This window comes from Micromys minutus (genome assembly GCF_963924665.1).
Source record: "Micromys minutus genome assembly, chromosome: X".
Classification (NCBI taxonomy): Eukaryota; Metazoa; Chordata; class Mammalia; order Rodentia; family Muridae; genus Micromys; species Micromys minutus.
The window spans coordinates 27,324,526-27,388,809 of NC_137970.1; the positions used below are offsets into that span (position 1 = coordinate 27,324,526).

Consider the following 64,284-nt stretch of genomic DNA (forward strand, 5'->3'; position numbering starts at 1 on the left):
CTCTCTCTCTCTCTCACACACACACACACACACACACACACACACACACACAATTACAATTACAAAAAATAGCAAAGGGGTTTGGGGTTCTAACTCACTTAGCAGAGTACCTGCCCAGCATACACAAGGTCTTGGGTTTGAGTCCCAAGGACCACATGAAGCTCTTGTGGTAGCCCAGGCCTGTATTCCCAGCATTTTCGAGAGAGAAACAAGAGGATAAGGAATTTCAAGTCATCCTCGGCTGTACAGTGAGCTTGGGACAAGGCTGGGTTGCATGAGAACCCATGGCAACAGCAAATAAATAAATTAATAAGGGGCTGAAGAGATGAGTCAGCCACTAAGAGCACTGGCTGTTCTTCCAGAGCCCAGGTTCAGTTCCCAGCACCCACATGGCAGCTTAGAACAATCTGTAACTCCAGTTCCAAGGGATATTATACCTTCTTTTGGCCCTTGCAGGCACCAGGCATGAATGTTGTGCATAGATACAGATGTAGGCAAAATAGCCACACACATAAAATAAAATAAAATTTGCCACTCTGTTCACAATATGGAAACAACCTAAATAGCCTTCATTACAGAAGGGAAATAAATACAAAAGGATGGAAGGAGCTAAAATAGCAGGAAAGATGCCTTCCAAAATTCATAAAGCATCATATTATTATCTACTGAAAATTACATATAATACATTAGTCTGTGTATACATATACAGTTCAAATAAAATGTTTCTATCTGGGCTGACAAAGCTCCCTCCAAGAGCTATAGACTATATAACAAAACCACAACCCCAGGTATGAAAAGACCCCTTTTGAGTTGTTGGTCAGGGTTGTCCAAGAGATTCCCAAAATATTATAGGCTACTGATGTTGCCCTTGGTTGCCTATCAGAAGTGGAAGAAAAGAATCCCCTTTGCTGAAGATACAATAGACTTCAGAAACAGGGCCCAAAGATTCTCTGAACTGGAACTAACCTAAAAGTTTCCTTTCTCAGGGCTAGCTTTCACAGTACCAGAAGCACCAACTCGACCATAAAACCTACAAACCACACCAAGGGCCAGCATAGCATGATAAGCTAAGGGTACAATAATGGCACACATACCTCTGTGGTAATCAACAGCTCTCTAATTGGTCTTAAAACCCATTTAACAAGAGGGAAATCTTGCCTGGTAGTAGAAACCTAGCCAACCACCTGGGGCTAATAAAGTCATGGACCTTGGAGGAGAAATTATAATCACCACTTTACAAAATCAAAAAACAAACAAACAACAACAACAACAAATAAAACAAAACGTAGTCCCTAACTACATTCTAAACAGAAGTAAAAGTCAATGATTGCTCTGAGCCAGACAGAAAGTTCAAGGCAAGTTTAAGTGAGCTATATAATGTAGGGATAAACTGTCCAAAAAGCTAAGGATTTGGTATAAGGCTCAGTGGAACAAGCCTTGCCTAGCTATATTCAAAGATTTGGGTTTTATTGTCAGCCCCTCAAAAAAGAAAGAAAGAAAGAAAGAAAGAAAGAAAGAAAGAAAGAAAGAAAGAAAGAAAGAAAAAGAAAGAAAGAAAAAGCAAAGTAGACTGGAGAGATGGCTCAGCAGTTGAGGGCACTGGCTGCTCTTCCGGAGATCCTGAGCTCAATTCCCAGCAACCATATGGTGACTCACAACCATCTGTAATGGGGTCTGATGTGTCTGAGGACAGTGTGCTCATATACATAAAATAAATAAATCTTTGAAAGAACAAAAAAGCAAAGTGTGTCCATTAATAATCACTACTGACATAATACTGAGCTTGACTCTCAAGATGTTTATGAGAAAAGCCCATCATTATGTTGATTGTAATCATTTCATAATTATATATCTAATGAAAGGTTATACTCTTTTTCAAAGATTTATTTATTTATTATATATAAGTACACTGTAGCTGCCTTTAGACACACCAGAAGAGGGCATCTCACCACCCTATTCATCCACTTGTGTTTTTTGAAACAGAATCTAGTATTGTAGCCCAGGCTGGAATCAAACTTGCTGCCCTGCTGCCTGTGACTCTTGAGTGCTGTGATTACAGACATGCACCACTACATCTGACATCATCTTTGACTTTAAAGGATTTTACCACAGCTAGTGAGATGGTTAAGAGCACTTCCTACCTTCCCCCAAGGACTTGAGTTCAGTTCCCAGCACCCACATCACAAACTCTCAACTCTCTATAACTCCAGCTCCAAGGAATCCAATGTCCTCTTCTGGCATCCTTGGGCAGAAGCATGCAAGTGAGGACACAAACACACACAGTCACACACACACACACACACACACACACACACACACACACACACAAATAAGTAAGATTTTTTTCAATTAATTTTTAAAGTTTACTGTCTGACCCACACTACCACCACAAAAAAGACCCAAAAATGTCAAAGTGATTCCCCCACTAAGTGGGGGAATTAGAACCCCTATTGTGGGCTTCTGAATCCAATTCCACCTCTTTCCAATTGTGCTTAAAACAAATTCCATTCTCTAAAAACTGTCAGTAATTTCAGGTTGTCACTGACTTAAAGTCAAGAAGCTGGGCCTGGTAGCACCTGCCTTTAATCCCACTCTCAGCACCCAGGAGACAGAAACAGCTGTATCTCTGAGTTTGAGGCCATCCTAGTCTAAAGAGAAGTTCTAGGATAGCCAGGACTACACAGAGAAACCCAAACTCTAGAGGGACTAAAAAAGCCTACACAAGACATTGCCTGACTTTTGAAGCCGAATCAATACTCTAAGTTAAAAAACAGATTATTTCGCCAAAACTGAAACACACACACACACACACACACTCCAGTTACATTAATGACAAAACTGACAGCCCAAAGTTATATTCCCAGGACTCATGTGGTGAAATGAGAGAAGTGATTCTCAAAAGTTCTTCTCCAGCCTCAGAAAGTGGGCCATAGTTGGCTACCCCTCTTCCCTAAATAAATGTAATTTTTTAAAAAGTTAAAATGTCATAAATGCCACTGAATTGTACCCCTAAAATTATTAAAATGACAAATCTTGTTACATCTCCCAACAATTTTAAAGTAACTAATATATTAAATACTTATACTATTGTCTTTTTCCCTCCTGGGTCATCTGGTGAAGAGAGAGATGCAGGAAGCTCAAATGAAGCCCCTCGCCAAAATCCTGTCAGGGTTCTCATTAGTTCATAAGATGGCACAACAAAGGGTTTTTGTCGGAACGGGAAATACCTTTAGACCGCATGCCGGAAGTGCGAAGGACCTGACCTTCCTAACATCGATTATCCCAGAACTTCTGCCCACTGAAAGAGATCGTGACAGTTCTTTGTACATAAAATAAAAAAAAATTATTTTTAAAAGTGTTCTTTATTAGTGTGCATGTGAATAATATATGGAGAGCAGCGCGTCTACCTTGGAGGTCAGGGAACAGCTTTGTGGAGGAAGTACTTTCCTGCCTTTCTGTGGGTTCTGGAGCTCGAACTCAGGTAACCAGGCAACCGGGCATGCGCCACAAGTACCTTTACTCGCTGAACCAACTTCCCACTCTGCGTGTGTGTGTGTGTGTGTGTGTGTGTGTGTGTGTGTCCATATGTGTGTAAATGTGTGTGTGTGTGTCCATATGTGTGTAAATGTGTGTGTGTGTGTATGTCCATATGTGTGTAAATGTGTGTGTGTGTGTGTGTGTGTGTGTGTGTGTCATATATAGTGCAGGAACCCTAGCCAGCTCACGCATGGCACACATGGCTCTAGCAGGCCTTGCCCTTCTCCCCCATTCCCTCTACCTTATTAAAAACCATTAGATTACATTCCTAAAGGTAGCATCCAAGGTTTATCTCCTTATTTGGCCATTTCCTCCTCCTAAGGCTAACTACCAAGGTCCTGCTATCAAAGTATTGAAATCCAGAAATCAAAAGCCCCCTTCGGGTCCAGAGAGATGGCTCAGTGGTTAAGAGCACTGGCTGCTCTTCCAGAGGTCCTGAGTTGAAATCCCAGCAACCATATGGTGGCTCACAACCATCTGTAGTAAGATCCTATGCCCACTTTTTGGTGTGTCTGAAGACAGCTACAGTGTACTTATATATAATAAATAAATACATACATACATACATATATACATACACACATACATAAATTTTATTTTTAAAAGCCCCATTTGGCTCACCTAATTAACATGCCCAATCACAATTAAACAGCTCATCCTAAAGCATGATCGAGAGTGTGGGGATGTTACCTTTTACCTTTATAAACTGACATTTGCCTGTGGTCCACATCTGTCTCCTCTCTATCCAGAGGCAGTCCTTTGTCCTCTTGGACAAATACCCTTACCCCTCTGTCTCTTGTTCCCTTCCCCTTCTTCCTTGTCCTCTATCTCCTGTGTTTGCTTCTTATTCCCTACCCTCTGTCCCTTTGGGACAAATAAAATTCCCTTTGTGCTGAGAACTTGGTTTTGGGGGTTCTAACACATGCACACACACACACATTCTTTAACTGGGCCTGGAGAGATGGCTCAGAAGTTAAGAGTGCTTGCTGCTCTAACAGAAGCCTGGAATTCTGTTCCTAAGCCAGTTCCAGGGCAGGCAAAGGCACACGATGAAACTTTGTCTCAAAAATAAGGTGATTTAAAATTAAATCTGTATGTCCAGTGAGATGGCTGCAGGTAAGGGTGTTTGTGGCTAAGTCTGACTATCTGAATTGGATCTCTAAGACCCACATGGTAGAAGAAGACAAGTTGTCCTTTGCCCTCCACACATGTGCCATGGTATGTGAGTATGCATAAGCACACACACACAAGAAATAAATAACTATAATAAACCTTTACAGCAAGTGAGGTGCCTCAGAGAATACAGATATTTGCCTCCAAGCACCTCTCTCCTTTCTCCCCCCCCCCCGCTCATGTACACACACACACACACACACACACACACACACACACACACAATAATTCTTTTTTCATTTAAAAGCCAGAGGACTGGTGAGGTGGCTCAGCAATGCTCTTTCCTAGGACCATAGTTTAATTCCCAACACTTTCATGAGGTGACTCACAACTGCCTATAATTTCAGATCTAAGAGATCCAATGTGCTCTGACCTCTAAGGGCATCTCCTGCACGCACATGATTCATACAAACTCGTGCAGGTACACATATACACATAAAAATAAATAAGCAAATCTCTTTATAAAGCCAGGAATACACATACATATAAATGTATAAATGTTATGTTGTATATATTAAGCAGATGAATTGTGAGGTATTTTTATCATACCTCAATAAACTTATTAGGAGTTGTGGATAGTTTGAGCTTGTCAAGCTGAAGTCCAGGATCTAAATAAAATGGAAATGCAGGTCAGTCTGGGGAACTGGACCACAAGGAAATCAGAATTATAATCAGTCCCTAAATGTATTTCCAAAGATCACTGGAACTGCCAAAGGGTAAGGGGAGGAAGATTCGTTGCTATCATTCCACACCAAACGTTAGAGTCTGGACTTGGGAAATATTGTCATCAACTCCTTGCCAGTTTTGCTTGTTTGACATATAGTTACAGGAAAAAAAAAACCGAATAGAAAAAAAGTAAACATAAGCCAGGTGTAGTGGTGCAGAGCTTGAATGCCATTAGTAGGGAAGCAGACGCAGGCTGACCTCTGTGAGTTTGAGGCCAGCCTGGTCTACATAGTGAGTTCTAGAACAACTATGGCTACATTGTGAGACTCTGTGTACAAACAAACAAAAAATAGACCTAAAATTAAAATTAGTCAGCATCAACAATTACCAAACCAAGAACACGCTTGTTCATTTATATCCTCCAAAATTGCCCCAGTTCTGTAACTTTTTTTTCAAGAATTATTTGTTTTCTCTTTGTATGTGTGTTTTGCCTGCCTTTCTGTATGTCACATACCTGCCTGGTACCTGTGAAGGCAGGAAAAGGATGTAAGATCCCCTGAGACTGAAATTACACATAGTCATGAGCTATGTGTGTGCTAGGAATTGAACTTGGGTCCTCTGTGAGTTAAGAGAGCCAGTGCTCTTAACTACTAAGCCATCTCTCCAGCCCCTCCGGTATTAATTTTAAGCAATTTTTTTTACCATGTTTCCATTTTGTCCTCCAGTATTGTAATATAACCCTTTAAAAGAACTTCTATACCCACAGTCACATAATAATACCATTACCACAATTTAAAAATGAAACCAGGCAGTGGTGATACACACCTTTAATCCCAGCACTTGAGAGACAGAGGCAAGATGATCTGTGTGAGTTCGGGGCCAGCCTTGTCTACAGAATAAGTTCCAGAACAGCCAGGGCTACACAGAGAAAACTTTTCTCAAAAAACTGAACCAAACCAAGACAGAACAGAAGAGTTTTTGATTGGGGTGTTACTCAGTAGTAGAGCTATTCCCTCAATGATCAAAGGCCCAGGCTCAATCCTCAGTCCAGAATTTTTCTTTGGTTGGTTTTGTTTATTGGGACATGGTCTCTCTATGACATGGGGCTGGCTATCTTGGAACTTTCTATGTAGACCAGGATAGCTTCAACCTCATAGAGATCCACCTGCCTTAGCCTCCTGAGTGCTGGGATGAAAGGCCTGCACCACTCTGGTAAGCTAAGAAGTGTTTTTCAAAAAGAATGCTGTATTCATCCACAGATGAACGGATAAACAAGATGGGGTCCTACACATACACACAATGGAATGCTATCAGGCCTTTAAAAGGAAAAAAATACAATATGCATAACATGGATGACCTTTGGAGATATTCTACTCAATAAAGAAGCCAATCATGAGTTGGCCAATGATGACACATACCTTTAATCCCATCATTCAGGAGACAGAGGCAGGTGTCTGTGAGTTAATAGAGGTTAGCCTGCTCTACAAGGTGAGTTCTAGAACAGCCAGGGCTATACAGAGAAACCATGTCTTGAAAAAAGAAGGAGGAGGCAAAGGAGAAAGAAGCAGTCACAAAAGACAAATACTGTATAACTGCACCAATTTCCCCTCCTCCACGGACTGGGGTTTGGCCCTAGGGCTTCATTTCCGCTAGGCAAAAGATCTACTACTCTAGTATTGGCAGCATCCCATGCCTGAACATAAGTAGGCAGGCCCATACAGATGAAGTAAAATGATGTTTGCTAGAAGCTTAGATGCAGAAAATGAAAGTAGTGTCCAAATTTCAGTTTGCAAGATGAAAAATTCTGGTTACTGATTGCAAAGTCATAGGAATGTGCTTAATTCTTCTAAATTACAGACTTTAAAAATGAGTGATTGGGGCTGGAGAGATGGCTCAGTGGTTAAGAACACTGACTGCCAGAATGGCTAAGATAAAAAAAGGCAGATGACAGCAGATGCTGGTGAGGATGCGGGGAAAGAGGAACACTCCTCCGCTGTTGGTGGGGTTGTAAGCTGGTACAACCACTCTGGAAATCAGTCTGGCGGTTCCTCAGAAAATTGGACATAGTACTACCTAAAGACCCAGTTATTCCACTTCTGGGCATATACCCCAGAGAAGCTCCAATATACAACAAAGATACATGCACCACAATGTTCATAGCAGCCCTATTTATAATAGCCAGAAGCTGGAAATAACCAGATGTCCTTCAGTAGATGAATGGATACAAAAATTGTGGTACATTTACACAATGGAGTACTACTCAGCTATCAGAAACAATGACTTAACGAAATTCTTAAGAAAATGGTTGCATCTAGAGAATATCATCCTGAGTGAGATAACCCAGTCACAAAAGAACAGACATAATATGCAGTCACTGATAGTGGGATACTAACCCCAGAAAGCTCTGAACACCCCAGAAACAACTCACAGACCATATGAAGCTAAAAGAAAAAGAAGAAGAAGAAGAAGAAGAAGAAGAAGAAGAAGAAGAAGAAGAAGAAGAAGAAGAAGAAGAAGAAGAAGAAGAAGAAGAAGAAGAAGAAGAAGAAGAAGAAGAAAGGCCAAAAAGTGGAAGCCTCAGTCCTTCTTAGAAAAAATAATAAGTGTATAGCACCCTCTCAGAGTGAGGTACACTAGACCTTAACTCATTAATAACTCAAGCGCTAAGAAGATAGCCTTGTGGCAATTTTTGGTAGTTAAAAATCATTATGTTTAATCTTTACATACCAAAAACTTTGACTATTTTCATGTTACGTTTTGTTTTACATGTACTTTATGATCTCTGTAAATAGTAAGATTTCAATGCATATTATCAAACCTTTAAAAAAATCAAGTACTGACAAAAATATATATATATTTACGCTAAAATGCTTTTAATAATTTGTAAATGTATCTCTGATTTTTAAAAAAAATAAAGTTGTAAAAAAAAAAGAAAGAAGAAAGAAAGGATCAGTAAGTGTGGCAGAGAATCCAAGACAAGGCCAGCCTGGGTTACTTGAGACCATATATTTAAAAGAAAAAAAAATCCTCACTGTGTAACCCTAGCAGTACTATGTAGATGAGGCTGGCCTTGAACTCACAGAGCTCTCCCTGCCTCTGCCTCTCAAGTGCTGGAATTAAAAGTGTATGCCACCAGGCCAGGCTTTGAGAATGTGTCTTAAAAGAAGAAAGCACAAGGGTTCAAGGGTTTTATTCCGTACTCTTTATTACGTTGTGTTTGGTGTATGGGATTAGGGGAGAACACAATACACACTGATACAGACAGAGCACGAGTTACAGCAGTCGGTTAGTTTCTTCTACCACGTGGGTCCCAGGGCTACACAAGGTGGCAGGTACCTTTATCTATGAGCCATGGAACCTACCAGGGTTTTATATTCTAAGTGCCACTCATTTGGTGTTTGGGGAAAGGGTCTTATGTAGTTCTGGCTAGTGTTGAACTCAAGAACCTCCTGCCTCAGCTTCCTTGAGAGCACAAGTGTGTACCATCACATTCAGCTAAGTCTATTTTTTATGTGGATGATTTTCTGTGTTGGGCTTATGTGTTACCAGTCTACCATTGAGCTCCAGTCCCAGTTCTCTAAGCTACTGTGTGAAATAGCTTAAATTATATATATTGGATAGGTAGTCACAGAGCCTGTGTGGAGATCAGAGGACAATCTGTAAGAGTCAGTTCTCTCTATTATGTAGGTGCCAGGAATCAAACTCGGGTTGTCAAGCTTGGTCGCAAATACCTTTATCTGCCAACCCATCTCACCTACCCACTGTCAGCCATTTTTCATCTACAAGTACCCCACCCCAAATTTTTCCTTGCAGTTTGTTTCCTTTTCTTTTTTCCTTTAGGTTCTTTTTATTTTAAGGTTGTGCTTTTGACACAAGCGCTTACATAGCCCAGGTTGGCCTAAATCACTATGCACTACTCCCAGCTTTGGGTTACTTAAATTCAGGAGACTTGAGTCCTCTATTTCCAAAGGTGGGGGTGTGACCCGGTCCAGCTGGACCTGAAAAAATGGAGGCTGTCATTTCGTGGCAATCACAAAATGAGACCAGGTACAATAAGCCCCCAAAAATGCCAACCACACACCTATAAAGCTAGGGAAATAGTAAAGGGGGGTAGAGACGAGGCAGAGCTTTGGCCCTTTAGCCTCTTTTTCCACAAGCACCGGCGGGGGGTGGGGGGCGGGCGGAGCGGGGGAGAGTTGACGCGAAGGGGCGGAGCCTGAGCCGGACGTGACGCATGCGCGGCCAGCTGAAGCGCAGTCTTAGAGGGTGGGCCGACGCCTGGCATCGGAGGTCTCGCTCCGGTTCCGGCCAGTCCCTCTAGAAGAACAGCGGAGTCGGTTATTCTGTGCTGGGTTCTTGGGTGAGGGGACCGCGGCGGCAGCGGTGACCCCCGCGGGCGGGATGTTCCGAGGGTTGAGCAGTTGGTTGGGCTTGAAGCAGCCCGAGGGGGCGGCGGCGGGAGGAGAGCCGCCCAGCGAAGACGAGCTGTCGTCGGGAGCCGCGTCTCTGGAGAAGAGCTCCGAGCAGCCGGTGGAGCCCACCGAGGAGGAGCAGCAGCCGACGGAGGACCCACAGTTCTTCCACCAGGCCAAAGGCCTTGGCAGTGAGTTCTCTCCGGAACTTAAGGGTGGGCTGGGAGGGGACGCGGGGATGTCGATGTATGAGGAGGGGGACGTTCCTCTCTGGCATGGGATGGTTGGCTGAGGAGCTGGGCAACTCCGAAGTTCACCAAGCAGTCACGTCCTTTCCTTGATGTGCCTAAGAACTTGTCGCTTTTCTGCAAAGTTTGTATACTTGGAAAGCCCAGGCGCCTTAAAGCGAGCGCTGTGCTGCTGTCTACGGGATTTTGACAAGGAATTCGGTTTGTTCAACTTGAGAACTTCCATCTGCATCTCCACCTGTCTCCCACCTAGAATTGGTTAAGAAATGCCTTATGTCCCAAGAAAGGACTGAAAGGTATTGTCTGAAATAACTTGGTTAAGTTACTCAAGCCAAAGGCATGCATGTCTTTTGATCTTTTGAAACGGTCTCATTCCAGATGCTTTTGAACTTACCTTACAGTCAAGAATGACCTTTATCCTCCTGCCTCTGCTTCCCAGTTGTTTCATGAACAGTGTTTTTCCCCCTTTCAGCAGGCCCTTTTTTTCTTGAGGGTGGGAACGGAGATGCCAACTGTCTGCTATATTTCAGTCTCAGTGCTAGATCTTTGAATAATAAATGCCTCATTTCATCTATTCACCATCCCCAAGGGGTTGGGAGAACAAACCCAGCATTTTACTGATAGTGAGCAGTACAAGTAGATTTTGAGCCAAAAATCTACCTGATTACAAAGCCCTCTTTTCCAAGTTTATTGTCTAGTTGAACAAACAATAATTCTTGAGACAATAAATACCTGTTGTAGTAACTGATTCTCAAGAGACTTTGACCGGCTTAAATGTGATTGGGGGGAGGTGGGCTCTAAGCAGAAGTAAACATAAGGAGAATTACAACCAAAATGATTACTAAAATTTTTCAGTTTTTAAGGTGTCTTTGAGACAGACTTATATTGACAAAGCTGGCTTCAAACTCATGTGGTCAAGGATGGCCTTGAACCTAACCCTTCCTTCCTCTCTCTACCTCCTGTTGGAATCACTGGGGCTCACCACCACACAGCCACTAAATCATGAAAGTTTTAAGGGCTTATGAAGTAGATTCAGGGTGCCAAAGAGCAGAGATGTACAGAGTTCAGTAAGAAAGGTCCTAATGTTCAAAAAGTTTGACTGTAAGGTAGAGGCAAAGGGAAAATAGCCACAGCATCAAATTTTTAACAATACATCATCTCAGCCCAAGACCCCCCAAAGACTGGACAAGGGAAATAGAACTTAGCGTAATACCGAGAAATCACTAGAAAAGAGAATGACTATTTCCAGCTTAGATAATTGGGAAGGAGTGAATTTGGAATATTTAAGGAATGTGAGAAGTCTTTACTGGAGCAGAGGTTGTAGTATAGTTGGGATAGATTAACGTGGGATAAAAGTTAAGTGTGGTGATACAGGCCTGTAACCCCAGTATTTTGGGGTCTTGGGAAGAGCAGTTCAAGACCACCTGAGACATTGTCTCAAAAAAAAAAAAAAAAAAAAAAAAAGCCCGTCAGGTTGTGGTGGCTCTTGCCTTTAATTTCAGCACTTGGGAAGCAGAGGCTGGATCTCTGGGTTTGACAACAACCTTGTCTACAGAGTTGTTTCCAGGACAGTCAGAACTATACAAAAATAAATAAATAAATAAACATCTCTCCCTCCTTCCTCTCTCTCGTTCTCTCTTTCAAAACACACATACACGGCCACAGCAAGGTCTAGGCCAGCAGTCCTGGCTATTTAAGAAGCTGAGGCAGGAGGCTCACTGGATCTAGACCTGACTGGGCTACAGTGTGATTTGACAACCAAGACCTTACCTGTAAAAAGAAAAAAACTTTTGATCCTCCTGTTTTGCCTCCGAAGTGCTAAGATCATGGGTGGATACCACTATGCCCAGCTAAAATTTTCTTGACTTTTTATTTTCAAGACTAAAAAACTTAGGGCCACATATATGCCAGGCCTCTGAACAGTATGTCCTGCCATCTTTCCTCACAAGTTTCTCCAGGTTTTCTCTATTGGTAGTGGTTTTTGTCTGTTCTTTACCAGATTCTCTTGATGTTTGAAAAAGCTGAGTTTAGATGGAACCCCCTCCCTCAAAAAATCTGTTAGTTTAAAGTTTCAGGATAAATGAAAGTTCTTGCTTCTATAATATATGTGATGTTAAGGAAATGTAAACGTTGTTGAGAGAGGCTAGAAAAATTACTAGAGATGTTTTACATTTCTTCATATTGGCCCTAAAAAATATGCTTTCCTCTAAGATCTATTTGTGGACTTTTCTTAGTTTGGTTGTATGGTTTTGTTGTTGGGCTAAGGTAAAGAGATTTATATTGCGTTGACAAAGGAAGTCTCAAAAAACTCACCAGAGACTTTATTCTCTGGTTTAGTCTCATGAAGAGACTTGAAAGTCTGATGACCTGCTTTTGATTCCCATAACCCACAGAAAGGTGGAAGGAGAGAACTGATACCACAAAAGTTGTCATCTGGCTTCCACATGCTCATGGTACATGTACCTACCCCATACACATCAAGCGATAGGTTTTTTTGTTTGTTTGTTTGTTTTAGAGATAGGGTCTTACAATGTAGCTGTGGCTGTCCTAGAACTCACTATGTAGACCAAGCTGGCCTCAAAATCACAGAGATCTATCTACCTGCCTCTGTCCCCCAAGTGCTGGGATTAAAGATGTGTACCTCCACCACCCAGCTCCAGTTTGCCAGTTTTCAAATGTTTTCCTTAGATTAAAGTACGACAGTGTGTGGACTAAAGAGATGGGTCAGTGGTCAAGAAGACCTGAGATTGGATCCCAGTAAAGATGATTTAACATTCACACAACTATATGGGTAAATATTCATAGGTTCCATGTTGTACCATTATTACAAAAGGGACCTGAGCATGTACAGATTTTGGTATCCAAAAGGGTCTTGAGCAAATCTCCCTGCAGATACCTATGTGAAGATGTTATAATCATTGTACTTGGATGAAGCACAGACTTCTTTTTTTTTTCTTTACAGATTATTTGTATAGCTTTGCAAGTGCTGCGACAAAGAAGATAACTGAGTCTGTTACAGAAACAGCTCAGACAATCAAGAAATCTGTGGAAGAAGGAAAAATAGATGACATCCTTGATAAGGTACATTTAGATAACTTGTAAAAGGAGAAATATATAAACGTTGTAAGTAGCTACTGTGATCATTTCTTTAACTTAAGTAAAATATAATATGCTGACAGAATTTTTTAGAATATCTTTTGATTCTTGGACAGGTTCACACATGCACACAATGTATAGTGACTGTCATTCTTACCTAATAGTAAACTTTCAAAGTAATTTGACTTTTTATGTGTCTTTTTAACAGACTATTATAGGAGATTTTCAAAAAGAACAGAAAAAATTTGTTGAGGAACAGCATACAAAAAAGTCAGGTATGTTAATAGGTTTGTCCTACTTCTCAGCAAAGATTTGTGTGTGTGTGTGTGTGTGTGTGTGTGTGTGTGTGTGTGTGTCTGTCTGTCTGTCTGTCTGTCTGTCTGTCTGTCTGTAGTACTGGGTATCAATCCTAGGTCCTTGCATATGCTAGGCGCACTAGGCAAGCTTCCCTACCAAGTTGTATTAAGCATCTACTTTGTGCTAGACTAAGACTGCACTGAGACTATACTAAGAATATATAAATGTATAATATTTGGGTGGAGCCCAGTGGTGGACCATGTGCATAGTGTATTCAAGGCCCTGGGTTAGATCCTTGGCACCAAAAGTTTTATACATATAGCCAGGTATAATTGTTCACACCTGTTTTCCCAGCATCTGGGACGCTTAAAAAGAAAGATTACTGTGAGTTTGAAGCTAGACTTCCAGCCTGAGCTACATAGTAAATCCAGACCAGCTTAGGGTACAAAATAAAAAAAAAACTTTTAAATTAAAAAATAGACAGATGTTGCAATGCATGACTTTGATCCCAGCACCTGGGAAGTGGAGGAAGGTAGATCTCTGAGAGTTCAAGACCAGCCTGGTCTACATAGTGGGTTCCAGAACAGGCAAGTTTATGTAAAGAGGCCCAGTCTCAAAAAAAAAAAAGAAAGAAAGAAAGAAAGAAAGAAAGAAAGAAAGAAAATCAAACACACACACACACAGAGAAGGACAGGGGAAGAATTCAGTCTTTTAGTGAATATGTTAGAAAAGAGGATCAATCAAAAACCAAAGCCAAGCTAGGCCTAGTGGTGCACACCTGTGTCAAGAGGCTAAGGGCAAAAAGATTGCCAGTAGTTTTGTGACCAGCCCTGGTTAGATTAGCAAGACGTCACCTAAAAACAAAACAAAAAATTAAAAATAAATGAACCAGGATAACATTTCGAATGAATGAACGAACGAACAAACCTAGCGGGGTCATATAACTCCAGCATTTGAGATAAGGCAAAGATAGAAAGATGCATGCACGGGAACTCTGACTCTTTAGAATGGATTGCTCTGGGTTTGCCACATGTTGGGAGTTAGTGGTGTTATAGTCTACTATAAGGAGCAGATGGGTGCTTGACAGGAGTCCTAGCTTCCCTTCTAAATTAATTAGCTAGGTGTATATCATCTTACTATCTTCAGTATTCGGCTTCTAGCTGTTCATTGACAATTTGTTTCCAGTTCATTCATTGCTTGTAATTTGTCTTTTGCTTTGGTTTCACTTCTCAATAGAGTCTATATTCTTTTTTTAACCCCCCCCCCTTATTTTTATTACCTTTATTTACTTTTGGCCTGTGTGTGGCAGAGGACAACTTCCAGGAATGGGAGCTATCCTATACCATATGGGTCCCAAGGATTTAATTCATGGCATCAGGTTGGCAGCAAGTGCTTTAACAACTAACCTATCTCAATAGCCCTTTCTATTTATTTTATTGTTAATTATGTATATGTATAGGGTTTGTCCCTTGGAGCTGGAATTATAGGTGGGTGTGAGCCACCTTACAACGAATACTAGCTAGGAACTGAACTTGGGTCCTCTACAAGAGTAGTATGGCACCTGAGGATGTCAAAAGGTATCAGATTCCCCTGGAACTGGAGTTACAGAAGTTCTGAGCCACTACATATGTGTTGAGAAGCAAACCTGGGTCCTCCCAGAAGAGTAGCAAGTGCTTTCAACAACTGCACCATCATCTTTTACACCTTGTCATGAACTCTAAACCACGAGAACCATCTCTCCAGCTTTCTTTTCTGTTGAGTCATGGTTGTACAATGTAGTTTTTGGATGGCCTGAAACTCATTGTGTAGTCCAGGTTGGCCTTGAACTGACAGATATCTACACAGAGAACTGCCTGCCTCTGCTTCCCAAGTGCTAAGATTAAAGTGGATCGTCGTCATGCCTGGCTTTTTTTTAACAGCATTTCCCTCTGTAACCCAGTCTGTCTAGAACTTAAAGCAAACATTTGCCTCAGCTTCCCAAGGGTCAAAGATTACAGCTATGCACCACTATGCTCAGAGACATATACTACATTAACCTAACACTTAATAATTTTGCTAGTTGGTCCAGTAATGTCCTTTATAATATTTTTACCCAGAATCTAGTTAAGTTCAAAACTAGTTGAGGATATGATACTATATTCTGTCATTTCTCTTAGCCTTCTTTAATCTGGAATGTTCTAATCTTTCTGTGGTGTTTTGAATATGCTTGGCCAGGGAATGGCACTATTAGGAGGTGTGGTCTTGTTGAAGGAAGTATGTTACTATGGAGGTGGGCTTTGAGACCCTCCTTGTCTTAGGGTTTTACTTCTGTGAACACATAACAAGACCAAGGCCACTCGTATAAAAACTTTTAGTTTGGGCAGGCTTACAGGTTGAGAGTTTCAGTCCATTATCAAGGTGGGAACATGACAAAATCCAGGCAGACATAGTGTAGGTTGAGCTTAGTCTACATTTTCATCTGAAGGCTGCTAGCAAAATACTGGCTTCCAGCAGCTAGAGTGAGGGTCTTAAGCTCGTGCCCACAATGACACACCTATTCCAACAAGGCCATACTTCCTAATAGTGCCACTTCCTAGGCCAAGCATATACAAACCATCACACTTCTCATACCTGTCAGGAAACAGTCTGCTTCTGGCTTCCTTTGAATAAAGATATAGGGCTCTCAGCTCCTTCAGTGCTATGCCTGCCTGGTTCCTGCCATGCATCCTGACATGATGATACAGAACTGGACTTCAGAACCTGTAAGCCAGCCCCAATTAAATGTTGTCCTTTATCATGGTTGTCTTGGTCACTGTGTCTCGTCACAGCAATGGAAGCCCTAACTAAGATACTTTTTTTAGACAGGGCCTTGGCAGTTCAGGCTGACCTCATAGTTGCTATGTAGCTGAGGTTGTCCTTGAATTTCTGATCTTCCTGACTCCACCTCCAAGTACCAAAGGTGGACTGCTCTCCCCTTAATATACTTTTGAATAGTTGAGCTTGGTCTATTTCCTCATGATTAGAATCAGATTGTATATTCTTGATATTTTCTCCTTCTCAAAATAACATGTTCAGGAATCCTCAGTGTGTTTTTCCCCTACTGTTTGTGTATGTGTTTACATACACACATGATTGCCACTTTGTACATGTGGACGACAAAGGATTCTTCCACCATGTAAGTCCAGGTATCAAATTCAGGTCTTTGGTCTTGGTAAATACTTTTATTTTCTGAGCCCAGTGATACCAATTTTAATTATTCTGATTGATCAAATTGCTGTCAGATTTTTGTATTGTGCCATTCAAGTAGATTATGGGTCAAATGCGTACATGCATACATAAAGTTTACAAAATGAGTCTGGGTATTACACTAAATAACCATATTTGGGGGCTGGAGAGATGTCTCACTGGTTAAGAGCACTAACTTCTCTTCCAGAGGTCCTGAGTTCAAGTCCCAGTGACCACATGGTGACTCACAACCATCTGTAATGGAATCCAATGTCCTCTTCTGCTGTCTGAAGACAGCTACAGTGTACTCATATAATAAATCTTATTGGTAAATTACAATGTTAAGTGCTCTCATAATAGCCTTATTTTCTGAAATGCAGAATATGGTAAAACTATTATAACCATATAGTGCATGCAGAAGCCAGAAGAGTGTATTGGATCCCCTGGACTGAAATTAATACGAGCTGCCATGTGGGTGCTGGGCACTAGACCTAGGTTCTCTGCAAGAGCAGCAAGTTCTCGTAACCACTGAGCTATTTTTCTAGTCCCTATAACCTTTATTTTTCTCCTGTATAGAAGCGGCTGTGCCTCCATGGGTTGAGAGTCATGATGAAGAGACAATTCAACAGCAGATTTTGGCTTTATCAGCTGTAAGTACCCTTTAAATACCCTGTGTAAGTAACACTTTTTTTCTATCATGGTATATCTCTGTTCATAGGACTTTATCATTAGTTGAATTTTTCTTATATACACTTTTTATATGTTCTTGTTTGGATCTGAGTATCTTGTTTTGGTTTTTGGAGGACTAGGTTTCATTATGTAGTCTAGGCTGGCCTTAAACTTCCACTACATAGCCTAGGCTGGCTACAATTGTTTGAGCTTTCCTAGTACTAAGGTTACAAATATGTACCCCTATGCACAGCTTTTACAGTTTGGTTGGTTGGTTTGGTTTGATACAGGGTCTCAGTACATAGCTCTGGCTATCCTAGAAGTTACTATGTAGACCAGGCTATCCTAGAACTCCCAGATATCTGCCTATCTGGATTTAAAGTGCTGGGTGGAATTAAAGACATGCACCATTATATCTCACTTTTTTTTTACACTTTTTTAAACATTTTTGAAAATTTAGGAACACGTATGTTAATTAACTTTTACTATATTTTTTAGTATTTTCCTGGATTGTTTTGTTTTGGTTTTGCAGTACTAAGAGTCAGGCATGCTAGATAAGTCCTTGAGCACCAAGCTACAGCCCTAGCCTTTGTTATTGTTGACTCAGTGAGTTTCATTAAGATTGCGAACAGGATCATGGATGAGATGTTATTTACAGGACCTTGGCCAACTTAGCAATATCTATACCACTGAAGAAAATGTGTTTAGATCTTCAGGAAAGTGTGGGGTCATTTGGCAACTGCTCATTGATAACTTTCAGTTAGCACATCCTTTTATTTTTTCATTATGTTGAAGTATAGCCTATTATGCCAAATCATAGTTTTAGCCTTAAGAGAGGCTCATATGTGTATTCCTAGTACTCCGGAGACTGATGAAGGAAGATTGGCACTAACTTGAGGTTAGGCTGGGCTGTATGGTGACACTGTTTCAAAAAAGGAAGAGATTCTTATATATGATTTGATAATCTCTGAGATATAGTAGCATCTGAAGTTTTAAGGCAATATTGTAGTAGCTTTTGTGGAATTATTATATTTCATATTTTCTGTTTGCCTACATTTATTGGTAATTGACATTGCTAAAGACAGAACTCAATTTACTGGCCCACAAAACTATCTCAGGACTTGAAGAAATGTAACCAAAGCAGCAAGTAATAATGTTGCAGATGATAAAAGCTAATGCTTTTATTCCTCTTGGACACTGAGGGGACTGAGACTCTGATGATATTCTTACTTCTCTATGTCTTTTTAAGAGAGCAAAAGCCAACTTGATCAAAGCTCAGTGCATGGCACATAACTTCATGAATCCATATTTGCTCTCTGATCAGTAATTTTCACTTTTATTTATTTTTAATCTATTTGGGTATTATATGCCTGCATATATGTCTGTGTACCATATTGTGCCTGGTGTACTTGGAGGCCAAAAGAAGGTGTAGAATCCCCTGGGATAGAAAATGGAAGTTGCAGATGAGCCTCTATGTGGGTGCTGAGAATCAAACCCAGGTCCTTTGGAAGAGCAGCCAGAATTCTTAACTGCTGAGGCAAATATCCAGCACCCCCCCCCCCTGTTTGAGACAAGGTCTTACAACATAGATCTAACTGGCTCAGAACTTAGATAGCCACCGGTGTTAAAGGCATGTTTTGGCCTCTCAAGTGTTAAAGGCATTTTTTTGTTTTAACCTAGTTTTACTTTTTTATTATTACATTTATTTTACCCACACAATACAGCAATATGAAGATCACAGTATAACATGCAAGGACTTAGTTCTCTCCTAACATGGGTCCAAGGAATTTCTGAGCTATCTCATTGGACATTCCTCTTTAACCTATCCTCATCCCTTTTGGACACAAGGTTATTAACCTAGGGCCTGTGGACTGTATAGCTTATGCAGTGCTCCCTTATCACTGAGATTCTTTTCCTAGTAAAAATTTGTGAGTCTTCCTTGGCTTCTACCTCCTCCACAGGAAAGCCTTGGCAATGGTCATTGAAATAATTGTACTCATGGAGCAGAAACTCCACTTCTAGGAATTTCTTCTAAAGATATCATTTTATGGGCCAGCAAGATGGTTCAGTAGGTAAAGAAAATTCTTGACTCACAAGCCTTGGACCCTCAGAAAAGGTGGGAGTGAGAACCAAATCCACAAAGTTGTCCTCTCACTTCTACATACAAACTGTGGTACAGGGGTATGTGCCTCTAGCTCCCCCAACACACACAATAATGATAATAAATAACTTTTAAACTTTAAAGTTTACTTTACAAAGGAATACAAACTCTCCTTTTGTAAAGATAAGGTCTTATTCTGGAATTCACCGAATAGCCCAGGCTGGTCTCAAACTCTAGGCAATCCTCCAGTGTTAGCCTCCCAAGTATCAGTATGACAGATGTATGCCACTATACCCTGATTTCAGAATTCTTTCAACAAGTTAGAAACTATTTAAATGACTCTGAAAACCAGTCTGGTTAATAAGTTATGCTAAGTTGGTGCTCATTTCATTTAGCCATTAGAGCTTGAAAGTTGTTCATGAGCTTAATGAAAAAGGAAATCAGCTTTCATGCTTGTCATCCCAGCAGTCAGGAGAGCAAGAGGCAATAGAGGCAGGAGGAGCAAAAGTTTAAGGTTGTCCTCCAATAGAGAGTTTAAGGCTAGTCTTTGCTATAGGAGACTGTTTTTAAAGCAAAATCTTGGGACTGGAGAGTTGGTCAGTGGCTCAGAACACTGGATTCTCTTTCAGAGGATCTAGATTTTATTCCAACACCCATATGGCTGCTCACAACAATCCATAATTTCCAGTCTCAGGATCTGACACCCTGTTCTGACCTGTTTGTACAGACATAGATGTTGGCAAAATACCCACCCATACATATAAAAACTTACAAAAAGAAAGAAAATATTTTTAAAAGTGAATTGCCTATGTATCAAACAAGATATTTTTAGTGAGTGGTAGCTATCACAATGTATGGACTATCTGCCTTCCTATGTATGGCAGATCTTACCTGCTGGATTCTCTAAAGGCATAGAACTGAGAGTAAATATGCATATTAAAAGTAGATATATTAGACTGGCTTTCAGGATGTAATTCAGATAGTCCAACAACTGTCTCACAACATAAAGCTGAAAATCTGATAGTTGTCTACTCTGCAAGGCTGGATGTCTCTGCAGTCCCTTTCTGGTGCTCTAGTCCCAGAAGATTCCTGGATAGCTGCTGGTCTCAGTCTGCATTGGAATCCTAAAGAAATTGTATTTAATACCAGATACAGCAACAGAATAGATAAATTTGCCATAGAGAGTAAGGACAGTCAGTCCAAAAGCAAGGTTTCCCTTGTGTCCTTATATGTAGTCTGCCAGTTTTAGGATGGGTCTTTCTGTTTCATATAATCTGATTTTATTAAGTATTGCTCACAGGAGTGTCTATCAGCTTGGGTTTTAGTTGATTCCAGATGGAGTCATGTTGACAACCAAGATTAGTCATCACTAGCAGAGACACTAGATATATTGAGATGGGACCCAGAAGACTGTTGCATAGAACCATAAGTTGTCTATAACTAGTAGGGTGCTGTGTTGTGTTGTTTTACTCTGTTGAGGCCTTAGACTCATTCTATTGCAGAGGCTGCTGGCCATAAATTTCTAATCTTCCTGCTTCTACCTTCCAAGTGCAGGGATTACAGACATCAGTACTATACCCAGCTCTTGATCCTGGGATTCTCGATTCAAAAAACTTTCTTGAATGTTTTTTTGGGGGGTTCATGGTGGTGGTGATGGTTTTCTTTTTTGTTGCTTGGTTTTTGGTTTTTAATTTTTATTTTATGTGTACGGGTGTTTTGCCTGCATGTATGTCCATGCACCACTTGGATGCAGTGCCTGAGGAAACTGGAAGAAGGCGTTGGATCGCCTAGAACTGGAGTTAGACATTGTGAATTGCTATGTGGGTGATTTAATGGAACCTGGGACCTCTAGAAGAGCAGTGAGTGCTCTTTAACCACAGAACCATCACTTCAGTCTCCCTTTCACTCCAAAGACCCTAGGGATTAAACTCAGGTCATCAAGCATGGTGACAAACACCTTTACCCACTGAGTGATCTCACCAGCCCAGTTTCTTGTCTTTTTGAGACTCTCTCATGTAGCCCAGGCTGACTTCCAAACCTCTGTACAGATGATACTGACTTTAAAGTCCTAATCCCCTGGCCTCTACCTCCCAAGTAATGGATTTACAGGCCTGTTCTATTGTGCTTTGGCCTTGAGTTAGAATGTTTCTAAACCTAAAAGTGTCTGATAAAAGTAAATACATGTTTATATGATTTTCAACTGAGTAAACTGTTTGGCTTCCTGGGAGCCTCTGTCCAGGTGAGTGTTAGAAAAAAACATGAAAGGATGGATTGTTCTCCTGTCTCATTTAAGTGGGCCAGTCAGTGACAGCTCAGTGGACTTTGTGACTGAAGGCTCTGTTAAAATTCAGTGTATCGATCCATGATACATTGTGACTCATTGATTGCATTTTGTGACACCCCTACCTTTGCTGGGTTTTGCCTCCGTTTCTCATCGCAGGACAAGAGGAACTTCCTTCGTGACCCACCAGTGGGTGTGCAGTTTAACTTTGACTTTGATCAGATGTACCCTGTTGCCCTGGTCATGCTCCAAGAGGATGAGCTACTAAGCAAGATGAGATTCGCCCTCGTTCCTAAACTGTAAGCACCATGTTCTCCAGTCAAAGAGACACTGCTCACTCCTGCAGCAATTTCACTTCTTAAGGGCTCTAGCTATATGCATGTTAGAGAAGAGTCACTGAATGAAGGCCAAAACCCCCCCTCCACTATCTGTTCATCCAAAGAGGCCCTGCAAGCTCTTAAGAGGCCCTGTGAGCTTGGCTGCATGCCCAGAATGAAACGATAGGGCAGGCTTGGCAAGAAAGTCAGGATGAGAAGGAGATGTGCTCTTTTACCCAGTTAAACAGTAGAACGTTTCCTTCAGAAACAGCAAATAGACAGATAAAACCAGGTCTGTAAAAAGGTTTGCCTTTTCCTCGAACTCCCATGTTCATTCTCTACAACAGCTGTGGGTTTTTTTTTTTTCCTCTAAACAAAGAAAGGCCCATCCCTATTCCTAAAATCCCTTTAAGCTCCAGAGCAAATATTATGTGGTGCTATGTCATTGGTCTGCCAGCAGAAGGCAGTCTTCCCTGCTATAACATCCTTGGAGTTTTGTTTCCCTCTGACTCTCCTGTGGGGTTTTTGTTGTGTTTGCACTACTGGAAATTGAATTTAGGACCTGGCTCACACCAAGCAATTGTCTTAACACTGAAATACAACCCGACCTCTTTTCGACTTTTAACACAGGGTCTTACTAGATTGCCTAGCTAGGCCCGTGTATTTTCAGTCCTGCTCAGGTTCTACATGACTGGGTTTACAGGTCTGAGCCATTAGGCTTACTTAGGAGGAAGAGGAAGAAGAGAAAGAAGATGATGATTGTCATTGCTATTATTTTGTTCATATTTTTGAAGCCAGCTTTCAAAACGGGGCTTGGCTCAAGACTATAATCCTAGTACTTGGGAGACAGAGGCAGGAGGGTTGTAGCCTTGGTCATAAGTGAGAGACCCTGTTTCTAAACTAAGCAAAGCCAGGGAATGGTGACTCACATTTGTCATCCCAGTATTTAGGAAGTTGAGACAGGAAAATCATTATGAGTTTGAGGACAGCTGGGCTATACAGTGAGACCCTATCTAGAAAAAAAATCAAAAACAAATAAATCTGGTATTCTTTATTTTGTCAGTGTTTCCCTTCTAAAATGTTCTTAATCCTTGTTTCATGGGTGCAAGATCTTAACCATTCCCCAAGGGTACAGTTTATAGTTCTCTCAAGTATCTTCTTTCTGTAAACTTTTCTCAGAAACTGGTTGGAGCTCTGCCTTCTGGGTTGTGGGCTCCCCTCCCTTGCCTTCTGCATTGTAATGAGGGTACTTGACCTCCTTATGGTGAGATGGCCTTTTACAGCTGGAGAGGCTTAACCATCTGTATGTAAGTAGCCTCCCCACTACCCTTGCCAGATGCAGGCAACACCGCAAGGGCCTGGCCTATCCCCAGTTCATGTGCAGGCTGTGCCCCACAGCTTCAGTGTGATATCATAGCTCCAGCCTCAACTGTACCAGGTGAACCTGAGTCCTACATAGGAAAATGTTAGGCTCGATCTCATAGGAAGGGCAGGAGGTAGGAGAGAAGAGAGCCATCTCCCCACTCCTCATGAGCACTTGTGGCCTCTGTTCCAGGGCCTGTCCAAACTCCTGCCCAGTAAGCAGGCCCGCTTCTTGTAGGCTACTCATTCTGTGGTAGCACAACTCCATACAGTACATTTTTGTTTGCCTGTTGACTTTTCAACTTCCACTGTCCTTCCGTCTCCTATTCCCATCTCTGTGGGATTTATCTGTGCATTTCCTCTTCTGTGATTTCTGGGGAGTTTTCAGAGGGATTATACGTTAGCTAATGTTCATTATGCAATGTTTAGATGATCACATAGGAATTTTGACAAGTATTTCCTCCTTGGGACCCCATAGCAGCTCAGGTTTATTGTCTTTATGAGAATACTTCTTTGGCAAAGCTTTATTCTAGCCCCAGGAAACCGGTTATATAGAACCTTTCATTGTGTTTTCTTCTATAGTCAAACTCTTCTCTCCATAACTATCAGGTGTGTTATCTGGTGGTAAATTCATTTTTATTATTGTTTGGTGAATTTTTGTTTGAGAGAGGCTTTCATGTAACCCAGATTGGCCTCAAACATTGTATGTAGTAGAAGATGACTATGAAGTTCTGATCCTCTTACCTTTACCTCCGAAGAGCTTGGTTTACAGTCACATAACCACTAGAGACAAGAGTCTTAATAAGTTGCCCTGGCTTGCCTGAAACTCACTATGTTATTGACCACTCTAATAGCCCTAATCTTTTAGGGATCTTCCAGCTTCTGCCTCCCATGTGCTAGCTGCTGAGATTAGAGACATGAGTCATGACAACAAGCCTTTAGACTGTGGCTGACATAGCTATTTATAATTAAGGATATAAAGAAATGTGCTATCTACTCATTTACTGTGTATGCTCACAAATCCCTAAAAATTGACTTTTTTATATATTGTTTCAAACGGTCCAGGGGTGAATAAAACATATTCTACCCTCACAGATAGTCACAAGAATAATTTCTAACTGGGCATGGTAGCACACCCTTATTCAGGAGGCTGAGGATAGAGTGTGAGGCCAGACTGTTGGGGTGGAGGGAGAGTGTGTGAGTGTGTGTGCACGCATGCACATTGTGGAAACCCTATATAAAAAACTCTAGCTTGAAAGACAGGAGAGATGACTATAGTGGTTAAGAGCACTGGCTGCTCTTCCAGGGGGCCCAGGTTTGATTCCCAGTGTCTTTTATGGTGACCCATATTAGATCCTAGGAATCTAATGCTCTCTTCTGGACTCTGTGGGCACAGGCATACATACATGTAGGCAAATACCCATACACAAAATTCTTTAAAAAATCTACCTTGAGCTGGTGAGATGACTCAGTGGGTAAAGGGACTTGCTGCCAAGATCAAGGACCTGAGTTAAGCCCTTGGGGTGACATGGTGGAAGAAAGCTATGACACTCGGGAAAACTAAAATCGGACCTGTTTACCTTATAAGTCCCGGGTCTTAAGCCATAATGTCAGAGCCGGGTAAAAGTGAAGTTGCAGCTGAGTGTATAGGAGCCTGAGACAAGAAGATGCTATGAGTTTGAGGCCAGTTGGGACCTCAGTAATTTCCAGACAAAGCTTGTGTTACAGGCTAAATGAAACTCATCATAAAGGGGGAAAATATTGAAGTTGTGAAGAAGTGGGCTGCCTATATATCTTCAAGGCTACTTTTAATTCTGAGCTCTGTGAAATCATCCCACATGAACTAACCTTGGGTTGTACTAATGTCTCTGTAGTGACTCATGGGCTCTGTTTGCTCTTTTGATTAAAGCATTTGGGCTGTTTTCTTTGCCAGATTTCCTCCCTCTTCATGTAAGAGAGGCAGGCATGTTGCAGAACATTTGTGCATCACCCTCTGGGAAAGAATCGCTACAGATGACATTGTAAAAGTTCTAAAAGGTCCTCTGATAAACCTATTGGGCACAGCTATAGCTCCCAAACTGCTTTTTCTGCTTTTGTGCTAGATCCTAATGCTGAGACATTAGGAGCCTGTGGATACCCTGTGAGAAGCACTCAGCCTTTGGCTGGAAAAGACAGGTGGTTTCTCTCCTGCTATCAGAGGGTCTCAGAGTGTGTCTGTGATGCAGCTGCAGCGCACTGGCTGGGTTCAGGCTACTGCAGAGAAGTGCTAGCATACTCATGTGCATTTTGAAATATAGGTCCAGTTCTCCATTTTCGTTTTTTTTCTTTGGTTTTATTGGATATTCTCTGTATTTACATTTCAAATGTTATGCCCTCTCTCCTCCCCCTCAACTTGATTCCATGAAGGTGCTCCCTCTCCCAATCACCTTCTCCACCTCAGTGCCTTGGCTGATGATAATGTTGTTTTTCCCATAGAGAAAGGACTGAAATAGCTGAAAGATTTGCACCCTCATGGGAAAAACAGTTCTCCATTTTCTAAATGAAGTGACTATTTTTCTTCAGAAAGAGTATCCCAGATGATCGGCGTGACACCTAGAGAAGAAAAGTCTAGAAGTCCCATATTTGTTTATAATGGCCTGTTTTTGAGGGTGTCTCTTGCTTTCTTTTCGTGCCTTTGAGGTTTTGTGGTTGTGTTTTCTGTGGTTGATTGGCAGTAGGTCTCACTCAGCATTGTTCTGAAATGGTATATATAATGGAGGATAACCTTGAAATTGTGAATTTTTTTCCCCGCCTCTACCCTGAAGTTCTGGGATTATAGATTTAGGCCACCGTACCCAGTTTATATGGTGCGAGGGTTAGAACCCAGAGCTTTGTATATGCCAGGGTAAGCAAGTGTTCTACAAGCTTTGCTCCATCTCCAGATGTGCACCCTTTCTGATTTGGTTTACGTTTATCTTCTAAACTAGAGATTATAATTTGAGAAAACAGTCATCAATTTTTATTAGTATTTTGAAATAACGAAAAAAGATTTGAAGTGCAATACAAAGACTATTTGTAACTCACATTTATTGTGTTTGCATGTACACTGTGTGTATATGCATACAAGTAAAGTTAGTTCTCTCTTTCCACCTTTACATGGGTCCTGGGATCAAACTCAAGTCATTAGGGGTTTTTTTTTAAGTCACTAGGTTTTTATGACAAGTATCTTTACTTGAAGAGGGAGTTCAGAAGAGTCAGATCCTCAGGACCTAAAATTACAGAACTACCCAGTGTGGGTGATAAGAAATGAACTCAGGTCCCCCTGAAGTAGCAACAAGTGGTCTTAACCACTGACCCATCTGTCTAGCCTCCTAATGTTGTTTTTATTGTTGCTGTTATACTTTTAGTTTTGAGACAGTCTCCTGTGTAATTCAGGCTGAACTTGAACTTTAGGACCCTTCTACCTTAGCCTCCCAGGGAACACTTTTTGCTTTCATTTGATTTCTCAAGTAAAACATTTGTTTTCACCTGATATCTCATGACCTAAGATTCTTTTTTGTGAGGAAGCATACTGAAGATGGACCCAAAGCCTTGCACGTGGTAAGCAACTGTTCCATCACCGAGCCCTCAAGTTCAACACTGAATACTTTATTTCCTATGGACATTCATTCTTTCCCACAACCTCAGTGTGCCCATCAAATTAGGCCATGTGTGACCATCAGATCCTACACATATTATTACAATCTGGTTCCCATGCCCTATTTTAATGTTTTATTTTTTCTAGTAATGTTTTTAGCAAAAGAATCCAATTAACTTCACAAAGAATCCAGTTAATGTCACAGATTGCATTTAGTTCTTCTGTCTCATCAATCTGCTTCCATTATTTGCACCTTGTGTGGGGCACACTGCCATCTGTCCCTGAACAGTTCACACTTTGTTCACTTGAAGGAGGTGTCTGGCAGGCTTAACTATAAAAGTTAGGAAGTTTTCCTCTTTGGAATGGAAGTAATTAGTGTCAGGCTTGGTGGCAAGGACTAAATAGCAAACTCAAGGCTAGCCTGTGCTATATTTTGAGTTTCAAATGACTATAATAATAATAATTAGAGATGGGCATGGTTTTGCACATTTGATCCCAGTGGTGGGGAGGAAGATTGCTGTGGGTTACATAGTGTGTTCAAAGACAGCTTTGGATACACATCAAAACTTTTAATAAACAAGCAAAGGTTGGAACGATTGCTTAGAGGTTATGATAAGTTTAAAAAGCTGGGGTTAGTGGTAAATACATTTAATTCTAGCACTTAAGAGACTGAAACAGGAGAAGAGTTCATAGCCAGCCTGGGCTGATAATAGATAAAGAATTCAAGGTGAGCAATAGAGTAAGACCATATCTCAAAGGGAGTTGGAGGGAGAGAAAAGAAAAGAAAAAGAAAGAAGACAAAATTAGTATTTTGTAAATAAAGACCTTGATGGCTTGTGTGTGTGTGTGTGTGTGTGTGTGTGTGTGTGTGTGTGTGTGTGTGTTTGTGTGTGTGTGTGTGTGTGTTTTGAAAAATGTCTCATGTATCCTGCCTGGAACTGGCTGTGTGTATTCAAGGATAACCTTTTACTTCTGATACTCTCTAATGCTGTGTTTTTACAACCATGTGCCCCACCATGCCTAGGGATCAAACCCAGGTAGGACTTTGTACATATTAGGCAAGTGCTCTACCAATTGAGCTCTATCTCAGCATTAAAGACTTAATAAAAACATAATAACTGGGGAGTCAGAGGGACAACTTGCATGAGACAGTTCTCCTTCCACTGTATGGGACTCAGGGATCAAACTCATTAGTCTTATCAGCAAGTATGTTTATCCACTGAACCATCTCATTGACCCCTTAAGGGACTTTGAAATTTATTCTGCTAATCACATTTCCATATATTCTTATATTTTTATCCATATAGTCTTATGCATTTGATGCAGTGGGTTATTATTCTGATGCTCAAATCATAACTTTGACAAGTGGAGGTTCAGTAAAAGACATCTTTAACCTTTGGTGGTTGCTCTGTTTGGGACAGAGTCATACTATTTATCCCTAGCTCGCCCCAAACTTACTATTTAGATTAGGCTAACCTCAAATTTAGAAATCTACCTACCTCTGCTTCCTGGGATTAAAGGCATGTGCCACCATTCCAAGCTCCAAGCTCATCTTATTTTTACCTTTCTCTAATCCTATGATCCACCATTTATGCAGAAAGTGCTGGTACCTCTTAGTGGAAAATAAGATTTACTCTTTCTTGTTAGCATATATTAGTTAAACATGGTTTCAGAAAATGACATGTAGAAAGCAAGAACTGAGCAGCATTAGGGTGTCACTAATTACCTACAGAAGATGCAACTAGGGAGTGTGCACATGCTTAGCTAGTTATGTCTCTGGAATGAAAACCGTCCGCAGGGATACCTTTTCCAGTAAGGAGCACTCTCATGATCTTCCACCATGTTTGTAACTCCCTGCTCTGGCAGTGATAAAGCCTAGTTCTTTAATGTTTTTATTTTTCAATCCCCTTCATGTAAATTCTCGTTTCTCACTCCTCTCCCTCCCCCACTTAGACACCACTCTCTTTCTGCTTTGTTCTTATTGTCCTTCTAGGCCACCTATTGTGTGTACTCATACCCCCACTTAAGCACCAATGCCTCATGCCAGGCAAGTCCAATATGCAACCACATTTGAAAACCTCTGTGTGTTCTCAGGTTGAATAGATAAAATGTCAGTCTTTATCAACCATCTCCCAGATGGTCATGGGTATAATTTGGCAGTAGAGTGCATGCCTAGTTTGTACAAAGTCTTGGGTTCTTTCCCCAGATTTGCTCCATACCCAAAGCCTTTATAACCATCGCTCAATCTGTTTTTACTAGCTGCTAGTTGTTTTAGCATACTGCCAGCTGATGTATTTTTTGAGGAATAATATGAGCCAGATATGGTGGTAAACACCAGTAATCCCGGAGGCAGGAGGATCAGTTCTTCAAGGCCAACCTTAGCTACATACTGATTTTGAGACCAGTCTGTGGTAAATGGGACTCAGTCTTTAAAAACAAGCAAGAGCTAGGGAGATGGCTCATCAATGAAAACACTTTCCTGCAAGCACGAAGACTAGAGTTCAAATGTTTAGAACCCATGTATTCCATGTGGGCGTGATAAGATAGTATAAAGAGAATCCTGGAGCTAGCTGAGAAGCCCGACTAGCCATATCTAGACTGGTTGTGCCAATGAGCTCGGGGTTTGATTGTGAGATCCCACCTCAATACATAATAAAGTGAGCATTGTTCCCAGTATTCTCAACACTGAGTCTCCATATACATATGTGCTTACACATTTAGTCATGTATACACAACAAACACATGAAAAGTAGAGAACAAAAGACAACACCCACAATAGTTTCTTCCCACTGCCTAAAAGCATATACTCCTTCAGAAAACAGCAAAGGACTCATCGTGTCCTGGTTCTGCTTCCAGTCCCTGTGTGTAGTCATACTGCCACACAGAGTGCTTTACTTTCTTCTGCCAAGGATCATTCATATATATGTATGCATTTCTTAAGAAGTAGGAGAGGCCACCAAGGTATCTCAGCAGATAAAGACACCTGCTTATCACATGAGTTCATGCCACACCTGGCAAAAGAAAAAAGCACACTCTTGAAAGTTGTGCTATGGACTTTGCATGCACGCATGTTACGTATACAGTAAATACATGTAAATAAATTTTAAAAGGGGTCTGGAAAGATGGCTCAGCAGTCAAGCACCAGCTACTCATCCAGGTTCAATTCCTAGCATCCACATGGTGGCTCACAGCAGTTTGCAATTCCACTACCAGGAGATCCAATGCCCCATTTTGGCTTCCATGGGCCTTGTACACATGTGATGCAAAGTATGCATGCAGGCACAACATCCATACACATAGCCTAAAATAAGAAATAAAAATAACAAGAAGTTTGAAATTTTATAAGCATTGTATAACTCACCTTTTGCTGCTGTGGAAAATATAGTTTGGTTTATTCTGTTATTTAACTTTCAAATGTAAAGTAAATGATCATTTCCTTTGGCCCTTACAAGGTCTGGTAAACATGCAAGGGGTGCAGCTTTAGCTTGGTAGTAAAATGTTGGCTTGCTTGGTATGCATGTGAAACCCTAAGTACCACCCCTGAAGCCAGATCTATTCTAGTCTCTGCTGTGCTAACATGTGTACTCATTTGTCACTGTCTGTCAAAGTGTGAAGGAGGAAGTATTCTGGAGAAACTACTTCTACCGAATCTCTCTGATTAAGCAGTCAGCCCAGCTCACTGCACTGGCCGCCCAGCAGCAAGCTTCTGGAAAGGAAGAAAAAAGCAGCAGCAGAGATGATGTTTTGCCTCTGACAGGTATATTCTGGGGAGAAGAGATCATTCTGGAAGAAAAGAATTGATGTAAAAATGTTCCTGACTTAGAGATGCTAATGAGCTTGTCATCTTCTATGTATCAAAAATGTTGACATTTGTACAGAAAATTATTTTCTTTGTAAAGGAATTTTTTTTATTTTGGTGTCCTTTCTCACCCAGCTTACATGTGTCTTTTCCAAATATTCTTTTCCTTGCTATCTCATTGTTCGTTCTTGGGATTTTTTGTTGTTGTTTGTTTTTTGTTGTTGTTGTTGGTTTTAGTAGTAATAGTAGTCTCCTCATACTCTTGGATGGCAATAATCTTTTCTATGTCACTTTTCTTGTCCTTTGGACTGTTTAGTTTTGGGGTCCATGCAGTCCAGACTGGCTTTGAGCGCCTGATCCTCCTGCCTTCACATGTCAAGTGTTAGGGTTTCAGCCATGCACTACCATGGCCAGGTGTTTCTCAGACTTCTATTCATCGTGATTTCCTTAGGACTCGTGCCTGTAGAGTCCAGTAGTTCTTATTCCAGTCCAATTATATGTACCCAGCTCAGAGCTAAGCTATTAACACCTGACACTTTCCTGCTGCTAGAGAACAAGATAGATAGGTGGATGGATGGATGGATGGATGGATGGATGGATGGATGGATGTGTGTGATGATATTTATTTAATGATACTAACTAACAAGGGGTTGGAGCACTTCCAGAAGAGCCAAATTCAATTCCCAGCACCCACACAAATGGAATCTGACACCCTCTTCTGATGTCCATAGGTACTGGGCATGTTTGCACACACCACCAATCACAGCACCCTGGAGGCAGAGGTAGTCAGATCTGTGTGAGTTAGAAGTCATCTTGGTCTACATAGAGAATCCCAGGCCAGCCTGGGATATACAGTAAGGCCCAGTCTCAAAAAACCAAACAAGCAAAAAAATTAAAATAAGTATTAAAATATATATTGTATATTTATTTTGTGGCACTGAGACTAGGTCTTTACAAATACTAGACAAGAACTCTACTTAGCTAAATCTCCAGCCCATCATATTTTTTTTCATTTTTTCATGAAAGCCTGCTATGTGTATAGATATGTTCTAATTACAACTAGAACCATCTGACAAGTGGAGCAATTTAGTTTGTGAATTTTAAGGTAAAAAGATACTGGTTGTACAGACTACCTAGGAGGAGCTCTGAAACCATACTTAAGGTCAAGATGCATATAGGTATCGTGAATGCCAGAGAACTTCCATTCCTTATCATATCCTTAAATTATGGTTGGGTTTTTTTTTTAATTTTAAAGCCATCCTCCTAGCTCTGCCCCTGAAATGCTAAGATTACAGGCGTGGGCTACTACTATTCCTTGCTTTCTCAAATTAATGATGTTGGGAAATGCTGGGCTTGGAGTATAGCTCAGTAATAGAGCACTTACCTCTAGCATATGTGCAGATAATAATATATTCAGTTCTAAGCACTGCCAAAACAGAAAAGAAAGGCTTTTTTCCAAAGACTGCCTGTTTAACAAAATGGACTTAAAGTATTCAGGAAAGACTTAACACATTGATAATATGACAAGGAACAGTTAATAGTGAATGTTGCTCTTACAGAGAACCCAAGTTCAGTCCCTGAAACCAACATTAGGCATCTCACAGCTGCTTATAACTCCAGCACCAGGGGATACCCTTTGTCCTCTCAGGATACCACATAAAGGGACACATACACACAAAAATCATATGGCTCTTTCTGAGTTCCAGGATAGTCAAGGTATATAATCAGATCCTGTTCAGACAAAATAAATTTTAAAAAGACTTTCACCAAAGTAGGAGGTTGATATGGTTGTGCCTGGCTGTGCTTGTTATATCATCAGGAGAGCTAAAAATATACCATAAAAGCTCACTTCTGAAAATGATTAAATATATCTATGGATATTTTAGCTGTTCTCATAATATGTATTTAGAAGTAAGTCAAGCAATTATTGTCTCTTTTATTCTCACTTCATAGAGGCAGTACGGCCCAAAACACCACCTGTCGTAATCAAATCTCAGCTTAAAAATCAAGAGGTAATACAGTTTTACATTATACCTAGTAGATTATGTCTGAGAATGAAGTTACTGGGTTAACTATCTCTGATACCATTTAAAACTGCTTAAGGGTGTCTGTCGGTCTTATGTGTGCAAGATAAGGAATCCAGTACTTGATTGAATAATAGCTGAGAGCTTAGGTGATTTCTTGGCATAATTCTAGATGTGCTCATCAGAAATCTGAGAGAACTGTTTGAGTGATCTAAACAGTGAGGGAGAATAATAGCCTCAGGTGGTAACTCACTCTGTTACCAAGCAACTGCCAGTTAGAAGGTTGAAGAGCAGTGAGCATTGTCTTACAGCTAGCAGAGAAGAACAAAAATGAGAATGTATTCAACTGTGAGACAACTATTAACCATAATTCTAGTACATAGGTGTCACTTTAGAAGCCATTCCAAGAGCTATTTGATTGCATTTCAGGATGAAGAGGAAATCTCAACTAGCCCGGGAGTTTCTGAGTTTGTCAGTGATGCTTTTGATGCCTGCAACTTAAATCAGGAGGATTTAAGAAAAGAAATGGAACAACTTGTACTTGATAAGAAGCAAGAGGAAGCAAGTGCACTAGAAGGTAACACACATAACACAGAGGTTGACTTTGTTCTTGTTCCTTCAATCCAAAGTTGGTTGAACAAAAGAAATCTCATTTTAAAACCAGTGGAGCTAGAGTCAAAAAGATCAGAAGCTTGAGGCCAGTCTTGGCCACATAAGACCCTGTCTCAGAAAAATAATAAAGCCAGTCAACAAACTATATGTGGTAGTGTACACTCCTCTAATCCCAGGGCAAGGCAGAAAAACTGAAATGAATTTGAAGCCATCCTGAGTTACATAGTAAGTTCCAGACCAGCCAGAGCTGCATAGCAATATACTGTCTTCAAAACAAAAGTCTAAAAATTTTAGCTTTACTTTTTAAACAGTGGTGAGGATTGAAGCCATGATTTTGCAGGTTTAGTACACCTTACTCACATCCATAGCCCTGGTTTTATATTGTTTGATTGTTGTGTAGTCCAGATTTGTTTCAGTCTCATTGTGTCTTCTGCTGGCCTTGACCTCCTGTATCTCTACCTCCTGCATGCTGAGGTTACAGGTATCCTACCGTGCTGCCTAGCCTTCCTGTTTAAATAGCACTTTTCTTGTTCGAACACTCTGCAGTTTCTACCTTATCTTCCAGCATGTACTGGGTTTAAGGTGCTAGCTTCTATACCAGACATGTGATAAAGCTGGGTGTGGTGGCTGCAACTGTAGTAGAAGAACATGGTGGTAGAAGCAGAAGGGTCAGAAGGTCAGTAGTGAGTTGGAGGCCAGCCTGGAGTATGTTGACACCCTGTCTAAGCAGATAACTGTGCTCACTGCCAAGCCTGATTACCTGGGTGGGATTCTGAGGAACCCACATGGTGGGAAGAAAAGACCACATCCTGGAAATGATCCTCTGACCTTGACTGAGGCCCTGGGATTCATGTCTGATACTTCAAAAACAGCTAAGGCCTTTTGTAAAGTACTACAAACTCAGTGAATTGTAGTTCAATGAGCACCTTTGGTTTTGTCTCTCCCTTTGTTTCCTATAGAAGATTCTACTGACTGGGAAAAGGAGCTACAACAGGAGCTTCAGGAATATGAAGTGGTAGCAGAGTCTGAGAAGCGAGATGAAAACTGGGATAAAGAAATTGAAAAGATGCTTCAGGAGAATTAATTGTCTCCCAAAACCAGTTCTTAATGTTGTACCGACATTAAATTCTGATGATTGCTGAGTCAGAAGGCACAAAAGTGTGTAGCTGTATGCAATATGAAATTATCCTTTTTCTAGCTAAAACTTGCCTCTTAAATGAACAGCTATTATAATAATCAAAACAACAGGATATTGTATGTAACATTTCATATAAATAAAATTAGCATTCTTATAGGCAGCAGAGCTATCTATGCCACAGAAACACAGGTAAAATACTAGAGTTTTGTTTCTATAAGGTTGGCAACATAATTTATTCTTTAGTTATGGTTTTCTCTATATGCCTTTTTGTTGATACATGATTAAAGTACTTAATAACTTACTATCAGAATGACCAAATTATACCAAAGAACTCAAAAGGAAAGCACTTTCAAAATATTTTCTTGCCAGATATTTTCTAAAATTCTATCTGAAAGACAAAAGCTGAGATACTTATGGTCACTTGAATGACATAAATATCACCCAGTTTGACATTCCAAAACACTTTCTGCAGGGCTGGGGATGTGGTAGACACTTACTGTTCCGTCTCCACTATCTCAGCTAAAAATGCAAGCTAGATTTATTTTTTAAAAGTTTTACTTCTCCCTAGAGCCTTCTCATTTTGCTTTGTTAAGTATACCACAAATTCAACATTAGGCTTTTTGTAGGAACTGAGGCCTTCAGTCCTTTTTGTATTAATAATTGTCAAGAAGTCTGTTTACCTTAAGGTTTGTTCTCCTGGTAATAGTCACTATGTATAAATGTCTTAATTAAATAATTAGCCTTTATAGAATGATCTTCCTTAATCTAGAACTTACTAATTAATACTTCTTGTATTCTGCTTTGCCATCAGGCATCTGTTCATAGAATGTGATCATTTTAAAAGAGCAAGGTGATTTAATGTTAGAAAACTACTATTCACCTTTCATATTTTCACAGCACCTTTATTTCATAAGGGGAAATAAAATCAAAACATTTCTTTATAAGAAAATTGTACATATTTATATTCTTGTACTCATAAAAACTAGTCTCTGGGTCTTCTGGCATAGGTGGTCAGTGAAAGAACTGGTTGTGGATATAAATGTCACTTTCATGTCCGTTGTTTGAGATATGCACTGGTAAATTGAGCCAGACTGCCTCCCTTCATGTCATTTCATTTTGGCAATGAACATGAGTATTCTTTGAGGCCATTAACCCAATAGAAAGAATTCCCACTTACATCAAAACCACCCACCCTACTAAAGTAAAAAGCGCTCATTTGGGTTTGATTTCGAGACAGGGTCTCCTGTGGTCCTGTCTAGCCTCATGGCCTCAAACTTAGTCCTCCTGCCTCTGCTTCTGCCTTGAGTGATATTTTGTTAATTTGATAAAGAAAGTGAATATGTTAAAAATAACTTTAAGCAGGTAAGAATTCTAAATGTAATCAGGCCATAATGTCTGGTTCTTAATGCATATATATATATATATATATATGTGTGTGTGTGTGTGTATGTGTGTGTGTGTGTGTGTGTGTGTGTGTGTATACACACACACACACACATGCACGCACTAGCATGTGTACACACACACACATTTTGAGTCAGGGTCTCACAATGTAATTGGGGTTGTCCTGGAACTCACTATAGAAATCAGACTGACTTTGAATTCAAAGATACCCATGCAAAGGCCTCTTGGGTGTTGGGAATAAAGGGGCACCATCATACCCATCTTAGTTTTGGGCTTTTTTGGGCAAGGGGGGGTGAGGAAATGGTTTATTCAGCTTACACTTCCACATTGCTGTTCATCACCAGAGGAAGTCAGGACTGGAGCTCAAGCAGGTCAGGAAGCAGGAGCTGATACAGAAGCCATGGAGGGATGTCACTTACTGGCTTGCTTCCCCTGGCTTGCTCAGCCTGCTTTCTTATAGAACCCAGGTCTACCAGCCCAGGGATGGCACCACCCACAATGGGCTGGGCCCCTTCCCCCTTGATCACTAGTTGATAAATGCCTTACAGCTGGATCTCATGGAGGTATTTCCCCAACTGAGGCTCCTTTCTCTGTGATAACTCCAGCTTGTGTCAAGTTGACACAAAAAACCAACCAGTACATCTTCCAACAGATTTTTAAAAGGATTATAAACCTGTGATTTTTTTTCCAGTAACAGGGGTCTTCATGTGCATAGTAGTAACAGACTCACTGCAAAAATAGCTGCAATTTGAAGGCAGCAAGCATGGGAATAGAGTAGATCGATCTCCGGGAAATGTTACAATGAGATCTGTCTTTGTTCCATTTCACATTCCTAACTACATTTCTTTATCTCTTCACTCAGCCGTTTAACCAACACTGCATGACCAACATTGAAAAACCACACGGAACTTCTGACCCTTGTGAATTAACAATGCTCTATGTTTCTATGAGAATTCATCTCTTTGCCCAGGCCTGCAAACTCACTATAATCTTTGTTTCCTCCCCACTTCATCCCTAAAATTCCATGTTACAAAGTCATCAGTAGAACTCTCTGATCTGTCAATACTGCTTCTTCTGTGTTGTTAATATAATCCTTACTCAAAGGAATGCAATGACCTAACCTCCACAATGTTCTATACATTGCAATCAAACTCATGTTCAGAATGGGAGCTATCTGACCAGCTTTGGAGTCTATCTCAAATTATCTTTCCAGTCTCTTCTACATTACTTGTCACCAAAATGTGACCCATAGTTTTCAGTCCCTCCTCATGCCTTTTTTTATTAGATACTCTCGTATTTGCATTTCAAATGTTATCCCCTCCCTCCCTGCTCCCATCCACCTCTCCTTCCACTTCTCTTTATGAAGATTCTCCCTCTCCCAATCACCCCCTTCACCTCAGTGCCTTGGCATTCTCCTGCATTGGGAAAACATGCCCTCCCTGGACCAAAGGCATCTTCTATTGATGCCAGACACTGCTATCCTCTGCTACATATGGAACTGGAGCCATGGGTCTCTCAGTGTGTACTCAATGGTTGGTGTTCTAGTCCATGGGAGCTGTGGAGGGTTTGGTTGTTGATAATGTTCTTCCCATGAGGTTGCAAACCCTTTCAGATCCTTCAGTCCTTTCTCTAGCACCTTCATTGGGGACACCGTGTTCAGTCCGAGGGTTAGCTACAAGCATGCTCAGCTGTATCTATGACTCCTCATCTGTAACTGTATGACTCTGGCAGAGCCCCTGAGGAGGCATTCCTATCTGGGTCCTACAAGTAAGTATTTCTTGGCATAAGCAATAGTGCTTGGGGTGCCTGCATATGGGGTGGATCCCCAGATGAGGCAGCCTCTGAGCGATCTTTTCTTCAACCTCTGCTCCTCTATTTAACCTTATATTTCCTCCCTTGAGTGTTTTGTTCTCCCTTCTATCTAAGGAGGACTGAGGCATCTACATTTTGGCCTTCTTTTTGAGCTTCATAAGGTGTATGAATTGTTTCTTGGGTATTCAGAGCTTTCTGGGGCTAGTATCCACTTATCAGTGAGTACATACCATGTGTGTTCTTTGTGACTGGGTTACCTCACTCAGGATGATAGCTTCTAGTTCCATCCATTTGCCTAGGAATTTCATCAAGTCGGTTTTAATAGCTGAGTAGTATTTCATTGTGAAAATGTACCACACTTTCTGTATCCATTCTTTTGTTTAAGGACATCTGGTTTCCTTCCAGTTTCTGGCTATTATAAATAAGGCTATGAACATGGTGGAACATGTGTCCTTGTTATATGTTGGAGCATCTTTGGGGTATATGCCCAGGAGTAGAATAGCTATCTGGGTCTTCAGGTAGTACTATGTCCAATTTTCTGAGGAACTGCCAGACTGATTTTCAGGGTGGTTGTACCAGCTTGCAATCCCACCAACAATGGAGGAGTGTTCCTCTTTCTCCACATCCTCGCTAGCATCTGCTGTCATCTGACTGGTGTGAGGTGGAATCTCAGGGTAATTTTGATTGACATTTTCCTGATGACTAAGGATGTTGAACATTTCCTTAGGTGCTTCTTGTAGTATTCCAGACTTTAAAATCTCAAGATTTACATGTCAGCCAAGCAGATTACCAGAAAGTCTCTGTCTTATGGTTTTACTACTGTGAAGACACCATGAACAAGACAAATCTTATAAGGGCAATATTTAATTAGGGCTGGCTTACAGGTTTAGAGGTTCAGTCCATTATCATCAAGGCAGGAAGCATGGCAGCATCCAGGAAGGCATGGTGTGGGAGGAGCTGAGAGTTCTACATCTGAAGGCTGCTAACAAGATACTGACTTTCAGGCTGCTATGGTAAGGGTTTTAAGACCATGTGCATAGCGACACACCTACCCCAACAGTGCCACACCTCGTAATAATGCCACTCTCTGGGACAAGCATATACAAACCATCACAGTCACCTTATTTAAGCAACCCAAAACTGCTACACAGAATATAGAGGACTCCAGGGTCCAAGGAGGGGAACCCAAAATTACAAAAGAATACTTGTGCCAATATGGCAACTGGAGAGATGCTGATACCAAGCGTCCCAACGTCCAGAGACACTAACTCCAATCTACAGGTGAGAAGTGCTACAAATCTTTTGAAAAGACTATACAGATATTTGAACAACATATGTGGTCACATATTGGCTGTCACCCACATAGATGTCATAAGTGTAGCCAAAACTACTATTTCCTGAAACATCAAAAGATGTACCAGGGGGTGCCATTTATGGGTCCTAGGGATTGAACTCAGGTCTTCAGGCTTGCCAGCAAACATCTTTACCCAAGAAACCATCTTGTCAGCCCCTATTTTTACTTTCTTCCTTTTCTTCTTCCTTTCTCCCTCCCTCATTCCCTCTCCCCTTTCTTTCCTTTCCTTTTTTTTTTTTTTTTTTTTTTTTTGTGACACAAGGTCTCCCTGTACCTGGAACTCACTATGTAGACCAGGCTGGTCTCAAACTCTTAGAGATCTGCTTCTGCCTCTGGAATGCTGGGATTAAAGGTGTGTGTGCACCACATCAGGCTTCCGGCCCCTCTAACTCCTTCACTTCGCATTTTTATTTTGATGTGGCCTGGCCTGGAACTCCTTATGTAGACCAGGCTGGCCTTGAACTTGTGGCAACCCTTCTGTATCTGTCTCAGGGTGCTAGGACTACGGGCCTGAGCTCCTAATACCTGACTGAAACTAAACATTTCCTTTTTTCCTCTTGCACTAGTGATTAAATACAGGGCCTTGTTTATGGTGGGCAGGCAAGGACCCTATCACTGAACTACATCCTAGAAAACATAGACATTTCTGAAAATAAAGATAAAAATGAAGTTTATATAAAATGCATAGTTGCTGTTAACACCTTGGTCATTCTGTCCAAGGCTTGCTGTTGTTTGTGTGTGTGTGTGTGTGTGTGTGTGTGTGTGTGTGTGTGTGTGTGTGTGTGTGTGTGTGTGTTTTCATTGTGCTAGGGGAACTGAAGCTCTAGTGTTTAATTTTTTTAATTTTATGTATATACAAGATATCCTCCAACCTCCACACATTTGCCATGGTACGTATTTGCCCATACATATACAAGGATTTTTAAAAATGATTTAATTCTATGTGTATGTTCTTGGGTCTATGCAGGTACACCAGGTTCATGCAGCAATCCATAGAGGTCAGAGGAGATGCTGGAGCTCCAGGAGCTAGAGTTACAGACTGCTGTAAGTTGCCTTGTGGGAGCTTGGAACAGAATCTGGATCCCTCTGCAAGCAGAAGTTGCTCTTAACCAGTCTCCCGGATATTAATAAATGCAAATGTGAAGCAAGCATCCTGCTTTAACCTCCTGAATGCTGGGGTTAAAGCCCTAGAGTTTTGATGCTGGAGATTATACCTAGTGCTTTAGCACCAATGAAGGCCATTGAATTACATCTACAGCCCTGCCACTTTAAGCACTCAATATATGTTTATCTCAAATCACTGCCAGAGTGACACAGGCCTTTAATCACAGCACTTGGGAGGCAGAGGCAAGGCAGAACTCTGACTTCTAGTGAGTTCCAGGAAAGCCAGGGCTACATAGAAACCTTGTCTTTAAAAATATCAAACTTTAATTATTTTCCAGGAAGATTCTGTATTGAGCCTTCCTCTGGTGGGCTAGCCTCAGTCATACATGAGGCAGTAGTTTTAATGGGAAAGACAATAACTCAGTTCTCTCTTTACATAATCATGTTGCAGTGCAAGCAATTGAGTTTTACATTAAATTAACAGCTGTAGGTTTCCTTCAGCATATGCTTTGGAAGGATGAGGCTTTAGACACTTGGCTGGGAAGTGTGCTACAAGCATCGTCCATTTCCCTTCATCTTCAACAGACCTGGAGGAACAGTTCTACCTGGCAATTGTGTTTCCTGAGTTCTTTGACCATTACTAACCCCTCGGGGCTTACAGATCATTTGTGTTTGGCCAAAGGCTTCTGAGGCAGGAGGCAAATTTGAACTGGAACTGTTATGAATAGTGTGGCAGGCATTGTTTTCCTTGTTTGGGGTAACTATTAACTTATCTCAATTTCCTAATTCTATATGTTACAGCTCTCCCCTTTTTTCTAAACATGTACTACATATAATATGTATATTGAAAAAGGACCCTTTTGGGCTGGAGAGATGACTCAGTGGTGTTAAGAACACTGGCTGCTCTTCCAGAGGACCTGGGTTCGGTTCCCAGCACCCACATGGCAGCTCACAACTGTCTGTAACTCCAAGATCTAACATCCTACCACAGACATACATGCAGGCAAAACACCAATGAATACAAAGCAAAACAAAAACAACAAAAAGCACAGTTTTCACACCATCACTTGGAAAACCGAGTCAGGCCTGCTCTACATAGCAAGGCCCACACTAGCCATAGCTACATAGTCAGACCCTGTCTCAAAAAGGAAATAAATAAGGTGGAGGACTTGAACACAGGGCAAGTCCCAAATTCCTTTTGAAAACTGAATTTTAGGGGCTGGAGAGATGGCCCAGTAGTTAAGAGCTTCCAGACGTCCTGAGTTCAATTCCCAGCAACCACATGGTGGCTCACAACCATCTGCAATGGGATCTGATGCCCTCTTCTGGTGTGTCTGAGGATGCATAAAATAAGTATTTTAAAAAGAACTGTCATGTTTAGGGACTGGACAGATGATATAGTGGTTAAGAACACTTTTTGCTCTTGCAGAGGACTGAGTTCAGTTCCCAGAACGCACATCAGGTAGCTTACAACTGGCTGCAAATCCAGCTTCAGGAGACATGATACCTTCTTCTGGTCTCTGTGGGCACTGTACTCACATGCACAAACTGACATAGAAACACACATACAAATAAAAATAAAATAATATCTTACTTAAAAATTGTGGACTGCTTCAGGAACTGTGTGGTATTCTTGTACAGGGGCTATGTCCATGTTCTCGCTATTGATCTTTAGTTTATATTCAGCTAAACAAGCACTCTTTTCTAAAGATTTATTTATTTATACACTGTAGCTGTCCTCATACATACCAGAAGAGGGCGCTAGATCCCATTACAGATGGTTGTGAGCCACCATATGGTTACTGGGATTTGAACTCAGGACCTCTGGAAGAGCAGTCAGTGTTCTTAACCACTGAGCCATCTCTCCAGCCCCCTAAACAAGCACTTTTTTTGTCATAAATTTATTTTATTGAACAACTTTATTTTAAAAAAACAAAAAACAAAGATAAATGTACAAATTTTAAGAATCTTTGCATAAAAGTATATGAATACATTTTTGTCAGTGCTTGACTTTTTTTCTTTTAAAGGTTTGATAGTGTGCATTAAGATCTTACTAGTTGGAATGAAGGCAGGAAGCTCGAGCTGGCTGGGGGAAGGCGTCGCTACCTGCTGCGGGGTGCTCGCGGTTTCGGTCAGCGTGCCGGGTTAGTTTTGCTGAAGATGAGACGATCTGCAGCACCGAGTCAGGTGCAGGGAAATTCCTTTAAAAAGACAAGATTCATACCTCCAGGAAGAAGTAATACAGGTGTGAGTGAAGAGATTGCAAAGGGTGCTAAACAGTCACAAAATGATCCAGATATATGCAGTTCAAATCCTTGGCCCACTGAGGGACACCCTATGGCGATGGGTGACGGAGCCAGAGTAGGTCCACTTCCTGCAGTGCAAACATGGAGGAGGCTGCCCAGGCTGGTACCAGCTCACTGCAGGTAATGGCGGGTCACCATCCTGCTGCCATCACTGTAGAGGTGAAGCAAGAAGAGGACATTAAAGTGTCTCCTCCCCTGGTTCCAAATCCTCAACAGGATGATGCGTTAGAGCAAAGAGAAGAACAGGACTTGATGCATATTGCGGAAGGATCTGTGTCTCCATCACTCTCTTCTGTTGACATGAGAATGACGTCATCTCCGTCTTCTCTCCCAGGAGAGACTATGGTTTCCATCGGGAAAGTGGAGAACACGTTAGGTCTTTGCTAAGATGTGACCCTCAGGTCCTGCAGATGCTAAAGGAGGAACATCAGCTAATTTTAGAAAATCAGAAGAATTTTGGATTGTATGTTTAGGAGAAGAGGGATGGATTGAAGAGAAGGCAGCGACTCGAGGAAGAGCTGCTAAGAGCAAAGATTGAAGTGGAGAAGCTGAAAGCCATTCGCTTACGGCATGATCTGCCTGAATATAGTCTCTAAGGAGTTTCCAGTCTTGGAATTTGATAACTTTAATTTTGTCAGAGATATTTTAATTTTGGAGTATCATGAAGCTTGGCATATGTCTGATGTTAATTTCTCTTATAAAAATGTTTTTGACATACTTTTGTTTCCTTCTTAACCGTCCTTTTTATTTTCCTGAGACAGGGTTTCTCTGTATAGCCCTGGCTGTTTTGGAACTAGCTCTGTAGAACAGGCTGGCCTTGAGCCCATTTTTTCCTATAAACACAATTTCCTAAGTATTCATAAAATAATGGAAATAGAGTTGCATCTGCTGCCTAAACCTGTTACCTCAGCACTTGGGAGGTGGAGCAGATGAGAAGAAGATGAAGGCCAGTCTTGGCTACGTATCAATATCAGGGTCAGCCTGTGCTATGTGAAATCCTGCTAAACAACAGAATTCACACAATTGCATAAGTGCACACATACTACTTCAAAGAACTGAATCTTTAACAGTTTTAGTGATGACTTTAAAAGTTAGAGTTGAGAGAGAGACGGGGTTGGGGGGAAGCGAGAGCGAGAGAGCGCGCGATGGAGAGAGCGAGCATGACTGAGGGCGGGTTGGAAGAGCTACCCAGTGAGTGGCAAGCACCGACCTTTACTGTTGTTACATCCCTGTTTCTATTTTTTCTATTTGGAGACAAGATCTCACTGTAGCCTAGGCTAGCCTGTAGTATAAATTTCTCCTGCCCCAGCTTTCTGAATACTGAGATTATAAGTTTCTGTTAAACTGACAGTAGCAAAAAACTTGTATGTATGACATTGGCATTGTCTGTATCTTTGGGAAGAGTGTTGGCAGAACTCAGAGTTGGAGGATATCTGGAAAACGGAGTGAAGCCGAGGTCCAGGGAGGGCACCGTAATTCATTCCAGGTCTGTAGCAAAGCTTTTCACGGAGAGGTGGGTGGGGCAGAGGAGGAAGTAATAGGGGAAATTTTTATTCTTTATTCTATAGAAATAAAGATCTAGAAGAATTTAATTAAAACCAACTTTTGGATGGAGATATAGCTCAAGGGTAGAACACTCACCTGGCCTATGTTGTCACCATACCCAGGTGACAGAGAAACTTTTACACAGCTGCTGGGTGATAAAGCCCAGGGATTGTATCTACCCTACACGTCCCTCTTTTTTTGTTTTGCTAAAAGAGATCAGGTATTTTTATTGAAAGTATTGCATATTTTAATCATGTGAGTAATATTATCTTAATTCATTTTAAAAGTTTTTCTGGAAAATACTTTCTTCATAGTAACTTAGAAAAATGAAATGAAAATTACTTAGAATGAAACAAAGATCATGTTTATATAAATAGAACTTGTAGATTTTTTTAAGTATAATTTTTTTTGTAAATATTATATTCGTGGAAATAAAATCTTGATTTTTTTATAAAGCTTAAAAAAAGATCTTACTAGTTATTTTTTATTGAAGAACTTAAAAAAAACAAAGATAAATGTACAAATTTTTAAGCATTTTTTTTTTAAGGTTTGATACTCTGCATTAAGGTCTTACTAGTTACAATGAGCAAAAAGTACATGTAAAACAGGATGTAACCCGGAATTAGTCAACGTTTTTTTAGTGTGTAAGGATTGAGCATAATGGTTTTTTTTTTTTTTCTTGAATTTCACACAGTTTGTGAGTTGTTTCTGGGGCAGTCCAAGCCTCTGGGGTTAGCATCCCGCTATCAGTGACTGCATATTATGTCTGTTCTTTTATGACTGGGTTATCTCACTCAGGATGATATTCTCTAGATGCAGCCATTTTCTTAAGAATTTCATAAAGTCATTGTTTCAGATAGCTGAGTAGTACTCCATTGTGTAAATGTACCACAGTTTTTGTATCCATTCATCTACTGAAGGACATCTGGGTTCTTTCCAGCTTCTGGCTATTATAAATAGAGCCGCTATGAACATTGTGGTGCATATATCTTTGTTGTATATTGGAGTGTCTCTGGGGTATATGCCCAGAAGTGGAATAGCTCGATCTTCAGGTAGTACTATGTCCAATTTTCTGAGGTATCGCCAGACTGATTTCCAGAGTGGTTGTATCAGTTTGCAACCCCACCAACAGTGGAGAAGTGTTCCTCTTTCTCCACAACCTCACCAGCATCTGCTGTCATCTGAGTTTTGGATCTTGACCAATCTGACTGGTATGAGGTGGAATCTCAGGGTTGTTTTGATTTGCATTTCCCTGATGGCTAAGGATGTGAAGCACTTCCTTAGATGTTTCACAGCCATTCCATATTCCTCAACTGAGAACATTTGTTTAGCTCTGTACCCCATTTTTAATAGGGTTGTTTAAACAAGCACTCTTAAGTTTTGTTTTTAGATAGGATGGCTAAGTTGTCCTGACTGGTTTTGAACTCCCTGTGTAGTCCAGTCTGCCTTTGAATTTTTGATCCTCTAGTCTATGCCGTCCAAGTTTCTGGGATTGCAGGTGTGTACTTCCAGCACTGTACAGAACACCTCTTTACAGTAGCTATGCCAGTTTTAAACTAACTGCACAGCTTGATTTTGCCTGTATTTGAAGTTTGTGTATGTGATGTCGTTCTGTATTTTCAAGTCCTACTTAACATTTTTTGATATGTGTTCAAGACAAGGTTTCATCATGTCTTGCAACTCACTATGTAGAGCAGGTTGGTCTTGAACTCACAGAAATGTACCACAATTCCTGGTTCCATGGTTTTCTTTCTTTCTTTCTTTTTCTTTTCAAAATAGCACTTTGGTGGTACATGCCTGTAATTCTAGCATTTAGAGGTATAGGCAGGACCATCACAAGTTCAAAGATAGCCTGGGCTACATAGTGTTTGTGTGTGTGTGTGTGTGTGTGTGTGTGTTCGTGTGTACGCACGCACACACGCATATGGTTAGATGGTCTTTTGTAGTTCAAGTTTGCCAGGAATTATATACCCCAGGGTGGCTTCCAATTTGAGGCAATCTTCCTACCTCAGCCTACTGAGGCATAGGTTTGCAGGCTCCACCATGCCTGGTCCTGCCTAGCACTGTTTGTAAGTCTTGAATTTGCTCCCATCACTGTGCACAGCTGTTTGCTCAAGGTTTTGTCATCCCACTGTAGACTCATAGTGAAATTATGACGCCACTCTACTGGTGACTTTGAGTTTGGGCGCAGACTGAGGTCATTAGAACACCACTATTGTGAGCATGATTACATATTCCATCCAGTGTACCTGCCACGGAATAGATTTGTCTTTAAGTTTACTGAGTAGTCATTTTCTTAGGTGATTATAGTGTTTTATAGGCCCTGAAAGAGGAACTGTTGGTCCAACAGAGGTACATAGTCAACTTTCCATTTAGAGTTCCAGCGTTGAAGGAGGGTGTGGCTCAATGGCTAAGAGCACTGAATGTTCTTTCAGAGGACTCGGGTTCAATTCCCAGCACCTACATAGCCTCTCACAACCATCTGCAACTTCTCTTCCAGGGAATCTGACATATTTTTCCAGTCTCCCTGGATATACATAGTACACAGACATACATAGGAAAAATACCCAAAATAGAGTTCCAGTATTGACTTTTCCTAAAGAGAACCCCCCCCCCAATTTATCTTATCACCAGCAGAATATCAAAGATTCTTGTCGTTTCACATACCGAGTTAACTTTAAAAATTGCATTCATCATGTGTGTATTGTATTATGATGTGCTTGTGGAGGGCAGAGGTTCTTTCCTTCTCCTATGTAGGTCCTGATAAACTCAGGTTATCAGGCTTGGAGGCAGGGGCCTTTATCTTCTGAGCTATTCTATTGGCCCACTTAGTAACTTTTGATATTTTTACTCTTATATTTTTGACCATGGTGGGTGTAGAAATCATTATTTAAAATATTTTCATACAATGGTATAGCTGAGTCACCACCACTTGTTCAAATCACCTTTCTGGGATAGGATTCACAGCTACTTTCCAGTTTAGTTTGTAAGTGAAGTAGTGCTTGTTCTAAGAGCAGAAATGCTACATTAAATGTTCTGTACATTTCACTATTCCATCTATATTAGCTTCCTGCCATTTGGAAACATTAGTTTTACTTTCCCAATTACAATAATGTGTTTTTTCACTGTGTGTATGTGTGTGTGTGTGTGTGTGTGTGTGTGTGTGTGTGTGTGTGTGTGTGTGTGAAGGGAGGGGGAGGTGCACATTCATGTTGAGTCTGAATTTCAACCTCAGGTGTCATTCCCCAGGGAACATTCATTCACTGTTATCTGAGACAGGTTCTCTCATGTACTTGGAGCTGGCAAGGCAGCTAGGCTGCTGGCCAGTGAGCCCTAAGGCTTGTCCTGTCTCTGTTTCCACATCAGTAACATTAAAGAATGTGCCATCATGCCCAGCCTTTTTTTTTTTTTTTTTTTTAGTGTTTGGTGTTGTGTGGGGTGAGCTGCTTTTTTGAGACCAGGCCTTATTATGTAGCCCTGGTTAGACTGGAACTCATTAAGCTGACTAAGCTGATCTCAAACTCAGATCCACTTGCCTCTGCCTTCTGAGTGCTAGGATTAAAGGTGTGCTCCATCATACCTGGTTCATGCTCAGGTTTTTTATGTGGGTTCTGGGGATTAAGTCCAGGTCCTCATATTTGTAACTGAACTGTTTTTTTAAAGATTTATTTATTTTATGTATATGAGTACACTGTAGCTGTCTTCAGACACACCAGAAGAGGGCATCAGATCCCATTACAGATGGTTGTGAGCCACCATGTGGTTGCTGGGAATTGAACTCGGGACCTCTGGAAGTGCAGTCAGTGCTCTTAACCACTGAACCATCTCTCAAACCCCGATGGATAGGTTTTTTTTTTAATTTGATTGCTTCTATTTTTTTTCTTTTAATAAGGGTGTCTATCTCTAGATGTCCTTTAACTCATTACATATTCCATGATGTCCTGGAATTTACAGAGATCTGCCTGCTTATGCCTTCTGAGTGCTGGAGTATCTTTAATATGAAAAAATACATTTGAACAGGCTCTCCTGTGGCCCAGATCAGAATAGTATTTGCTACATAGTCGAAAATCACCTTGACCTTCTGATTTTCCTGCTGGGATTACAGACATATGCCACTGCACCCTGCTTATATGATGCTGGGTGTCAAACCTAGACTTCACACTTGTTAGGCAAGCACTGTACCAACTGAGCCACAGCTCCAAACCCTTCCTCTCCCTCAACCTTTTTTTTAAAAACAAAACAACCAAACAAAACAGTATTTCATGTGTGAGGCAGGTTTCCTTGGAGCTGGCTTTCCTTCTACCTGAACTACTTTAGTTAAGGTTTCTATTGCTGTAAAGAGGCACCATGACCATGGCACCTCTTATAAAGGAAAACCTAGAGGAAATGGACAGATTTCTAGACAAATACTAGTTAAATCAGGACCAGATAAACAGTCCCATAACACCTAAGGAAATAGAAGCAGTCAGCAAAAGCCCCCAAACAAAAAAAGCCCAGGACCAGATGGGTTCAGTGCAGAATTCTATCAGACTTTCTAATAGAAGACCAAATACCAATATTCTCCAAACTATTCCATAAAATAGAAACAGAAGGAACACTACCCAACTGGTTCTTCGAAGCCACAATTATACTCATTCCTAAACCACACAAAGACCCTACAAAGAAAGAGAACTTCAGACCAATTTACCTCACTGGTAAATGAACATAGATGCAAAAATACTCAATAAAATTCTTGCAAACTGAATCTAAGAACACATCAAAATGATCATTCACCATGATCGTCCCTAGGATGCAGGGATAGTTCAATATATGGAAATTCATCAATGTAATCCACCATATAAACAAACTCAAAAAAAAAAACAAAAAACAAAAAAAACACATGATCATCTCTCTAGAGGCTGAGAAAGCACTTGACAAAATTCAACACCCCTTCATGTTAAAAGTCTTGGAAAGAGCAGGAATCCAAGGCCCATACCTAAACATAGTAAAAGCAATATACAGCAAACTGGTAGCCAACATCAAACTTAATGGTGAGAAACTTGAAGCTATCCCACTAAAATTAGGAACTAGATAAGGCTGTCCACTCTCCCCCTACTTATTAAATATAGTACTGAAAATCCTGGCCAGAGCAATTAGACAGCAAAAGGAAGTCAAAGGGATACAAGTTGGAAAGAAAGAATTCAAAATATCACTATTTGCAGATGATATGGTAGTATACTTAAGTGACCCCAAAAATTCCAACAGAGAATTCCTACATCTGATAAACAACTTAAGCAAAGTGGCTGGTTATAAAATTAATGCAATCAAATCAGTAGCCTTACTCTACTCAAAGGATAAATAGGTTGAGAAAGAAATTAGGGATAAGACACCCTTCACAATAGTCACAAACAATATGAAATATCTTGGTGTGACCCTACTAAGCAAGTGAAAGATCTGTATGACAAGAACTTCAAGTCTTTGAAGAAGGAAATTGAAGATCTCAGAAGATGGAAAGATCTCCCATGCTCATGGACTGGAAGGATAAACATTGTAAAAATGGCCATCTTACCAAAGGCAATATACAGATTCAATGCAATACCCACCAAAATTTCAACTCAACTCTTCATAGAATTAGAAAGAATAATTTGCAAATTCATCTGGAATAACAAAATAACCTAAGATAGCAAAAACTATTCTCAGCAATAAAAGAACTTCCGGGGAATCACCATCCCTGACCTCGAGCTATATTACAGATCAATTGTGATAAAAAACCGCATGGTATTGGTACAGAGACAGACAGGTAGTTCAATGGAATAGAATCGGAGACCCAGAAATGAACCCACACACCATTTGATCTTTGACAAAGGAGCTAAAATCATTCAATGGAAAAGGGACAGTCCCTTCAACAAATGGTGTTTCAACTGGCAGTCAGCATGCAGAAGAATGTAAATTGATCCATTCTTATCTCCTTGTACAAAGCCCAAGTGCAAGTGGATCAAAGACCTCCACATAAAACCAGGTACACCAAAACTATTAGAAGAGAAAGTGGGGAAGAACTTAGAACACATAGGAAATTTTCCTAAACAGAACACCAATGGCTTATGCTCTAAAATCAAAAATTGACAAATGGGACCTCATTAAATTGCAAAGTTTCTGTAAGGCAAAAACCACTGTCAAGAAGACAAAACAGCAGCCAAAAGATTGAGAAAGGATTTAGAAAGGATCTTTACCAATCCCACATCTGATAGAGGGCTAATATCCAATATATCCAAAGAACTCAAGTACCAGAAAAATCAAACAATTCTATTTTAAAATGGGGTACAGAGATGAATGATGGAGAAGCACCTAAAGAAATGTTCAACATCCCTAGTCATCATGTAAATGCAAATCAAAACAACTCTGAGATTCCACCTAATACCAGTCAGAATGGCTAAGATCAAAAACTCAGGTGACAGCAGATGCTGGTGCGAATGTGGAGAAAAGGGAACACTGGTTCATTGCTGTTGGGGTTGTAAAGTGGTACAACCACTCTGGAAATCAGTCTGGTGGTTCCTCAGAAAATTGAAAATAATTCTACCTGAAGACCCAGCTATATCACTCCTAGGCATATACCCAAAAGATGTTCCACCATATTCATAGCAGCCTTATTTATAACAGCCAGATGCTGAAAACAATCCAGATGTCTCTCAACAGAGAAATTTAATGGGTACAGAAATTTTGGAACATTTACACAATAGATTACTACTCATTTTTTTAATTACTTCCTGAAATTTTTAGGCAAATGGATGAAACTAGAAAATATCCTGAGTGAGAAAATCCAGACACAAAAGAACACACAGGATATGTACTCACTGACAGGTGGATATTAGCCCAAATGCTCAGAATACCCAGGATACAACCCACAGACCATATGAGGTTTAAGAAGGAAGGCCAAAGTGTAGATGGTTCAATCCTACTTAGAAGGGTGAACAAAATAATCACAGGAGGTAGAGGGAGGAACCTGGGCAGAAGAGACAAAGGGCAAGGGCAGGATCAGGTATGGGAAGAGATAGAAGTGCAGAGGGTCAGGAAATTGAATTATGTAGTAGTAGGGGATGAGGAACTGGGGATGGCCACTAGAAGGTCCCAGGCACCAGGGAAGTGAGAGGTTTCCAGGACCCATTAGGCAAAATATGCACCAAAGCAAAGAGAGAGCCTATAGACACCATCTCCAGTAGATAGGCATGGCCTCTGTCTTAGTCAGGCTTTCTATTCCTGTAGAAATATCAAGTAGGGGAGGAAATGGTTTATTCAGCTTACACTGCCACATTGCTGTTCATCAGCAGAGGAAATCAGGACTGGAACTCAAACAGGTCAGGAAGCAGGAGCTGATGCAGAGGCCATGGAGGGATGTTATTTACTGACTTGCTTCCCCTGGCTTGCTCAGCCTGCTTTCTTATAGAACCCAGGTCTACCAGCCCAGGGATGGCACCACCCACAATGGGCTGGGCCCTCCCCCCATTGATCACTAGTTGATTAATGCCTTACAGCTGGATCTCATGGAGTTATTTCCTCAACTGAGACTCCTTTCTCTGTGATTAACTCCAGCTTGTGTCAAGTTGACACAAAACCAGCCAGTACAGCCCCCATCTCAAAAATTTTAACTCAAGGGAGAGGGAATTGGGAGTTGGTGGAGGGGAAACTGGGAAGAGGGATAACATTTGAAATGTAAATAAGTAAATTAATCAATAAAAATTTTAACCCAGAGTTGTTCCTATCTAAAGGAAATGCAGGGACAAAAAAAAAAAAAAAAAAAAAAAAAAAAAAAAAAAAAAAAATTGGAGCAGAGACTAAAGGAAAGGCCATATAGAGATTGTCCCACTTAGTGATCCATCCCATTTGCAGACACCAAACCCAGATACTATTGCTGATGCTAAGAAGTGCTTGCTGGCAGAAGCCTGGTAGGACTGTTCCCTGAGAGACTCTGCCAGAGCCTGACCAATACAGATGCAGTTGTATGCAGCCAAGCATTCAACTGAGCACAGGAACCCCAATGGAGAAGTTAGGGCAAGGACTGAAAGAGCTGAAGGGGTCTGCAACCCCATAGGAAGAACAACATCAACCAACCAGATTTCCCAGAGCTCCCAGGGACTAAACCACTATCCAAAGAGTACACTTGGAGGGACCCATGGCTCCAGCTGCACATATAGCAGAAGATGACCTTATCTGGCATCAGTGGGAGGGGAGGCCCTTGATTCTGTGGAAGCTCAAAACCCCAGTGTAAGGGAATGCTAGATTGGTGAGGCAGGAGTGGGTGGGTGGGTGGAGGAGCACCCTCATAGATGCAAAGGGGAGGCTGGATATGATGGGAGCTTTGCAAAGAGGTAACCTGGAAGTGGGACAAAATAAAATAACCAATTTTTAAAAATCTGAAATACCTGGGATTCAAAGGGGATATATAAAGCCCACAAGAATCACTGGGGTTCAACGTCTGATCCCTAAAGGGAGACATTGCCTGAGCCTCAGAGGAAGGCATGTGTAGTACAAGTAGCATTCCAGGTGTCAATGAGGTTATTGTGGGAAACAGAGTTGGGAAACCTGGCATCAGGCACTGTTGTTGCATTTGTGGAAGTCATCCACTGTAAAATGAGTCTGGAAGACTGTCACTTCTGAAGGATAAAGGGGTATCCAAGATTGACACCGACCTCTCATTATCCAGGGGGTGCTGAAGTGAAGCCTGCTGCAGGCAGTTTCTCAGCCTCTTCCCGACTCATGTTGATTTGAGGTCAATTGAATATTGGGACAATGGAGTTACACAGCCACTTCGTATAACCTGTCAAGTCTGTGAGTACCGTTATAGGCATATGTCCCAATACCACTACCTAAAAAGTGTGAAAAGGTTACTAGATCACTGGGTATAGTAGCATTCAGAATGCTAATACAAGAAGGTATGAATTCAAAACATAGTCTGGGCTACATATCAAGACCCTGTCAAAACAAGCAAAAGCTGTGTATAGTTCTTATGGTAATATGCTTCTCTTGTATACATAAAGCCAAAGTTCAATTCACAGAACAAAACAGATTTAAAAAAAGAAGAGAGAGAAAGAGGGAGGGAGAGAGAGAAGAAAGAAAGTAGATCAGCATATTCTGCTGGATGTGTGGTCAACACCTGTAATCCAGCAATGGACAGGTAGAGGCAGGAATATTAAATGTTCACAGTCATCCTCACTATGTAGTTGAATTGGAGGCCAGTATGGGCTATATGAGATCTTCAACTATAAACAACGTGTTTGTGGCAACAAATATAATGGCAGGTAGAACTCACTACCTCAAAAGAAGTGGAAATAAGAGCTGGAGAGACACCTCAGCAGTTAGTGAAGAACACTGGCTTCTCTTGCAGAGGTACTGGGTTCAATTCCCAGCACCTACATGGGAGCTCACAGGGGAACTGATACCGTCTTCCGAGCTCCTCGGGTGTTGCACAGATGTGGTACACAGACTCACATGCAGACAAGATACCATAGACATAAAAATTTGAAAATTAAAAAATAAAAGTAGTGTCCTTTGCATAGGAATGTAGGGAATGGATGTATGTATGATTTTGTTTAAATGAATTTTTTATGAAAAGTAGATAATCTGAGTCCGACAAGATGGCTCAGTGGTTAAGAGCTTACTGCTCTTGCAAAGGACCTAAGTTCAGTTCCCAGTATCCACATCAAGTAGCTCAAAACTGTAATTTTCATTCTAAGGGATCTGATGCCCTGTTCTGGCTTCTGTCAGCTCTACATGCACGGGGCACACATGCAGACAGGTGCTCACACACACATAAACAAAGGATTTTAAAAAGGAAATTGTAGAAACTATCTTGACACTATTTTGTACATGTTCTATGCTAGAGATCAAAGCCATGGCCTTACACATGCTTGGTGAGTGCTTTACATCTAAAGTATGTCTTCAGTCCAACTAAGAATCAAAAAAAAAATGCTCTGGCATTCACAATAAAGATCAAGAGACAGAATATTAGATTAGAGATATAGATCGCTTAGTAGTTTGCCTAACACTCAGGAAATGCTGGGTTCCATCTGAAGCACAGATATACAGGCTATGGTGGAACATGCCTCTAATCCCAATACTTGGGAAGTAGAGCAGGAAAATCCAAAATTAAAGGTCTTTCTTGGCTACATAGTAAGTTCCAGCCTGTGCTCCATGATACCTGGGCTATCATTAGGCTCTGCCTATCCTAGTTCAATTTTCTGTTGCTGTAATTAAACCCTGATCAAAAGCAACTTGATTGAGGAAAGGGTTTATTTGGCTTATAGGTTTACTGTCCATTATTGAGGGCAGCCAGGGCAGGAGCCAGAAGCAGAAACCAACAGAGGAATGTAGCAGTCTTGGGATTACTATTGCTGTGATGAAATGCCATGACCAAAAGCAACTTGGGAAGAAGGGGATTTATTCACTTGCTGTGGGACAGTGAACCATGCCATCAGACAACCCCGGCAATTTTCATATAACTGCTCATCACCAGTGGTGGTGGCATAGGCCTTTAATCCTAGCATTCATGAGGCAGAGGCAGGCAGATCTCTGAGTTCAAAGCCAGTCTGGACTATAGAGTGAGTTCCAGGATAGCCAAGGCTATACATAGCCAAGGCCACACAGAGAAACTCTCGTCTAGAAAAACAAAAACAAAATAACAGTTTGTCATCAACAGCAAAGAGGGCAGGAACTCACACACACACACACACACACACACACACAAACCAAACAAACAAACAAAAAAAAAAAAAACCCAAAAAAACAAAGAGACCACCAGGAACCACAACTCGGATCCAAGCACATGAGAGTCTTTATTCAAGCTCTTGAGCTTGGGCCACAAACCTTCCTGATACAACAGTATAGGAAAGTGACCTCCATGTCTAAGTCAAGGGTATTTATAAAGGAAGAAACCACAAGCAGGGGTTTCCAACCCTTGGTATTATGAGAGGTGGTAAAGGATTGTTGCCCTTCAAGCTAATTGGTTTACAGCGGCTGGTTAAACTATAAGATGGGAGCCTACATCAAAAAAGAGCGTCTTGGCCTGGGAGACACTTACATTCTCTTAGCCCACTCTGCTGCCAGCCAGCTGCAGCTGCTGTATCTGCTTTGCTACTGCCAGGGACATTTTGTGATTTTTCTCAGACCTCAAAGGTGGGGGCCATGCCTCTCTAAGGGCAAGTTAACTTAGATTGGAGACTTGAGAACAAAATGGAGGGCCATTTCACGGGGGGTGCCATTAAATTAAGGAGGAGGCAAGAGTGGCTGATGTTGCTATTTAATCCTTTTTAGTGCGGGGGCGGGGGAGTGAGAGTGGGAGTTGAGGGGTGCAGGGCAGGGAGTGGCACATGCGCCTTGTCTTGTGTGCCTCTCCAGGTAGAGCAGGCGTGTGGTAGGCTCTGTGGCCCCAGGCACCTAATGAAGGCAGAGGAGGCCAAGATCAACACCAATAAGAAGGAGGAGGATGAATGGCAACTCTTCCCCAGGACACACTGAAGCAGTGACAGCACAGCAGGAAGAGTGGAAGATGTTTATAGGAGGTCTTAGCGGAAACCCCACAAAGAACAATCTGAAGGACTACTTTTCTAAATTTGGTGAAGTTGTAGACTGCATTCTGAAGTTAGATCCTATCACAGGGTGATGGGGGGTTGGCTTTGTGCTATTTAAAGAGTAGGAGAGTGTAGATAGGGTCATGGATCAGAAAGAACATAAATTGATGAGAAAGTCATTGATCTTAAAAAGACCAAAGCCATGAAATCAAAAGAGCCTGTCAAACATACTTTTGTTGGTGGCCTTTCTCCAGACACACCTGAAGAAAAATAGTACTTTGGTGGTTTTGGTGAGTTTGAATCCATAGAGACCCCTGTGGACATGAAGACCAAATAAGAGGAGTGGGTTTTGTTTTATTACCGTTAAGGAAGAGTGGCCAGTGAAGAAGATAATGGAAAAGAAATACCACAATGTTGGTCTTAGTAAACATGAAATAAATGTAGCCATGTCGAAGGAACAGTATCAGCAACAACAGCAATAGGGATCTAGAAGAGGGTTTTCAGGAAGAGCTCCTGGAAGAGGTGGTGTCCCCAGTCAAAACTGGAACCAGGAGTATAGTAACAATTGGAATCAAGGCTATGGGCAACTATGATATAACAGCCAAGGTTACGGTGATTTTGGAGGACATGACTACATTGATTACAATATTACTGTGGATCTTGTGATGATAGCTATCAGCAGAGTGGTTATGGAAAACTATCCGGGCAAGGTGTTCCTCAAAATAGCTAAAAATAGCTACAAACCCTACTAAATTATTCCATTTGCAACTTATCCCCAACAGGTGGTAAAGCAGTATTTTTCAATTTGAAAATTCATTTGAAGGTGGCTCCTGCCACCTGCTAATAGTAGTTCACACTAATTTTTTTTCTATCAAGTTTCTGAATGGAAGAATGATGTTTCTTATTGAAAGAATTTGAGAGAGAGAGAGAGAGAGAGAGAGAGAGAGAGAGAGACAGAGACAGAGACAGAGACAGAGACAGAGACATAGAGACAGAGAGAGAGAGAAGAGAGAGAGAGAATAAAACGGAGTTTATTCTGCTACCTCGGTGCCTTCAAGAGGGGTGCTGCTTACTGGCTTGCTCCCCATAACTTTCTCAGCCTGCTTTCTTATAGAACCCACAGCCATAAGCCTGGGGTGGTTTTTATAGCATACAATATGCTGGGCCATTCTGCATCAGTCACTAATTAAGAAAATGCTCTAGAGCTGGATCTTATAGAAGCATTTTCTCAATTGAGGAAATTGATGACTTTAGCTTGTATCAAGTTGACATAAAACTAGCCAGTACCAATGCCCCTCGTCAACTTGACACACAAACATCACTTTTCTTTTTTATTATTTATTTACTTTATGTATATATAAGTACACTGTAGCTGTCTTCAGACACACCAGAAGAGGACATCAGATTCCATTACAGATGGTTGTGAGCCACCATGTGGTTGCTGGGATTTGAACTCAGATCTCTGGAAGAGCAGCCAGTGCTTTTAATTTCTGGCTGACTCTACTCCATTGTTGCTGCTGTTATTGGTGCTCGTTCCATCACATTAGCATCTCCAAAACCAAGGGGGTGGGGAGTCCCTTACTGCAACTGGGCTGCACTTTTTCACTAATGGCTTCTCCATGGCTCACTTCGTGGTGCCAAGCCTCAACCACTCTCCTCACCCTTCAGACCTTCTAAGCCAGCACCGCCTGGGTGACTCAGCAGACAGCACAAGACACAACCGAACTATAACAGTGCCTTTAAACAAAAGGAGGGGACTGGAGAGATGACTCAGCGGTTAAAAGCACTGACAGTGTACTCACATACATAAATAAGTAAATCTTAAAAATAAAATAAACTTCTGCAGCGCCCTGGCTGTCCCAGAACCCAGTGATGACCAGGTCCCCACCCTGTCTTTGCTGCCTTAAAGCACGTAAATAAAAAATACAATACAATAAAACAAAAGACACAGACACCGTATCTGCATCCTGCTCCACCCCAAACTTCAGACCCAGAGAGTAAGGGGGCTGGGGGCTGGTGCGGCAAAGAGGAAGCAGCAGGCAAGCCGGATCAGAAGCAAGGGAGCCCCAGTTTCAGCGGATCCACAGGGTGTGGTGTGACCTTCCATCCTTCCTGTGTGACCTTCCGTCCTTCCTGTGGGACCTCAACGGCCGGATCATCTTTCTCCTAGCAGACTTAACGTGGGAGCGGTGTCTCCACGTCCTGATCCTGTCCACCCTAACAGCCTCAGGCGTGGTCAGGATCGCGGTGTGAGGTCCTTTCCAGCGAGCTTCCAGAGTCTTGTGGAGCCAGTCGGATTAGAAACCCAGGTCACCCTTTGGTACTATATTACTGAGGTTTTCTCTAGAGCAGTGCTTCTCAACCTTCCTACTGCTGTGTCCCTTTAATACCGTTCCTCATGCTGTGGTGACCCTCAACCATCAAATTATTTTCATTGCTACTTCATGACTGTAATTTGCTAGGATTATGAATTGTAATGGAAAGTATGTATTTTTGGAGAAAGAGGTTTGCCAGCAGGGTGGCAACCCACATGTTGAGAGAAATGCTGCTCTGGAGCAACAGAACTGAGAGAATGAATATATATGTGGAGGGGGGGTTCTGGAGGGATGGTTCGGTGCTTAAGAACCCTAGGTTTAATTCCCAGCACCTACATGGGGCCTCATAACCATTCATAGCTCCAGTTCCCTGAGATCTGATTCATGGTACATAGATACACATGCAGGCAAGACACCTATACCCATTAAAAATAGTTTTAAAAATAGAGATGGGCATTACATTGGCTTACATAACATGGTCTGGATAGTCCAACACTAGTGGTCTTCACACTGAAGAGACACAATCCAATTAGCGACCCCAGTCCGGTGCTGAGGATCTGGTCTTTGCTTCATGTGGTAAAGCCAAACACGCCGAGTTCTCAGGACAGGAGACCGTGGCAGCAACAGAGAGAGAGAGAAGCAGGAACAGAACACACAACCTTGCCAGCAAGGCATGAACAGAGTAGATGAATTCACCAGTAAAAGTGCCAACAGGACAGATGAACTGGGCAGCGAGATGAAAAGGCAAGTAGGCAAACAAAGAAACAAACAAGCATCTTCTTCTGCCTCTGACCATATTACATGTGGGCGGCTGACAGAAAGCACCCTCCACAATTAGGTTGGGTCTTCTCACATCAATTAAATTAAGCCAATCAAGAAAATCCCTTTCAAGTGTGCCTAGGCATTCCCTCGTGGATGATTCTAGATCTTGTCGTATTGATAATCAATATTGACCATCACAGCTACATTGTGAGCTTGAGGACAACCTGGGCTACATACATGATGCCCGGGATATAGGAGACCCTGTCTAAAAAGCCAAATGAAGAAAACAAGAGCTACATGAGACCCAGTTTCAATTTGTTTTTCTAAAGCGGAAGAATAACTTGGGAGGAAGGAGCCTTATTTATGGAAGAGATTGAATGTTGCAGCTTTCATCTAGATACCACCAGTTGTATATTCAAAATGCAGCTCAGTGAAGAATTTTGCCTGTGCCATTTCCTGGAATGTTACAACCAGAGTCCAAGGCATGCTCCAGGTGGAAAATTTTGTCTTTAGGTTTTTCTTTATTTTTCCATTGCTATTCATTCATTATACATACCCATGGGTTTCATAAACATGTTTAACGAGGCATAGCAGTACATGCCTGTAATCCCAGCACTGGGGAGGCTGAGGCAGAATGCACGCCATGATTTTGAGGCCGATCCGCATGCACTGCATAGTTCCAGGTCAGCCTAAGCTACTGAGTAAGAGCTTGTCCCGGAAGAAAATGAAAGGGGTCGGGACTGGCATCATTAGCATTTCATTTTTTAAAAAGTTACCTTTTACAAAAAGAAAAGAAAAAGAAGATGGTTAAGATGGCCCAGCAAGTAAAGAAGTAGCCTGATGACCAGAGGCTAATCCCTGGCACCCACATGGTGAGGGAGAGAAGCGACTCCTGAAAGTTTTTTTCTGACTTCCACATGAGTGCTCCCCACCCACAAATAAATAAGTAAATGTAATAATAAAACTATGAATGATACATTTTCATAAGTATGTTCTTCATTTTGATCACATTCATCCCTCTTTTTCTTTCCTTTCCTCGCCCATTACTTCTCTTTTCCCAGAGACCCTGCCTTTACTTTCCTGTCACAAATATATAAATGATTATATACACATATAATGCATATAAGTATATATATATACATACAAACAAGTATATGTGTATATATGTATATATATACAAACAAGTATATATATGTACATGTATGTATATATGTGTAATATGCTATGATGGCTCATACCTGTAATCTAAGCATTCAGGAGACTAAGTGAATCCTTGTAAGTTTGAAGCTAACCTGGGCTACATAGCGAGTTAAATACATAAATAAAATATAAAATATAAGATCTGTATATAGGAAAAAACACAGGAGATCTTTTTGGGTCTAGTTTATTTCCATTAAGATGAGAATTTCCAGCTCAATACATTTTCCTGCAGACAACATCTTTTCATTCTTTTTAAATGGCTGAGTGATTCTCCATTGTGTGGACATGATTGCTGGGACCCAAACACAGGTGGTGGCTGTTTCTCATCAGGATACAAAAAATGCTTGCAGGTTTCCTACCCACAGAAACCAGGGGTCTTTTGATGCTCATATTTATTCATTTATGGGAGGGAGGAGTGCATTGTGATGTCCTTTCTCTAAATGTTACAATAGTAAATTCTGCAATAAAAAGACATATTTATGCATGTGTGCTATTTGCTTGTGTGTATAAAGGACACAGAGTAATGGTGCAAAATGTTAATAATGGTTATGTCTTTCAATAAGCTTAGAGATAGTCATTCTTACTGCATCTGCAATTCTTTTATTTATTATAGTTTCATAATAGGAATCAGCAATAAATCAGTTTCATGACAGAGTGAAAAAAAAGTAGAAAAGAGAAAACAAAACGGTGGTAGAAATGCATTAATGAAAATAAGCCAAAATTAGCCTCAATGAGTAAAGGACAGGAAGCCTTATCAGGAAAACAAAGAGAGATGGGGAGAGCTGGGCTTAATAATATTAGAGATTGGAAAATGTCACAGTTGCTGTTGGCTGCCTTTCCAGTATCATCAGTGTTATATCTGTATATCTGAAAAACATTATGCTAAGTGAAAGAAACCAGACACAAAAGGTCACATATTGCATGATTCCATTTCTATGAAATATTCAGACTCTGTAAATCCATAGAGACAGGATGCAGATTGGTGGTTGCCAAGGACTGGCGGGGGAGAGGGAGGGGGAAAAACTGCTTAATGGATTTTATTTTAGAATGATGGAAATGTTTTGGGACTAGGCAGAGATGGTAGTGACATAAATTCTGAATATACTAAAGGCACTGAATTGTTCCCTAGAATGGTTAATTATGTATTATGTAAATTTTACATCTCGATCAATTTTTAAAAATTGGTTATGAGTCTGATATGTAAATATATAAATATATATACATACATATATATGTGCTTTCCCTCTCAGTGTGTATAAAATACTCTAAGTAGTTTAGAGACAATAAGTTTGAAAATGGACTGGTTAGTCAGTATTATCAAAGAATTATTGTAACAGCATTGATGATGACACTGTAAGTATATGTCCCTCTGTCACTCGGGCCCCTTCTCGGAGATGCCTGCTTAGGTAAGCACAAGATCCAGCTTTGATAGCTGGATGAGAGCCTGCCTCTAGGGCACCTTGGTAAGTAACCAGGAGTGGTGACTGCTCCTGCTTCTTAATTATTTCTTTTTTAATCCAAGACAGGGTTTTACTGACCAGGCCTGGAACTTTTAATCCTTTTGCCTTAGCCTCTCAAGAACTGGGGTTATGGGAATTTGTCACCTTATCAGGATCTCAACAGCTTCAAAAGCCAGCAGCTTCCATGTGCTACTCTATAAAGCAGGTTGGGATTCAGATGTAACTCTGTCTTACTTGCTGGCTCTTTCCCAGGGAAACTGTAACATCAGGAGACTCTAGGGAGAGATGAGAAGGCAGGAAGAGGGGAAGGAGTTCCTTTCTGGGTTTTGGGGGACGTATGGGCAATGGTCTTCACCTGGCTTTTGTGAGGGTTAATTGCTATTTGCAGCTTTCTCCAGGATGAAGGTTCTGATGCCCCTTGAGATTCAGTATTAACATCACTTCCTTCCAAAAAGTCTGGGTCTCCACTCCTCCTTACCCAGTGCTAGAGTGAACCAGAGTCTCAGCATACTAAGCACAAACCCCACCACAGAGCTACACCTCCCCAAACTTAGCAGTTTTAATTAGTCCACCCTCTTTCCTCCTACAGTTCCATTGATAATACTTGTTTCTAGAAATTCCTGCACAGGAACAAATTATTCTTTTTTTTCTTTGCTTAGAATTTTGAGACAGAGTATTACTATTTAGAATAGGTTGGCCTAAAACTTTTGGGATTCTAGTGGGGCTTTGCTTCCTGAGTGCTGGGATTAGAGATGTGTCTTAACACACACCCGGTTCTATATATACTGATTTTCATTCAAACCTAAGACCATTAACAGTTCATGGGGATTTTTTTGTCTTTTTTTAAAAAATGTAACTCAGGTTGGCCTTGGACTTCTTTTCTAATCCTGCCTCCATCTTGCAAGTGCTGGGTTATAGTATGCTAGCCTTTTCCTTGCTCTTTTCATTTCTTGCCTTTCCCCTATTTTTCTTTCAGGACAGGATTTCTTTATAGAACCCAGGCTCACTTTGAACTCAAGACAATCCTGCCTAAATCTCCCAAGTACTGGGATTACAGGTTTAATGAGAGATTATTACATTGTGTGTGTGTGTGTCTGTGTCTGTCTGTGCCTGTGTGTGTGTCTGTGGTGTGCCACTATGCAAATATGGAGGTTAGAGGGCAACTTTTAGAAGTCAGTTCTGTCATTCCATCATGAGACCCAGGGATAGATTTTAGGTCACCGAGCTGGCATGGCAGCCCCTTTTACCTACTGGGCTATCTCACTGTTCTTTTTTTTTTTTTTTAAGGCAGAGTCTTACAAAGGTCGAGTGGGTCTTGAACTTGGGATAAACTTGAACTTCTGATCTTCCTCTCTTTATTTTTTCCCAACCCCCAGTGCTGGGATTACAGGTAGGCACCCTCTTGCCTGGTTTGAGAACCCCTTATTCGAAAGAAAGCCATGCCCAGTACCCACTCAGTCACTCAGATGTGCTAGGTGCTCGGTGGGTGTTGAATTGATGACTGTAACCACAGTGCTGCTATCAACATCATCCTATGGTGAGCTTGGAGCTCTGGCTGCCTAAGGTCCTCCCAGTGGTACAGAGGAACATCACAGCCCAAAAACCATGGAAGAAGTCAAAGGAAAGGAACTTTGAGGAACTGATGTTCTGGCTCTGAACAGATTTAGAAAATATATTACCATTGAATCTTACCGATTCAGGGGATCTATCTCTCTTTACCATATGTATGGTATGAGGGGTGTGTACATTGTGTATGTGTTTGTAAACCAGAAAGCAACTTTGGGGTGCCATTCCTGCTTAGGCACCCGCATCTTGTTGTTTGAGTCAGAGTCTCTCACTAGAACCTGGGACTTACTGATAAGGCAGGCCAGGCTGCTTAGCCAACAAGTTTCAGGGATTCACCAGTCTCTTCCTCCATCACTGGGTTTCCTGGCATGTGCTGTAAAGCCGACTTGCTTTATTTCCATTTAGTTTTCCTTGTGTGTATGTTAGTGTACCATATGAGTGCTCAGTGCCCTTGGAAGTCAGGAAAGAGCATCAGGTCCCCTGGAACTGGAGTTATAGATGATTGTTAGCTCGAAGCCCAACACAATTTCTCTCCAACAACAGCAAATGCTTTAAGTAGGTAAGTCATCTCTCCAGCCCTAGCTTGGTTCTTCGTGTGGATGTTGGGGATCAAACTCAGGTCCTTGTGTTTGTGTATTTGCATAGCAAGCACTTTATCAACTGAGCCCTCTCAGTTTCAGTTCTTCCTTCCCACCTGCTCCTTCTTTTTCCTCTTCCCCCTCATCTTTTCTTCTTCTTCTTCTTCTTCTTCTTCTTCTTCTTCTTCTTCTTCTTCTTCTTCTTCTTCTTCTTCTTCTTCTTCTTCTTCTTCTTCTTCTTCCTCTTCTTCAAGAGTCTTCCTTTGGGACTGCCCTCAATTTTTGGGCAATGCTCTTTTTTCTGCCTCCAGAATACTAGTATTAAAGACATGAATCACCATGCCTGAGAACAGATCTTCTCCACCCCTTTTTTTCTCAGCAAGTATGTGTTGAGAGCTTTCTCTGTGTCTGGCATTATGTAGGTATTGGGAATACATACATCCCATGCCCTATCCTCTCGCTCACTATCACAGGAAGTTCAGACTTTGTAACAAGAGCACCTGGGACACTCTGCCTGGGACTTGGGCTTCTTGGAGGGGAAATCCAATTTTCTCTGGACAGATATCAATTACCCAAGCCCTCAGATCTGACATATAAAGTAAACAAAACCAAACAAACAAACAAACAAAATGGTTCTTTATTTACCATGTCTCACAGAATAGAAATCTCTCTCTCTCTCTCTCTCTCTCTCTCTCTCTCTCTCTCTCTCTCTCTCTCTCTCTCTCTCTCTCTCGTCAAACCCACATGGCTAGCCTGATGCAATTTGATGAGAAGTTTAAAACTAGC

At 41.2% G+C, this 64,284-nt stretch overlaps 2 protein-coding genes and 1 pseudogene across 3 annotated transcripts; all 3 read left to right on the forward strand.

The window, feature by feature from the left end:
• The first annotated feature begins 9,650 nt into the window (after nucleotides 1-9,650).
• On the forward strand, nucleotides 9,651-35,463 carry SYAP1 (synapse associated protein 1). Its single transcript, XM_080910359.1, has 9 exons — nucleotides 9,651-9,979; nucleotides 12,999-13,117; nucleotides 13,341-13,407; nucleotides 17,210-17,283; nucleotides 21,844-21,983; nucleotides 30,588-30,736; nucleotides 32,732-32,790; nucleotides 33,232-33,379; nucleotides 34,374-35,463. The coding sequence occupies exons 1-9, from the start codon at nucleotides 9,778-9,780 to the stop codon at nucleotides 34,496-34,498; spliced, it is 1,083 nt and encodes a 360-aa protein (XP_080766485.1). The 5' UTR covers nucleotides 9,651-9,777; the 3' UTR covers nucleotides 34,499-35,463.
• A 6,923-nt stretch (nucleotides 35,464-42,386) lies between these two features.
• Nucleotides 42,387-42,656, forward strand: LOC308414733 (DNA repair and recombination protein RAD54B-like; the record flags this gene model as incomplete). Its single annotated transcript, XM_080909963.1, has 1 exon — nucleotides 42,387-42,656. One exon carries the CDS (start codon nucleotides 42,387-42,389, stop codon nucleotides 42,654-42,656), a length of 270 nt encoding a protein of 89 aa, XP_080766089.1.
• A 12,830-nt stretch (nucleotides 42,657-55,486) lies between these two features.
• Nucleotides 55,487-56,347, forward strand: LOC308414838 (heterogeneous nuclear ribonucleoprotein D0-like; annotated as a pseudogene). The gene has a single exon. The product of its transcript is annotated as a heterogeneous nuclear ribonucleoprotein D0-like (transcript).
• Nucleotides 56,348-64,284: the final 7,937 nt, after the last annotated feature.

Bases quoted from the DNA above. Each gene is read 5' to 3' on its own strand.
- SYAP1 (XM_080910359.1), top strand. From the start codon at position 9,778: ATGTTCCGAGGGTTGAGCAGTTGGTTGGGCTTGAAGCAGCCCGAGGGG. The intron at 13,118-13,340 runs GTACATTTAGAT...TCTTTTTAACAG, and splicing joins TAGATGACATCCTTGATAAG to ACTATTATAGGAGATTTTCA. The intron at 33,380-34,373 runs GTAACACACATA...TGTTTCCTATAG, and splicing joins GGAAGCAAGTGCACTAGAAG to AAGATTCTACTGACTGGGAA.